This window comes from Pteronotus mesoamericanus, unplaced genomic scaffold, assembly GCF_021234165.1.
Source record: "Pteronotus mesoamericanus isolate MK-2021 breed Mesoamerican mustached bat unplaced genomic scaffold, CSHL_Meso_final contig_90, whole genome shotgun sequence".
NCBI lineage: Eukaryota > Metazoa > Chordata > Mammalia > Chiroptera > Mormoopidae > Pteronotus > Pteronotus mesoamericanus.
In genome coordinates this window covers 30786351-30858439 of record NW_026555277.1, presented here as the reverse complement: position 1 = coordinate 30858439, position 72089 = coordinate 30786351, and the positions used below count along the sequence as shown (strand labels likewise).

Here is a 72089-nt window from a genome sequence, read left to right as displayed (position 1 = left end):
CCATAGGACTGTCAACTGATTTCTCAAAAGAAACTTTGTATGTTGGAAGGGATTGGCAAGAAATATTCACAGTCAAGCAGGGAACTGTAGCCAAGATTGCTCTACCCAGCAAAGCTATCATTTAGAATCAAAGGGTAGATAAAGAACTTCCCAGAAAAGGAAAAAAACTAAAGGAGTTCATCATCACCAAACAATTATTACATGAAATGTTAAAGGGACTTATTTAAGAAAAAGAAGATCGAAACTATGAACAATAAATTAGCAAAAAATATATATCTATCAACAATTGAATCTAAAAAGCAAACTAAACAAACGCGAAGAACAGAGACAGAATCAGGGATACAGAGGGTGTTTTGATGGTTGCCATATGAAAGGGGAGGGAGGGGAATGGGTGAAGAGGTGAGGGGATTAAGAAGTACAACTAGGTAGTTACAGAATAGCCATGGGGATGTCAAGTACAGTATAGGAAATGGAGTAGCCAAAGAACTTATATGCGTACCCTATGGACATGAACAATGGTGGGGGGATTGCTTGAGGAAGTGAGGGGTGCTGAGTGGGGGGGGGGAAGGAAACATCATGACAACTGTAATAGCATAACCAATAAAATATAATTTAAAACAGAAAAGTAATTCAATCTTTCTTCTAGCATAGTTTATCAAAACTTGTGTTTGTTATTTATAGTTTAGAATCATTTTGCTTCAATTTTACAACTTGCTGGTAATGCCATTTAAAATTTATGATTTGTTGTCAAATCTTGGAGAATCCATACTAACTTTTTTAAATATAGGATTTGTAAGATTTCAGGGTATTTCAGATTTACTTATGCCATGGCTGATCCTAAATGCTTTTGATTGATGATATGTATTAACCATTCTTGCTGCGATTCTGTTATGAGATTTATGTTGTTTTTATTATCATCAATACAAACAGTTTACGACACCTCTTCTCCCTGTGGGGAAGCCTGGCTCCAGCCCCTATTTCACACTGTGAGACTGGATATGATTCTCTGCTACGATTTTGGTTCCTGCTGGCCAGCTCCGTCTTTCCTAGAGAAGTAGACATATCCAAAACTGTATCAAATTGCTTGCTCTAACTTTCACCTAAGGACCCCTGGAGGGTGTTCAGTTCTCTCGGTTAGATCTGGACAATAGCTCCACGTGGTTGGATGAATTGCTACTAAATGATGTTTGATTCCCCCCCACCCCGACCCCCCATACCCTAATATAGGATAGTAAGCAAGGAAAAAAAGAACTACGACAACAATTTAAACTTATTTAAATAAGGCAACATAGGAACATTATACTTGGCCATTCTTCTGTATCACATGTTTCTCAACAGACAGGAATAGCGACTTTCCTTTTATGTGCCCGAAGTGTGAGCTCCTTGGTCAAGCACTCTGCTTACCAACGGATTATTTTCTAAAGGGTGTCCATTGACAAATTGTGGCCATATCTAAGAAAGGTTTTGCAGAGGAAGCTCTTCTGGGACTTTATCAATTTCAAGCCCATTTTATATCTCATGATTTTAGGAGCCTGAGGTTTGTGTTAATGGCCAAGAAATCAAAAGCTCTTATTGTTTGCCAAGTGTGAGAGTCTTTGGAAATACACACATCTTTAAAAAAAAAAAGTTTTCAGTCATATTTCTATTTGCTTAACTACAAGGTCAAGTAACCAGAAATTAGTCTTTAACTCTACAATCTAGCCTGAGAATTTCTTTCTCCTAAAAATAGGATGGCGCTTTGCCTGTCCCTCCGTCCTCAGTTAACTTGGGTGCCGCCTCCTTGTTCTATTTTGTGCTATAAGGAGTAAAGGATTTTCAGAGGCAAAGCTGTGTCTTGTTTAGACTTTGTTTCACAGCAGCCAATTTCCACTGAAGCTTTCCTATTTCCTGTTGAAATTCTACTTAAGACTGGGAGACAAAAACAATGCAAATAAATGCAAGCAATAAACAAACAAACAAACAACAAAAAAAGAACAGACTAAGAGTCTGACCCAGAAGAAATAGAATAATTTCCTCTCTTTTGATTCCTTCCTTACACTTCGGGAGGAGGGCACACATATTAGATAATTGCAGGAAGTTGTAAGTACAGACCACATCACTCAGGTGGCAGAGTACAGACCCTCCCCCCATGTAAGGGCACTGGTGAGATGGCAGATTTGGCCTGGAGGCCACCCAGCTGTGGGGAGGTGGTTGGACAAGGAACTGTCCTAGAGAATGGACTGAAGTGAGGAAGTGCTGCTTCCTGGGGCTGCAGAGTTCCCTCCTGGGAAATGGAAAGGCTGTGAGTTTCCTCAGCAGGCCCAGTAGGGCACTTGGTTTGGAGGAAAAAGCTGCCCCAGGGCTTTTCCTTAGGACAGAAGCAGGTATCTGACTCCACCGATCCAGCCTTGAAGTCTAAGACACAAGTCAGTGGTCAGGAGTGGCAACTGGGTCACAATGGTAGAATGACCAACAATGAAGGGGCGACCCAAAAACCCCGGAATTTATTTATTAAAATTGGGTATTTATTCTTACATGTTTAAACTTCAGCTGCCTTCAAAGTTCTCTCCATTTGATGCAATACATCTATGGAGAAGTTCTTTCCACTGCTCAAAACAGTGTTTGAATTCATCAATTTTGATGCCTTTTAGGGCTTCTGACTTTCTTCGTTTCCACATCAGCAACATGTTTCCCTTTAAGAACATTTTTAATGGAGGGAAACACAAACAAGTTGCTTGGGGGGAGACTGGGTGAATAGGGAGGGTGGGGCTCAGGGGTCCTGCTGTTTTTGCTCAAAAGCTGCTGAACACTCAGTGCAGTGTGGGCAGGTGTGTTTGTAAATCACCCATCGTGATATGGGGAAACACATTGAAAAAATCTTTAAAACAAAAATTCACTGAAGCCAAATGAACACAGCCTCTCCCAACAATGTCAGCTGGCACACTGATACAGATGGGTTCCTAGAACACTCACCTAGTGAGGGGAAGCCTGTACTACGACAGGACCCGCCTTCCAGAAGATAATTCTGGGCTTTTTAGGGTCTCCCCTCATATCTTGGTTTGCCTGGGACTTCCCCATTTTATTAGTGAAAGTCTCACATTTAAACCCAGGAACCCCTCAGTCCCAGGCAAAACCAGATGGATGTTTGGTCTCCTTATATGGTGGAGACATCAGCAGTGATCAGGAGAGGTACTTGGATGGGCAGCAAAAGACTGTGAGGCCATGGCAACTAAACAAGAGAAGGTGGCAGTTGCAGCTGGCCTGTGAACCAAAGGGTCTCTGGTTCGATTCCCAGCCAGGGCACAAGCCTGGGTTGCGGGTCAGGTCCCCAGTAGGGGGTGCTGGAGAGGAAACCACACATTGATGTTTCTCTCCCTCCCTTTCTCCCTCCCTTCCCCTGTCTAATAAATAAATAAATAAATAAATAAATAAATAAATAAATAAATAAAATCTTAAAAAAAATGAAAGTGGCAGTTGCCATAGTAAGAGTATAGGGTCTCTATTAAGAGAGATGCTAGGATATAGTGATGCCATAGGCAGCGTGGATCTGGGCTCCAAGTTATGAACTGTGCGGACAGCTCTAGCAAGAAGGAAGAGGTTTCCAATTTTCCACTGTCGTAATCAGGAGGTCAAAGGCATTGGGATGGAGGTGGAGGGCCAGTAGTGGTGGCGAGGATTCCAGAAACTGCATTCACAGAGGCCACACATTTCTTATCACTCTGGTCTGCCTATTTCTCTTCAATTGTCCTCCCCCACCCCCAACTTGGGATTGGGGAGCATTCGCGGGCTGTTTCCAGACTTTATCTGATTTTACTGGTCTGTTCGGGACTATAGTAACCTTTAGGTCGTGTATACTTTGTCACTTAGCTTTCTTGTTTATGGTCCTGTGTAAAAAAAAAATCCTTTGAACTAAGAAAAGTCTTTCTTTCTCTTTTCTTTTTTAAAAAACTTGCCAGACAATAGAACGCACCTTAGAGAAGAATTCACTGAGTAGTTTTGCCAGGGGGAAAAGTCAAGGGTTGTTTGTTAGCTACTTCAGACAAAGGATTGAAAAGTAGCACTTGGATAGAATACAAGTCCACAGGCATGTATGCTGGTTAAAACTAGACCTGTGATTCTCTGGTCATGAAACAGGTTTCAGTTAGATTTCCTGAGGGTCTGGCATACCTGGTCCACTCAATTAATTGCAGTGGCTAAGAACCAGTTACACAATGTTCTGTTTTGCTACTTCCCCGGCAACTGTGGCTCTAAGAGCTATGTTCTCTAAGTGCAAAAGTCTCTTAGAGTCAGGCTTTGTTTCTTCAACCTCTTCATTTTAATCCCTGCTTCAGCCATTATTCCTTGGGCCTTGCTAGAACAAACAGTACTTTGCTCCACATTTCCGAGTTGAGATTTAGTCTTGATTACCATTTCTGCTTTCTCTAATCCCCTCCCTCACTTCCCTTCCTTCCCCCCTCTTTTTTTCCTCGTGAGGGCAAACCGTAATCTCTATCAACTCACCACCATCTCTTTAGTTCCTTCTAAGCCTTCCTTTACAGCCAAGTCCCTGCAGCTAAATCTGCTCTCCCAGCCCAGTGTATGGCTTGGGACTCTCTCAGGAAGGCACTAGGTTTGGTCCGAGTGTAAAATAATAGCACATCTGCAATTAATTATGATTCAGACTTCCTGGCTACACATTCACAGATTTTGAATGGTTTGGAGGGCAGGGATGTTTGCTACAAACATTGGCCATAGTGACAATGTTTTGATCTGTAGTCATAAGCAGAGGCACAGGGCGGCTGAAATGGTTGGGAGTGGAGTGTTTGGGCCATCTGACATGGTTTAGAGAGGGCTTTCCACATGTCTGTACTCATAATTTTTTCTGTTTTTACATTTCTTTTTTAAGGTATATTTTATTGATTATGTTATTACAGTTGTCTCAATTTCCCCCCATTTGCGCCCTCTGCCCAGTACCCCCATTCCCTCCAGCAATCCCTCCTCTTAGTTTGTGTCCATGGGTCGTGCATATAAGTTCTTTGACTTCTTCATTTCCTATACTATTCTTAACAACCCCTGTCTATTTTGTACCTACCAGTTATGCTTTTTAATCCCTGCATTTTTCCCCTATTCTCTCCCTTCCTCCTCCCAGATGATAATCCTCCATGTGATTTCCATATCTATGAGTCTCTTCCTGTTCTGGTGGTTTGCTTAGGGTTTTTTGCGTGTTTGTTTGTTTGTTTGTTTTTAAGAGTTAGCTGTTGATAGTTGTGAATTTGTTTCCATTTTAATATTCATAATTTTGATCTTCTTTCTTTAAATAAGTCCCTTTAACATTTCATGTAATAATGGCTTAGTGATGATGAACTCCTTTAGCTTTACCTTGTTTGGGAAGCACTTTATCTGCCCTTCCATTCTAACTAATAGCGTTGTTGGATAGAGTAATCTATGTGGTCGGTTGTTGTTTCTTGTCACTTTGAATACTTCTTGCCAGTCCCTTCTTGCCTGCAAAGAGAAACCAGCTGACAGTCTTATGGATACTCCCTCGTAGGTAACTCTCTGCTTTTCTCTTGCCGTTTAAGATTCAGTCTTTATCTTTAACCTTTGGCATTTTAATTATGATGTGTCTTAATATGGTTCTCTTTGGGCTCAGCTTGTTTGGGATTCTCTGTGCTTCCTTGACTTGTATGTCTATTTCCTTTGCCAAATTAGGGAAATTTTCTTTTATTTTTTTTCAAATAATTTTTCAATTTCTTTCTCCTCTTCTTCTCCTTCTGGCATCCCTATGATTCAGATAGTGGTATGGAGATGTCCCAGAGTCTTCTTATACTATCCTCATTTTTTTGATTTCTTCCTTCTTCTTTCTCTTCTAGTTGAATGTTTATTTCTTCCTTATGTTTCAAATTGTTGATTTGAATCCTGGCTTCCTTCCTTTCACTGTTGGTTTCCTACAGGTTTTTCTTTATTTCACTTAGTGTAACCTTCATTTATTCCTTTATGTTGTTGTTGTACTCAATGAGTTCTTTGAGCATCCTGATCACTAGTGTTTTGAACTCTGCATCTGATAGGTTAGCTATCTCTGTTTCATTTAGTTCTTTTTCTGGGGTTTTGTTCTGTTCTTTCATTTGGGCCATATTTCTTTGCCTCCTCAATTTGGCAGCCTCCCTGTGTTTGTTTCTGTGTATTAGGTAGAACTGCTTTGACTCCCTGACCTAGCATGGTCTGTTGTTGAAAAGGCACTTGTAAATTGTGTGGGGCAGAGTGTTAGGTAATTGCCAGGATGAGGCAACCTGCTTCACCCGCTCATGGCTCTGTGTGTGTGTGTGGGGGGGGCGTGCTCAGAATGGGGACTGTGCCATTGTCTGGTTTCTGGAGGTTTTCCTGGCACTTGCCCCATTTCCAGTCACTTCATCCACTCTTTGTGTGTGACTTCCAACTGTTGCCCTGGTGTTCAATCCTAGAGTGGGTGGGTTTGCATGTTTTAAGGCTGTGTGGGCCCTTTAGCAGAGTTTCCTGAAAACCTGGCAGTTTCTTCAGCTGCCCCATCCCTACTGGTTTTTACAGAAAGAAGTTATGGGGATTTGTCTTCCTGGCACTGGAACCCTGGGCTGTGTGGTCTGGCCTGGAGCTGGAATCAGTCGCTCCCAAGATACCCTTCCCAATTTTTATCTACCACATGTAAATGGGGGACCCCCTCTGCCAACTCTGCCACCTTTTCCACCTTTCTGCACCACAATGTGCCTCCTTGCCTCTGCTTATTTCTGCAACTCCTCCCACTCTACCCGTTTGGATGAATGTGGCTTCTTTAATTCTTTGGTTGTTGAACTTCCATACAGCTTGCTTTTCTGACCGTTCTGGGTGTTACTTGTTTTGAGATTCAGTTGTAATTCTTTTTGTGGTTGCACAAGGAGGTAAAGCATGTCTACCCATGCCTCCATCTTGATCAGAAGTCTGTTTTTAAATTTCTATCTTTAATATGATGTCCTCTTTTTTTTTCTTCTTCTTTTTCTTTTTTAAAACACTGGCACAGAACAGATAGAACTTTGACTTTGGTTTCAGAATTTATGTGGCTGATTTCATAAACTATCGAGTTTTGTAGTACATAATATTCTGACAATTACAAGTAATTTTTTCCATCTTTAGGGCATAGGGCTTTCATGTTGGTATGCTTGAGAAGGGCAAAGAGTAAAATGCATGGGGGAATATGATGTAAGGGGATATCCACTTTCCTTGGTACAAACTGCACACGTCCCCTGTCCCCAGCCCAATGCAATGCTCTGCCCACAGCTGATGTTGAATGCTCAGTCCTTGCAGCCACTGCTGAATCCTTCTTCCAACCACGATGCTTCCTGTGGGGTTCATTGTGGTGAGAGGGGTCTTGATGACATATTTTGGGCACCTTTCGCTCATTATGGGCTTCTGCCACCACAGCAACTTTCTAAAATCATTATACTTTTCTTTGTTCAAGATTCATTTTATGATTGATTTTTACTAGAAACACTTAGATAGCAGAAGCTCAGACTGTTGAAGGAATGCGTGCTGTTATAAGTACAGTGCTTTTCTTACACAATTAACCTCAGACATCAAGACTTGTCTTGTAAAAGTTCCTGTCAACAGAACAATAAACATAATCTCGAAGCCTTAACAACATGATCCAACAGCAAGATAGGTCATGTTCTAAACACCATCAAAGGTGGCCACAAAACCAGTGCCTATTTTGAAGATAATATCCAATATTTACTAAACTAATATCAATTAGTTATACAGTAATGAAAAAGTCAGAAACAAATAATTCATTGTCAAGTAATTAATTCCTTACCCCACGATAATAGTACGTAGTAAGCTTACAGTATTTTTTGTCCGATGGCCTCAGGGTTTTATAAGTATTAATACATTAAACTTTATAATATGCTTAGGAATTAAGAGAATCATATGACCATTTCTCTGTGTAGCCTGATTGTCTGAGTTCATATCCTCTTACTTTCAAATATCTGTTTTTGTGTCTTAAATTTTTCCTACCAAAAAAAATAAAATCACTGGGTTCAAGGTAAACTTATGATGTAGGTAAAGTTTAAATTCCATGGCTCCTACTTCCTTGCCTTTCTTTTCCTTGTTCCTGCTACTACTCCCCCTGACCTCACAACATGTGGACTGAATTGAGCCACATTCTGGCTCTCGGTCAGCTATACACAGACACACACACAGAGATGAATAATTATATATACTCCTTTCTAGAAATGTATTTATATTTTTTGCTAAGCTTTAACTGTGATGTAAGATTAAAAGTGCAGAAAGTTATAAAAATAATACAAATAACACATTTTTACCCCTTACCCAGCTTCAGTAGATGTTTACATTTCTATTTGTTTTATCATTTGCCTGCTGTCTTTATTTATATGTGCATATATGTATATATGTTTCTGAACCATTTGAGAATACATTGTAGACACCATGCCTCTTTACCACTAAATACTTCAGTATGTATTTTCAAAGAAAAAACATTCTTTTACATAACCATAGTACAAAGATCAAAACTAGGTAATTTAACATTGATAGAATATTATTATTATATGAAATTTATAGGCTAATCAAATTTCATAAATTATCTCAATAATATTTTCATGTCTAAAAGGAATATGTATTTTAAAATAAAAGGGGAGGGTATCATTATTTGAGCAAAGGATCTTATCAAATCACTTAAGGCAAACTGCTACCTCCTCTGCTTGTTTCGTGGCATGGTTTATCCTGGCGTGAGTTCACCTATTACTGTATTTTGCCATGTATAGTGTGCACCCACGTTTTTGGTCCAAACTTTCAGGAAAAAAGTCTTTCATTTTAATTTTTAAATTTATTTATTTATTTATTTATTTATTTATATTGAGATATACCTTTTTTTTTTTTGTATTAGAAAGGAATTTTAGCATCTACTTTTGAACATATTATGGTACAAGAAATTTTATGTAACAAATAATTACAAAATACAAGAACAGGTACGAAGTATTCCAGGTACTACTTGTGTATAATGCATATCCTTATTTTCCCTCAAAAATATGAGCAAAAATGTACCCATATTTTGCATTATACATGGCAAAATATGGTATTTTGCCTGTTTGCTCATTCCTTTAGTCAAATGTTGGTCGAATACCTACCGAATGTCAGAAAACTTCCAGATACCAAAGACAAACAGAGAAAAACCAAAAATAGCCTTGACTGGGATGGCTCGGCTGGTTGGGCATCATCCCACAAAGTGAAGGGTCACCAGTTTCATTTCCAATCCGGGCACACGCCTGCGTTGCGGACTTGGTCCTGGTTGGTTTGCGTATGACAGGCAACCTATTGATGTTTCTCTCTCACAGCAATGTTTCCCTCCCTCTCTTTCTTCCTCTTTTCCCCACTCTCTTAAAATAAATAAGTAAAATCTTAGAAAAGAAATAGAGAAAAAAAGAACAAAAACAAAACCCCTCTATCCTCTTGGAGCTTCTGTTTAAGTGGAGGAATATATCTGATATTCAAATTAAGTTGGTTCTATAGTGTGTTGACTGAAAGTAAGAAGTGCCATGGAGAACACTTAAATCAAGGATGGTGTGCTCGGGAATGCTGGAGGAGGTTGCAAGGTTAAATGTAGTGACCCATGATGGGGGAGGCCTTCCTGAGAACGTGAAGTGGTAAATTACAGGCCCTCAGACCAGGCAATGCAACTTCTGTACTTCTCTGTACGTCCACAAGGCAGAGATTAAAAAGGCATTCGGTGAAAGAACTGGACCCTTTACAACTTCTCTTAGTGAATCATTTATAATTTACCCATCAGATAAGTTGTTTGTCCTGTCAGAGACCAGAGAGGAAGGAGGTAACAGTACGTTACCTGATGCTAAATGGTTATTTCCTAGTATTTAGAATGTTGCGTGCAATGGAATTGGGAAAGAGGTAATCCCAGTGCAAGGTTCCAGAGAATTAAGCTAGCGCTTGCCAAGAAGAATAATGATAGGAAGATACTGTGAGGGACAAAAATGGAGGGCTAGGAGGGATAAATGGCAAGTTTTAAACTGGCTGCAGAAAATGAGGTAGACAGTAAACTTTTAACACAAATATTGTACATTGTATTCTTAAGATTTTCTATTTTAAGAAAGTAAACAAACCTTTGTTTTCAGATTTCATGAAGCAACTACTTTTCAAACTTGACACCAGAAGAAGAATTTAGCTTCATGTCACATGTCTCAGAACTGAATCTCTTTATGTCCATATATCCTGGAGCAGGGGCTTCAGCTTGATGATAATACAGATCAACAGATCTTGCTTGATGGGAACTGAGTTATTTTTTTTTAACTTTTTTTTTAAATTTATTTTTAGAGAGAGGGGAAGGGAGAGAGAAAGAGGGAAAGAAACATCAATGTGTGGTTGTCTCTCACGTGTCCCCTACTGGGGACCTGGCCCGCAACCCAGGCATGTGCCCTGACTGGGAATCGAACCAGTGACCCTTTGTTTTGTAGGCTGGCTCTCAATCCACTGAGCCACACCAGCCAGGGGTGAATCTGAGTTTAATGGGCATTCATCCTATCACCTTAAAAGTTGTTGGCTCTGGCTGACCCTTGATAACAGGATGGGGGACTCCCGAGGACCTTCCTCATGCCTCTTCATGTTGCTGCCTTTGCACGTTGCCCCTTCTCCGGCTATCAGCACCTCCTGGGTGTGTCTCTAGGCCTGCAACGCTCTTATGTAATGAACCCATAACCCCTTCCAATTCTTTCTTTCAAAGACAGTCTGTGGTGTTTCTCAATTACGTGGGTTTCACAATTGGTCTCCACCAGTGTACTTCTCAGAAAGCCAAGTCTGCAAGCAGGCAGCGTATGCTATGAAGCTTCAGTAGTAGTTGAAGAATGTGGAACACTCACCCCAGACCTTCCTGTGTTCTCCTGCTTTGTGTTAGGCGGAACAATGGCAAAGCTGATGCGTGACCCCCAGAGCCTGGTTTGAATCCTGGCCCCATCACTAACGAGCTATGTGACTTTGGGAGGTTACTGAACCTTTCTATCCCTTGGTGTCCTCAAATGTAGAGTGAAGACAGTAAGAGTTCATACCTTACAGGGTTGTTATAAGGGTTAGATGGGCTAATATTGGAAAACATGTTTAGAGGAGAGCCGGGGATGCGGTGGGAGCAAGAGAAACATCATTTAGGTAAATAAAATATGTTTGAGAGGATGGTTGTGTGGAACAGGAAGGTTTGGTTTAGGGCAGTTCATCACAATGTGGCCTCGGAGACACACTTGCAGCCATCAGAGGCAGTCTCCTCACTACCGCACACCCTATAGGGTGGCTGTAATACAATATCCTAATGCCAAGTCCACTGTATTTTCTCAAAAGTGGTAGCAGTTTGTGAAAGAACCTCATGGGGCTCAAGAGCAATACTGAGAAATGCTGATCACTAACCATTCCTGCGCACACCATCTCCCTTAATCCTTCCAGTGTCCCCAGGAGGTCAGTGTGCCAGATGCTGCTAGTCGGCCACCAACATCCGTTCTCCCTTTCTTCTTTGATAAATGCTTGAGTTTTTCCATGTGCATGGCCACCCAACGTAACTTGAATTTACAAATGAAGAATTTTCTTAAATCATATTAGAAAAAATTAAGTCAGACATTTTGTGCTTAATCAAGGGTTAAACTACTTGCTGTCTGCCCACTGAGCTCTTCGGCGTACGTAATGTATGTCCTAACAGCTAAAGTTGTCAACATAAACTGGATTGCTAAGCTATACTAAATATAAAACATTCGCATATTTTTGCTCTTACAAAGGAAAATTTTCTATATATGCTCCACACAACATAACTTGTCTCTTATTTATTTGCCTCTAAAGGGTGGTTGACCGCAAGAATGGAAAGAATCTTCTTCTATTTGGATGACAGGTTCCAGCTTGTGATACTTTTTACCATATAAAATTCAGGTGAAATAAAATGTTTTAAAAATTAAAAAGAGGCAGGACACAAAATTATATATTTTATATGATTCTCACTTTCTAACACACACACACACTAAATACGTATAAGAGAAAATAGAGGTTAAGAAAGATCTATTACCTCCTATGGATGATTGTTTATATATTATTCTATATTTTCCAAGCTTCCATTAGTAAGCATACATTCCTTTTTTTTAAGGGTTTATTTATTTATTTTTAGAGAAGGGGGAAGGAGGGAGAAAGAGAGGAAGAGAAACATCAATGTGCGAGAGATACATCGATCTGTTGCTTCTCTTGTGCCCCCAAATGGGGACATGGCCTGCAACCCAGGCATTGGCCCTGACCAAGAATCGAACCAGCAACCGTTGGGTTCAAAGGACAGCATTCAATCCACTGAACCACACAAGTCAGGGCATCATACATTCCTTTTAAAGTCAGAAATAAAAGTTAAGGTAGTAACAAATTCCATCTTCTTGTTTCTGTGTTTACTTTTTTCTCAAACACCCAGGTCAAATAGCATCGCATAATGCAGCCTGGGGCAGAAAAGGCACATGGAGTTTTTTTCCCACTTTAGCCAGCTCCAACTATGCCCATTACAAGGGACATCTGGGCTATGTCCTTCTAAATGTTCTTATTAAAGTAGGAGATGTACAATAGGCAAACCAGAGGGTGCATGCCATTATCACATATAAAACTGCTGGCACTTTTTAATGCAAATTCCACTTCAGTCTCCTGTCAGGTCAGACCTTATCCACTATGGTTGAATCATAAAGCTGAGGTGCTGCTCACTGTCCTCTCAACAGGCTCCTGGATTATACCCTGTACACCAAGCATCTTCGTTTTTACAGTGTTCTTTCTTTTCTCCCTACCCCTGACTTTACCTCAAGGACATTGTAAAGAGAATAAAATTGAAATATGTAGAGCATTCTCAGCCCCTCTGAATGTGGGCAGAATCAGAAATAAAAAATTATCTAAGTTTCTGTTACTCCTCATTCTGCTTTATATACCTGTCATCAATAAGACATAGTTCATTCTCTCCATTTTTTTTCCAAATACTGATGAAAGAAAATTTTTCCATAAAGGTTCCTAGTTAAGTACCCAATCTTTTCTCTTAAACATTTATGATATGGCCTATTTTGTAAGCTTAGTTTTAGATTCGGTAGTATCAGGACTAACAATATTATTGTCTTTTGCGCTAATACATTTTATTTTGTAAGGTTCTGAACAATCAGAAAGCAGCATTTTCTAAATAACAATTCCATTCAATATCAACAAAACTACCCATGTGTTTATGTTAATAAAATGTAAAAATTTGGTACCAAATTTGTTTACTGAACCAATCGTTTGGAATTACCTTTAGGAGTTAAACAAATATAGTTTAATGTATTTTTAAACTAGGGCTGACTTTTTAAAAAGTGTTTACATTTAAACTATACGTAAATTACAGTCATAACGCTAATGAATAGAATCCTAGCTAGGTAGCCAATATAAATTCATTGTCGTTACTTATGCGCACACATCCTATTACATGTCATGTCCTACAAGACAGGACATGATGTGTAAGTGCCTTGCTTCTTCATATCTCTTTCACTGAAAACAGTTCCTCAGGAATCCAAACCAACAGTAATGGAAACAGAGAAAACAAAACAAACACAGGACAATGTTTATATAAAGAACAAAGGTTAATGCATAACTTCAGGTCTCTTCTTATTTATTTGGTTAGTAGTTATCTTAGTTAATGAAGAAAATTATTAGCTTCATTCTTTCAACATTTATTTATTCAATAAACCATGGGCTCTGAAGATGAGTGGACAGGACTTGGACCAGTTATTTATTTAACCTATGTCTCAGTTTCCTAATCTGTAAAATGAGAATAATATCAGTGCCTAACTCATAGGACTGTTGGGAGGGTTAACTGAGCAAATGCACACAAAACGGTTAGAACAGTGCCTGATACAGAGTACTCGATCAATTCTAGGTGTGCAGGAACACGACAGAGAGCACGTCGAGGGTCCTTGCTCTCACGGAGTTTACACTCTAGCGGCAGTGTGGATGGGGTGGGTAGCAAAAGACATCACAAAAACCACACAGCTAATAACATCTTTACAATTGTGTTAAGTGTAATGAAGGAAAAATACAGGGCACTAAAGAGCAATGTGTGGGCTGTTTTTCCAATGAACAGAGTTAAACTTTTCTGGTTTAGATCAATAATTATCAATTTGTATGTTGCAAGAATTTTTTATTGAGTTTATTGGGTGACATTGGCTCACAAAACCACACAGCTTTCAAGTGTACAACTCAACAAAACAGCATCTGCACACCGCATTGTCCACCCATTGTCCAAAATAAAGTCTCTTTCCGTCCCCATTTATCCCTCCATTGTCCTCTTCCACCATCTCCCACCCCCTTTTCCCTCTGGCTGTCACCATATGTGATATATATAGATATAGATATATATTTTTCTTAATCCCTTCATCGTTTTTTTCACCAAGTCCCCCTACTCCCCTCCCCTCTGAGAGCTATCAGTCTGTTCTATGTTTCTGATTCTATTTTGTTCGTTAAATTGTTTTGTTCATTAGATCCCACATGTAAGTGAGATCACATAGTATTTGTCTTTCTCTGACTGGCTTATTTCACTTAGCCATCACTCCAAGTCCATCCATGCTATTGCAAAAGGTAAGATTTCCTTCTTTTTATGGCTGAGTAGTATTCCATTGTGTAAATGTACCACAATTTTTTTATTCACTCATCTACTAAGGGGCACCTGAGTTGTTTCCAGATCTTGGCTCTTGTAGATAACACTGCTATGAACATAGGGGTGCATATTTTTTTGATATAGTGTTTCAGGTCTCTTCCAATACATTCCCAGAAGTGGAATCACTAGGTTATAAGACAGTTTCATTTTTAATTTTTTGAGGAAATTTTGTACCGTTTTCCACAGTGGCTGCATTTCCACCAACAGTGCATGTGGGTTCCTTTTTCTTCACATCCTCATCAGCACTTGTTATTTGTTGATCCATAAGAATTTTTAAAACAGGCAGTACTTGACTATTTACACAGAGGCACTGACCTGTTCCTTTATACTGTCAAATAAAAAAAATGACAACAATCAATACAACAATAGCTGTCTGCTGTGAAGGAATCAATAATGTACCTACTTCTTTTGTTGCATTGGTAAAACATATTTTTTGGCATGATGCAGAATTTTGTAATTAGTTTATATGTGTCATGAGATGAAATAGGTTGAAAGTCGCTCATTTAGATTCTTGATACTGCATTTTGTAAAATCAAGAACATCTGAAATTTACACTATCAGATATACTATATGATATATATCATATGTGGTTTGATTTACAAAATCAAACTTAAAAGTTGAGAACTTTTAATATAAAGATGATAGTACATATATTAAGGTGTTTAAAGAAAAGTCTTAGTACTTGGTGAGGGGAATCATTCAATCTATTTAATTAAAATAATAAACTAATCCATGACTTACTAAATATTTTACTTTTCATCTTTTAAAGATATATCTTAACACCTGAGGAAGAAAAATCATTCAATCCATTTGATTACAGTGACGAATTGGTCAATGACTATTTTACTTTTCAACTGTATTGCTCTTCAAAGACAGAATTTTTCAATACCCTTAGATAGGAAGGGTTGCCCAGTGATTCCGGGGCCCATGCTTTGAAATTGGGAGACCAATGATTTAGGCTCTAACATTTAGCTAATTTTTAAGCTTTAGGCCAATTCCTCCACCTCCCTTACGTTTCAGATTCTTCCTCTTTAAAATGGGAATAACAAATTTTTATCACAAGATTGTTAAGTGATAGTCTAGCAACCCTCTAGCAGCCTCGAGCACATAGTAGGCATTGAAAAAAGGGGAGCTGCTAATCCAGAGGACTCTGAAAGGTAGACCTTTCTCGCTATGGATTTTAGACTACTAAGACCATCAAGAATTTTTCAGTGTTTCATTTTTCTATGTTTGTCAAAATGACACGTCTTTCTGTGCATAGTCTGACTTAAAGAAAAAATAATGTAACATTTGAAAGTAAGATTACTAGATGAGTCTTAATTGCAGAATCAGTGTTGGCATTTATTCCAAATTCCCTTCAATCCTTCAGTTGCAAATAATACTAACTTTAGGGTATGTCAAAACCTCATTTTGCACAGAGGACTTCAACCCAGGATTTCTGACTTTTTAAGAGCTGAGAGCATATTTACAGAATTCAAAGCCCGCCCATCAGTGCCTCCGCAAAGCTGGCAGGCCACCAACAGCTGCTTCCCTGGGCAGCCTGAAAGACTCTGATAAACAGGTGAGAGTCAGGGTCCTGCATGCGGAGTGAGCAGGGGGTCTGCCTTGGGTTCATTGATCCTGGGGTTTGGAGGTTGAAGGGCCATGCCTGCTCGTTACAATGCTTTCCACCGTCTCCCAGTCTGCGGGTCGTCCCTTCCTCTAGAAAACCAAGCTCCTTACCCCTCCACTCCTCGCGACCCTACTCCTGACCCCTCTGCCCCCGCCCTTATTTGTTTTTTATCTCATCCGGCCTGGCTCTGCAACGGCCAATCAGAAGGCAGCCCTCCAGAGGGGGTGGAACTAGGGGCGGAGCTGATTGGCCGAAGCTAAAGTCACACGCTTTAGCTCCGGGGCAGTAGACGTGCCTGAGACACGTTGGCCTGCCGAGGGTGAGACGCCTGATCCGAGGTCGGGTACAACGATCCCCAGCGCAACCCCGACACCATGGCGGACAGCCGGGATCCAGCCAGCGACCAGATGAAGCTTTGGAAGGAGGGGCGGGCCACGCAGGTAACACCTTGCGCTCTCCGCGGGTAACGGCCCTGGCTTCCCCAGCGCGGCGACGTTCCGGGGCTGTACCCCTGATCACGGACTGGGGCGGGGGGGGGGGGGCGCTTTTTTTTTGTTGTTGTTGTTCCAGATGGAGTTAACATTCCTGGGAAGGAGTGAGGGTTAATGGGACGGGGGATGGGGGCAGCGGGCCTGCAGGATTTGTCGCGAGTGATTGGTGCAGGCTTGTAGGGCGGCGGGGGTGATTGGCTCGGAATTTTGCACTTTGCCAGCTGGGACAGAGGTCGCAGTTTGAGGGAGAAATGGAGGCGCGTGAGGAAGAGGCAGCGAGCAAGAAAGGAAGTGAAGGGGGAAGTGGAAACAGGCTCTGTTTTGATCTTGCTTGAACGATAACTGCAAGCTTTCATATTTGTGGGCTGCCATGTGATTAGGGACCGTATTTTATTTTCTCGATGACCCCAGCACCCATCATGGTGACTAATACTTAGTATGCACAGCATTAAACTACTAAATAGAAGAATTTTACATCCATTATTTCATTTGCACTGGAAAACATCAAGCCTGGTATCTTGGAGCTAGAAGCGACAATAGGGATTAATTAGTACCTTTATTCACTCGTATTCTTTCAGTGCCTGCAGGTACTAGGCACTGTGCTGTGAGAAGGCATACAGAATCCAGTGAGGCCTGAACTAGGATGTCGAAAAGTTCAAAGTCTAGTCTGGGAGACCAGATAGACCCATGATTGCTATCCATTGTAGTGAGGGCTCTTGTGTAGGTATCTGTGAAGTGTAAAGGGAGGGACCGACTTTGCTTGACAGGCTTCCCAAAGAACGTGACATCTTAACAAGGCCTTTAAAGATGAGTAGGATTTCAGCCCAGTGGTGGTGGGTGAGGCATTCCTAACCTGTACCCAGAGTCTTGAAGGGCATCTTTGAGGAGATGGCAGTAGATAAGAGCACTTCTGGTCTGAGTCTTTTTATCAAATTGGCCCAGAGAATCTGAGGGACTTGCTTGTTTCTGGTGCAGCTGGTTAATGGCAGAGGACCAGAGTCTAGTTTTGACTCATCTTGCCTAGCGTTCTTTTTCAAAACCGGCTTAGTATTCATGAAATGGGGTATTAATACTAAGTGCACATGCATTGGTTTATAGTTAGTTAATTCCCTGTTTGTGAGAAGGCTGCTGTTCTCTCAGGGCCTGGAAAGTCTTTTCCGTCCTGTTCTTTATTGCATGCTAGTAGGCTAGTTCAGTTTTTCGTAAGTTTTTAATTAAAGTGAACCAGAGAGACTTGGAGTCTTATCAAGCCTGCGCACCTTGTTTGTGGGCAGAAGTCAGCTCTCAGGGACAGGACTTTTTCCATATCTAGTGGTTGATAAATCCTGTTTCACACAGAAGTTTTCATGAATTGAGAAAAATAGGGACAATGTAACAAATTTTTCCTGAAACAAAATTTATTCCTTTGAAAGGACTCCCTTTCATTCTGAGACTAGTTTGGCTCTTCATTGTTTAGGAGAATCGTTAACTGCTGTAAAGTCATTAAGACCCTGCTGGTGATTTACCCTACATGGTTGTCCATGTCAGAAACAGCTGGCCTACAAAGCACATAAATAATTAGGGGACTAGTGTTTGAAATACTGCAGTCTCCTCTGCCCTTGGCATTGTAATGCACCGTGTACTTTGTCCCGATTGGTAGCCCCATTAATGTGTTGTTATTCTTCATTTTTAGATGCTCTGAGTGAAAGCAGCTTATTTTTTTGAAGTGACCTCTGTCCCACAGCCCCCAAAAGGAATTTCACATATGTCACTAAGCCTGTATAGTTTTCCAGTGCTTTGTTATCAAAAATTTCTAACACCCAGAAAAGTCGAAAGAATTCTGCGGTGTATACCCATATATCCACCATCTAGAGTCTACAATGAACATTTTGTTATAGATCTTTTATTACATGTATTCCATCCGTCCATTCCTTCATACACTCATTAACTCATTTTTTTCAGAGTAAGTTGTATACATCAGTAGATTTTACTCCTTAACACTAAGCATACAAATGAATAGAGCTTAATGTTTATGTTTTTAAGGTAATACTTAAACACAGTGAAATACACAGATACTAAGTGCATCATTCTATGATATATACACCTGTGAATCCTACTCGCTTATCAAGATATAGAAGCTTATCACCACCCTGGAGAGTTCCCTCACGCTCTTTCCCAGTCATTTCTTACAATCCTGCCCTAGGCAACCACTGTTGATTTTCTTTTCGAATCGTTGATTTATGTACTTTTTGGTGTAATGCTTCTCTCATTCAGCAAAAAGGTTTTAGACTAAAAGGAATGTTTTAAGATTCATTCATATTGCTGCATGTATCAATTTTTTTTTTTAAATTGCTGAGTGCATTCTATTGAATGATGTACCACTGTTTGTTTATCCTGTTGCTGGATACCTGGGCTATTTCTAGTGTTTGGCTGTTATGATTAAAGCTGCTATGAAAAATCTTATACAAGTCTTTTGTGCACATATGCTTTCGTTTCTCTTGGGAAATCCCTAGGAGCAGAGTTGCGGGATCATTGAGTATGTGGATGTTTTATGAGAAACTTGCTATGCCTTTTTCCAAAGTGGCTGTACCATTTTTCACTTCTGGCATCAGTGTATGAGAATTCCAGGGGCTCCACATCCCGTCAGCTTTTGGTAGCCTTCTAGCTATTCTGCAGGGTGCGAAGTGGTATCTCATTGCAGTTTTAACGTGCGTTGCTCTGATGATCAGTGGTGCTGAGCATCTTTTTTATGTTTAGGCTTATGGACTATTGGTATTTGTTCCTTGGAAGTATCCATTCAAATCTTTTGCCCTTTAAAAATTGAATTTTCTGTTTTTGACTCATAGCCCACATTTAAAGTTAAATCATGTGTGGGCTAAGTGCTATAATAATAGATCTCGAAATATGTAATGGTGTAGGCTATTAGAAATTTCTTTCTCTTTTACACAATGAGCCAAAGAGGTTGGAGGTTGAAGAGGAGAGTGTAACCCTGCTGTCCATAGTTATGGAAGGCTTCAGGCTGACGGAGCCTCCCCTGGTGTCAAACAGGACCGTCAAGGTTGCCGTGGGCATCTCTGTCTATCCACAGAAGTTTAAGACATGGAGTGTGTATGGGAGGTTTAGGGGCCAGGCTGGAAGTGGGGTAGGTCACTTCTACTCGCATTCCCTGGCTGAAACTGTCACATAGCCACATCTAACCGTGAGGGAGGCTGGGAAATGTAGTCTGTCCTTGTGTCCAGGTAGCTGACCCTACTACGTGATCCAAACCGTACATTCCATGTTTGGTGACAATCTGTCCAGCCATTTTATTGTGATGTGGTGAAAAGCAAAAAGACATAATCTCTTTTTAAAGATTATTTCCTTTTTACTTTTTGACATTAAAATACTCTTTCTGTTAGAAAATTTTGATAGTAATGGATGGTATGTTTTAAAAATCTCCTCTTGCTTGGGAAATGCTCTTATATAGATGGGCAGCTCTGTATCAATATTCTCTCTCTCACTCCCCAAGTTGTTTTTACTTTTACTGAACTGTGCAAGCTCTGAGTTTTGGAACTGCTATTAGGTGGCACCGTGTTGTCTCCTCCTCCTTCAAGACCCAGTTGCAGGATGCTAAGCTGGGTGTATTCTCCTTTGCAATTAGAGTGTCAGCCAACGTGAAAACAAGTTTTTGGGCGTTTCTCCTTGTGGTCACGTTTTGTTGCTGGCAAGTGAACTGAGAGTTTTGTAAACTTTAATAAGTGAACACTGAAATAAATATACTTAGATATGACTTGTATCTTCTTAAAGAGTTTTATTTCTCTTTCTCTCAAAGTACATTGTGGGGAAGGAGGTGATTTTCCAGGTATTCCCAGTCACTTTGGATGGAGCGTAAATGGGAACTTTGCTGTTCGCTGCTTAGAATGCCACAGGCTCTTCCATTAGGCTTCATTCCATTAGTGGCCTCTACTCCCTTCAAAATCGGAGACTGAATAGTTAAAGCCTTATCTTTTTAAATAGTGCCCTTTTTACCTGGGAGAGAGGTTGGGTCTTAGCTCATCCTTTCCTGTCAGTGAGTCATAAGACAGCCTGTGAGAGTCTATGTATTTTTTGGAGGTTAACTTCATAATTGCATTGATGTAACACTGCTAACATTTGGGGTGGAGAAGGGGTGATTGATAATTTAATGCCCTGTACACATGTGGTTTCATTTGTCTTGGGAACTACCTAGGAATGGAATTGCTGAGTCATAGTGTATTGGGGTCGGTCGGGGTGGGGGGGGGCGGCAGAGAGGCAGACAGACACACTATTGAGTAATGGAGTAAATGTTTCTAAGTTTCTATTTCTGCTTGCCAATATTTAGACCACTCTGTATTTTTCTCCACGTAAGAAAAGAGAGGCTTATTGCAAAAATATAAAACAAGCAAATATTTATTTTTATTTTCTCTTCATTTTTGTTCCATATTTTCTTTCCGAGTATTGTGACTACTATAATTTTTGTTACACAGAGTAAAGGAATCTTTTACATTTATGGATCAGTTATTCTTTATTTTTTGAATCTTTCTCTTTTATCCCCTACTTTTTAAAAATTTTTTTAATTGAAGGACCTTGCCTGTTCTCAGTGCTGCCACTTATTTATTAAAGACAGTTTCAGGACAGAGAAAACCTCCTTCATAATAGCTATTTATTATTCTATGCATTTTAATGGTTTTCTTTTTCATAGGATTATTCTAAATATTTGCTAATTATTGAAAACCACTAACAATTTCTTGATCATTCCTTGTTGGCAGCTCACCAAGAACAGAGGAAAAAATAAGAGCAACTATAGCAATCCTCCCTTATGCACAGGGGATATTTTAAGACCCACAGTGGATGCCTGAAACCACAGATAGTACTGAACCCTATGTATATACACACACTCTCTTTTTCTTTAATACATACAAACCTATGGTAAAGTTCAATTTATACAGTAGGTGCAGTAAGACAATAAGACATTAACAACAATAACTAATAACAGAACAGTTGTAACTGTATACTGTAATAAAAGTTATGTGAATATGGTCTCTCTCAAAATGTCTGGAATTTTCCATTTGATATTTTCATGCTGCAGTTGATTGCTGGTACCGGAAATGGCAGGAAGTCAAACTGTGGATAAGGGGAGACTACTGTATTTGCACGAGGGGGCTCTTGGCTGGCTCTGGATCTTGGATTTTGGAAGGGCTCTCCCCTACCCCCTGCTCCCCGACTGATAAGAATGGCTTGCTGTGCCTAAGTTGATTGTGCACCCAGTGCAGTTTTATGTTGAACATCTGCTTTGCTTCTGGGAGTTCGAAGTTGCCCTTGTGATCATTCCCCAGTGCAAACCCTGGGTGCTGGGTTTTTAACAAGTTTGCCTGCTAGACAGAATGTCACAGATGTTGCCATAACTTGTTGCTGGGGGAATTATGTGTGTTCTGTGTCACTCCGCTGGGAGAGGACTCTTGGAAGCTTGCGCTGGTTTTCTCTGGACTTTGCTCCATGTGCCTATTCTCCTTGCAGATTTTGCTTTGAATAAAAATGCTGGGATAAATTACAGCCTGAGTATGCCTAGGTGCTGAGTTCCGAGTCCTCCTGGGGAATCACCATGCCTGGCGGTGGTCATGGAGACCCCTGACGCTGTCTTTCTGCCTCTTTTTAGCACTTTGTTCAAATCCAGATCTAAATAAGCTTCACACATTGCCTTGGTTGATGTGTCTCTTAAGTCTCTGATTTCCTTACGGTGGTTATAAACAGTTTATAGTGGTTTCATTTAGTCTAGTGAATCAGTGAAGGGCCAGGCTTTATAGTCAGACAGGATCCAAATTGTGACTTGGCTACTTGGGCAGGTTACTTCACCATTGTCGCCTCCCCCCGCCCCCGCGCCCCTCCCGCCCCGTTTGGGTTTCTTCATATTTAAGATGGCATAAAAATTCTTATTTTGAAGAATTGTGAGAATTCATCTCTGTTTTGCCATGTATGAGGGCTCTCCAGCCCATAGAATGGGGGCAGAATCTGTTAACTATGTTGATTTAAGAGATAGTATAGTGCTGTGGTTAAGAGTTAGGGGTTTTGAGCCTGCCTGCTTAGGTTCACATTCTGATTCTTCCCCTTTCTATGTGGGTGACCTTGAGCAAGTTGTATAACCTCCCAGTGCCTCAGTTTCTGTTTCTGTGTATTGGGGATAATAACTTCAGAGGTGAATTACACATGATAAACTGAGCAAAGGGTGTAGAGAAATGCCTGCATAGCTAGATTATTATTGTTTTGGGGTGTGAATATGTCTGATAAGTAAAACCTCTCACACATACATCCCATGTTCAAGATGAGAGATAAACAAGAAGTCAGTGGAATGGGTGGAGATTCAAAATATTATCTTTATTACTGGCAGAGGCTTAATTGGACAGTGTGGTTTAGAGTTTTGGCCAAGAATGTGTTCTGGAGATAAGGCAGCTCTGGAGATTAAATCCCAGGCTTACCCTACCCCTGCCTTCCAGGGGAGCAGGACACGTGTGTGCTGCCTCCGCCCTGCTGGCTTCTAAAGCGGAAAGGACTGGGTTGGGGGTACAAAGGGTGGTGCAGCTGGGGCAGGCCTGGGTCCGTTTCCCAGCCTGCTGGGTCAGGCATGTCTCTCCCTTCCCAGGATCTGGGCCGGAGGCCTGGTCACTGCCACTTCCCGCTCCTACCACTTTTTTTTGAGGGCCAGGGTAACCTTTGGTTTTCTCTACATGGATGTGCACATTGTGGTGCTTGATGCGTCTTTGCTGAATAAATGTAGACTGTTAGGCAGTAATTTGCTAGAAAGTATCAGGTATATTCTATATTGATATCTGAGAATGTGAAGCTATCACTGATACACTAATGTAATGTAAACTAATATAATAATGAATGTCAACTGCAATTAAAAATTAAAAATGATTTTAAAAATTGCCTGTGTTGTCCTTGATGAAATATGGTAGTTTACATGTGTTTAAGAGCCTGTACTGAACAGTGGCTTGCTCTTGAAGAATTTTCCTTCTGAGTTGTAATTATTCCTTTGAAGTAAGAGTGGAGAAGAGGAGTCTCATTAGAGACTTCTCCCTTAAAAATAATTATATGTATAGGTATTTTTTGTTTCTTTGCTTCATATGAAGTCATTTTAAGCTGAAGATGTGGCGTATACCTTCAAATAAAATTTTCATTGTCTCTAAATTTATATAGGCAAGAGAAAACTAAGCATAGTTCAGAGAGTTTTTGGGAGGTAATTAGAAAAGTTATTAGGAACGGACACTTGTAGTGATATAGTATATTCATTAAAAATATTTTTAGAAATTTTATCAGTTTAATATATGAGAGTGAATCACATTGCCTTCATTAAATCAACATAAAATATACCTACTTTGAAAACTTTTGATATTTAATTAAATATAGAAAAGGACTTCCTGACTTAAAAATTATTTTAGGATAGAAAGTAGAAAGAAATCTATAGAAAAGGAAAATGACATAATTGTAGCGCCCAAATGTAATAATAGTTTTGTTGCTATTAAAGTTTCTCTGTGGGTAAAAATTTTAACGGTGACATAATATTTCATCTTATGGATGTGCCATCGGTAATTGTTTCCTTATTTTTAAACATTGAAGCTGTTTCTAAGCTTTTGCTACTATAAATAATGTAATGCTTTACATTCTCAATAGAATATGAGCTCCATGAGGGCAGGAATTTTGATGTTCGCTGCGTTAGTCCCCAGCACCTAACACATAGTAGGCATTCAGTAAATATTTTTTAATGTTGTTGAGGGAATTTTGTCTAAATCTTAAGGAATCCATTTTTCTTGACTCTAACTCTTCCTAGAAGAGTGGAAAAGGGACGCGAAGGAGATAATTAGGTTGCCTGTTTTGAAGTATTTTTGGAGATGTAGCTGGAATATAGCTTCCTTCGAGGCTATCGATGCATTAAATAACTACTTTTCACTCGGGTTCTGTTTGGAAGAACCCTTAACCCCAGAGTGTCCATTTTTACTTCCCCATAAGGATGCTACTGAGGACAGAGGGCATTATGAGGCAATACCTCTCCTCACACTGGGATATTGTTATTGTTATCTTCTAGAAGCTTCTTTAAAGCCTTGTGTTTTTTTCAGAAATGATTTTTAAAAATTTGCTGTCCATAGTCCATTTCCCAGCCCCACACTTCATTTTATTTAGCAGAGCTTCATTGCATTAACTTTTCCTCTCCACAGATATCACTGCATCCTTCTCACCTTCTGATAAATACTCTCTTATCTTTAGTCCAGTATGTCTTGTCCGGCGTTGCCCTGAACATCCGCTGAAGTCGGGGATCTTTTCCTTTCTAGTCTTTGCCCACTGGCCTCCCTTCTGTGTTGCTGACTCTCTTGCAGCTTTTCCTGCCCCACTTATTTTGAAGGCAAATTGCATGTTACATCAGCTTGTGTAAGGAAAGCTGCTAAAAATGAGGACAATTGACCTATTAGAGCAAAGAATTAGAAGAGATGTTGCATGCTCCGTTTGTAACTTACAAACCCACATTTCACTTCTTAACAGGACCGGTGTTAGGGAGGTGGTTGCTGCATTGGTGGGAGGGGCCAGTGGTGGCAAGGTCCCAGCACTCCTGCTCTAAGATTCCGTGGTTCAGTGGCATCAGGCAAGAGCGTCTCATTTTTCAGTTGACTGAGGGATTGATGTATTCGTTCCTCTGACTATTCTGCATCTGCCTCCTCTGGACGTGGGTTTTATTATTGACCTTACCACTTTGACCTGGTCATGTGGTGTGGTCTCATCTCTTTCTTAGTGGCAGCTCCTTCTCAGCATTACCGTTGCAGGGATGTAAATGACACGCTGATCTACTTACCTGAGCTTCCAATCACTGAGCTTCTTGGTATCCTCTCTCCTACTCTTCTCCTTGATTGGAATGTCCCTTTTATTCGTTTATTTTTCAGGTTCATTTTAGGGCCTTGTTTATATGTTGAAAAGAGCACATGAAGAGTGGGCAGACTTAGTTTGCTCAGTCTCTTATTATTTTAATTGTAGATCATCCAGAAGCGTTACGTCAGTGGTTTGTATTTCTGGCTTCATTTAGGAATCACCTAGGAAGTTAAAAAATCCTTATTCCCAGGTGTCACTCAGACTAATGATGTCGCTAAACTGCAGGAGGATGACCCAGGCATCAGGGTGCTTTAAAAAGTTCCCCAGGTGATTCCAGGGACAGCCAAGTTTGAAAAGTTAAGGTTAGACTAAAGGTGCAATTGTACAATTTCACTTCTTTTTGTGATTCACTTTCTGCTTTAAATTTTAAATGGAAGTGTACAGTGTCATGTGTATTAGCACATGTGTATTTTCAAGAGAGAGTGGTGTGATTGGTGATAACTGTTGACCCTTAAACTTTGTACAGTTTGGAAGGGTTTGCTGACGGATGGGTAATGGGTAGGTTGAGAGAGTCTGGGTGGATCCTTCACATCTGTCATCGTCTCTAAAATAAAACCTAACGTGCTTTGCTTCTCCTATCAGGTCAGTTTCTCATAGCAAGTACAGTGGTAGCATGTATGTGCTTAAGTGTGTGGCCTGCATTTTGCATACATTTAGTCTTTTAATCCATGTATTCACTCTGGGAAGTAGTCATTTTTTGTCTATTCTGCAGACGAAAAATGGCCGCTCAGAAATAATAAGTAATTTGCTAGTGGCTGCACCTCTGGTAATTGGCAGTGCTGGGAGTCAGGCTCGGGCCAGAGCTCAGAGTTCTGTGAGGCCAGAACTCAGGATTTCTCGTGGTACCATGTTGAGCTCTTCCCATTTCAATGTGAACGGAACACTAGTAAAGGCTGTTTTGTTAGTGTGCAAGAGAGCCTTCTTTATAAATGTTTTCAGATTCCCAGATTTTTTTTTTTAATTCTGTGTATTTTTCCAAAGAGCTCATGGTACTTTTATAGTTTTTTAAGTGACTTCCCCCCATTTTTCCTTCTAGAGAAGAAACAGGTATTAACTTTATTTTAATATTCAGGATAGATGTGCACTGAGAGTAAAAGTTATTATGTACTCCACTCAGGTTGTGGAAATTCTGAGCAGAATGCTTTTCTTGGGTATGTGAACTTGGTACCGTTGACTTTCATCTGTAGATGTTTTTGAGTTGTCATCCCAAGACAGACGTGTTCCCCGCTCCCCCACCCCGCGATTTCCCGGTGAGGGGCAAGACTTTGGAGAGCAGTCATCTGGGGTCAAGAGTAGAGTGTGTGACGATGGAATGAGGGGAAGCTAAGAGTTGCCCAGGATCATGTGGGGCTTCAAAAACGCTGCTCCCCCTCGAGAGAAGGGACAGCCAAGAGGCTTCTGATGTAATGGAAATTGGAAATCTCGGAGAAATGAGTGGATTAAAACTAACTCTTTGTTACAGTAAATAACCTACCCTATTTTAGAGACATTTGACATCTTTAGAAAATTAATACTGTCATTCAGCTTACCAGCAACAGTTTATTTTCGGTGGCAATAAAAGCCATTGACTTTTTCTGTTTGGGGAATTGAAAAGAAATGTTGTGAAGAGCTGGGATGCACTGCTTGAGAGAAATGAACGGGATGGACTCACTTTCACATCTGTTGTAGTAATGAAGCATTTGTGAGTCTGAGTAGAGCACTAACTAGTGTAGCCTCTCCAGAGACCATCCTCTCGCTGTCAGTTTGGACATTGAGTGTTCAGTGCATATGACCCCTTTTTGGGGATCCCTCTCAGGGAGTGTGAGGCCCGATGGCTGTATCTAGAGCCGGAGCTGAGCAGGCTGGCGGGTTATTTATCGTTCTGCTCTTCAGAGCAGATTTCCTAGCAGATTTTTGTTGAGATCCATCAAGGACTTTTGTGACCTGAGTATCAATTTAAGACAATGACATATCTATTAATACTGTGGACACGAGAAATTTAAACAGATTTTAAGCAGAAAGTATGAAAATTGCAAAATGATGTGTAAGTTAATGTGGGTTTGGCTTTGTTTCGTTTTTGTTTTTTGTTTTTTGTTTTTTAACTAACCCTTCTGCACTCTTTTCCTTTCATGTTCACATAGAAACCTGATGTCCTCACCACTGGGGCCGGTCATCCAATAGGAGATAAACTTAATATCATGACAGTAGGGGCGCGGGGGCCCCTTCTTGTCCAGGATGTGGTGTTCACTGATGAAATGGCCCACTTTGACCGGGAGAGAATTCCTGAAAGAGTTGTGCATGCTAAAGGAGCAGGTGAGAGCGATGTCCCTTTGTTGTAAAAGGATTGTTTCATAAGACCGGGGTTAAAAATTACTGTTCAAAGGCTTGGAGCTCCTTTAATAGAAGTGCCAAATCTCTGTTCTTGGGAGAAAGGGAAAAAAATGTCCATCAAAACAGTAATTAGTAATTAAATGTTGCTTATTTACTTGGATTGAACATTATACATAAAATACTTTATTTTACCTAAAATAAAAAGTAATCTTCCATTTCTTTCATTATGCAGCTTAGTGAAGAAATAAAAATATGGATATACAGACACTGACATGCTATAAATGTTACTAGATTTAGATGGTGCACTAACTGAATAAATAATGGGATGAGCTATGGAAAATTGAGGATAGTTGTGTTAGGGTGGTGGGTTTGTGGTGATTTTATTTTTTTGGTCTAAAACTTCTATAAAGCTTTTATCTTGCTTATATTACAGAAACAAAAGATAGAGGAAGTGTTTAAAAGAAAGCTAAAAACACAATAGGAAAAAGAAAACTTGATAGAAAGGAAGAAAAAGTTTTTCTCTTAGCTGCTTACTTGGACTCCCTAATTTCTTTATTTGGACTTCTTAATTTCTTTATTTCTTTTTCCACCGTCTCAAGTTTTTTTTTGCATGGTTTTTCCATGGTGACTTTGATATGTTGTTCAGTTTGCTGTTTGGCTCTGCGGTGCCCTTCCTACGGGTTTATTCTTTCTTTCCCTGCGTTGTCTTCTCTCCCTGTTCTTTCTCTCCCAAATCCTACCACCTTCACTTCAAGGCTGTCTCAGGCCATGTGTCCTTGGGGTGACCTTGACTAGTCAATGCCAGCTCCATTCCTCCACCTCTTGGCTCCAGCTGTGTAGCACTGAATTTAGCACTGAATGATAATAGGCCTTTGCATTTTACTCTCATCTTTTTGTTTTTGGACATCTCCCCTTTGCCCATCATATTGGAAGCTCCCAGAAGGCCAGTGCTAAACTGTCAGTTTCTCTTGGCGCTCAGATGCCTACTGAGGTTCTGATAATCTGAGTGGTGGTCTCATGGCGAGGGTGTCTGTGTCTTTCTCATTAGGGGCTTTTGGCTACTTTGAGGTCACGCACGACATTACCAAATACTGCAAGGCAAAGGTGTTCGAGCATATTGGGAAAAGGACTCCCATTGCAGTTCGATTCTCCACTGTTGGTAAGTTGGTCTTTTTGCATGAGTGGTATTCCTGTACCTTATTTGGGGCATTTGTAACTTAATTTCAGGAAAGTCTTATTAGAAGATAGAAAACAAGCACTTTTCCTAATTGTAGCCAGGTTTTACAGTAGAAAATATATTTTGAAACATGTAGGAAGTTACTTATAATTCTGTTTGTTGAGGTGTTAGGATATCACACCGATGCAGAAGCCGTATCTGCAGTTCTGTGACATTTGGAAAGAACTTGCCTAGAAGTGGTTGGCTCAAAAGGAAGCATGGAGTTGGTGCTGTTATTTAGTAACCGTGATAAAGCCCTTTATTGACAATTAACTCTATGCGGTCCATTCTTGACTGACATTAGCTATAATCTAATCTGTAGATTTATTTTACAAAATGGGATTGTTTCTATTTCAAAGAGGTTAAATGATTTTTCTCATGTAATAGAGCTAGTAAGAATTAGATCTATTGTGCTACATCTTAACACATTACAATGTTGTGACCCTGTTTCTATTTCAGTCTACGTTTGTGCATTTTAAAAATACTTTGGAATACAGAGATAAATGAAGTTAAGAATAAGAACCTATATTTTAATTCATTTTCTTAATATCAACTTCATAATTTTGATAACTCTTTTAATCTTCATAATTATTCTCTTCCCTTACTTCAATTTAAATTTTAATTTCCTATTTGAACAAAGCTTTCTCATTATGCTAAACTGATAATCTTTTCAGCTGTTATTATATATACAGGCATACCTCAGGATGTTGTGGCTTTGGCCTCAGAGTACCACAATAAAGCAACTATTGCAGTAAAGCCGGTCATAATCTTTCTGCTGCTGAGCGTCTTGCCCTCAACACAAAACACCGGTGATATAAGGCACAAGAAAGCGAAGCACAATAAAACGAGATATGCCTGTATTTTCTTATTACTTTTGGTTAATTCTTTTGTTTAATTTGTAGACCAGCTTAGCTGGTGGGTGGTAGAAATAACAACCTAGGCACTGAAATACCTAATTTACTTCTAGGAAATGGATTAGAAAGGCTAGATGCCAGTGTTTCTTAATGACTTTCGGCTTCTTGGATGCAAAGTGCTCTGCTGATGCTTCATTTTTCCCATTTGAATCTTTCAGCTGGAGAAGCGGGCTCAGCGGATACAGTTCGTGACCCTCGTGGGTTTGCAGTGAAATTTTACACAGAAGATGGTAATTGGGATCTTGTGGGGAATAACACCCCTATTTTCTTCATCAGGGATGCCATACTGGTAGGTGATAAAGAGTTTTGCACTTTATAGATGCTTGTTGATTTAAATCGATTTTAATACTCCATATAGATGGGCATGTGAGGGAAAGTCCTGGGAAAGGCAGAAAGAAAAGGAATTTGGGTCAGCTGGATTACCTTTTAAAACACATTTTTCTGTATTTAATATCTTTTTATATGATCAAATTTCTACAGTTAACCATAGGTCTTAGATTTGGCATTTTAGGATTCACTGACTTAATGGGAATAGTCCAGATTTCCTTCCAGAGTGTAGAAGATTAGTAAAAATACTTTGCCCTAGAAACAGAGGGTACATTTCATTTTAGGGTTTGGCAGTTTAAAATTCTTTGTTAATGTTCAGAATTATACTCCATAAACCCAGCAGTAGGCATTGTATAATATAAGACACCGTAATTCTTGTAAACTTAGTTTTGTTTTTTTTCCTCTTATTTTCCATTTAGTTTCCATCCTTCGTCCACAGCCAAAAGAGAAACCCTCAAACACACCTGAAGGACCCAGACATGGTCTGGGACTTCTGGAGCCTTCGTCCCGAGTCTCTGCATCAGGTGGGGGACACTTCTTTTTCCCTTAAGTTATCTCCTGGGATGAAACTGTAATTATGACTCATTATGTGTTTCTCCAGTTTTGACTATTTTATTGGAATTGGTTTCTGATTTTTGTTTTCAGAAGCTGCCTCAAATTTCTTGATCTTGGAAGAATTTTATAATGACCTATTTTATTAATCCTTCCTCATTCATAGACCTTAAGTAGCTAGAAATATTATCACTTGATATTTAGCAATATTAAAGATTGAAATCTCTAGTATGAAATGTTACGGAAATGAGGGGAAAGCAGAACGAAACAAATTTACTCTAAAAATAAATTTTGAATAACAAGTTAGGCTAGTGGTCACATTCGTTTTAGCTTTTCTTTATAGAATTTTGAGCCATGAGGTTAATGATTTATCTGTCATTCTGCTTTAAAATTCTTCTTTAAAAAAAAAAATGATAATAGTGAGAGACTTCTGGTTAAGATGGCGGTGTAGGCAGAAATGGCTCACCTCTTCACACAACCACATTAAACTTACATCTAGAATAGAGAACAGATATCACTCAGAACCACCAGAAATCAAGTTGAATATAAGTTTGACAACTATGGAATTAAAGAAACCACATCATTCAAGATTGGTAGGAGGGGTGCTGATGTGGAATGGGCTGGTACCTCACCCATGTGTGGTGGATAAAAATTCAGGAGGGTTATCTCAGTAGTGAGGAGTCCCAGCTCCACACCAGACCCTCCAGCCCAGGGTTCCAGTGCCGATGTTAAGTCCCCACAGATCCTGGCTGCAAAAACCAGTGGGGATTGAGTCAGTAGAAGAAGAAACTGCTGGAGCCTCATGCAGTTCCTCCTAAAGAATCCACACATGGACTCATGTACTCAGACTCACTCCCTCTGAGCTCCAGCACTGGGATAGAAGCTTGAAGGGCACCAGTGGCATACAGGGAGATAATGAAGTGTGTGGCATCAAAGCGAGCAGAGGCCATTGTCCCTTTTCTAAACCCTCCACTAACAGAGCTGGCAAGCTGGTGTCATATCTGAGACTCCATCACCCTGGCTAACACTGACCAGCCTTGGAGATCCCCAGAGACTCCGCCCCACCCAAATTACAGGCCCATACAAGCTGCTTTTCCATATGAATGGCTGTTCTTGGCTCATACGGCACAACCTCTTAAATCCTCTGAAACAAGAAACAGCTGGCCTCAGTGAGCCCCAGGCCTGGCATTAGCAGCAGCCAGCCTACATTCACAGCTTGGCTTCTCCTGGGAATGTCCAAGCTCAGCACAAGTAGCTGCCAACTCAGATTGCTTTATAGCTCGGGCAGGGTGGCCCCAGGCAAAACATAGGTGGGGGCTGACCTTGGCCTATACCACTGAGGAAACCCCAGGGTCAATGTACCCAGTGGATAGCTACAGAGTACATCAGAGTACTACCACCTTGCCCCTGTATAGCGCTTCTTCCATGGAGGGTGGAGATTGGTGGTAAGTGCTCACAGCCAATCCTTGTAGCTGATTGGCCTGGGTAAATCCCTCCCATTGGTCTGCCAACAGCAACCAAGTTTCAACTATAAGAGGAGGGTATACTCAGCCTACACGATGGACACACCTCGAGTACTCAGCTTGGGTGATAGGGGAGGCTGTGCCACTGGACCCTACATGCAGGACATCTAGTACGTTAGGCCACACTACCAAGACATGGAGTCAGAGCAGCGCTACCTAATACATAGAAACAGACACAGAGAGGCTGCCAAAACAAGGATAGAGAGAAACATGAAAGAACAGATCAAAACTCCAGAAAAAGAGCTAAACGAAATGGAGATAAGCAATCTATCAGATGCAGAGTTCACTGGTTATAAGGATGCTCGAGGAACTTAGTGATAACCTCAGCAGCGTAAAACAGACCCAATCAGAAGTGAAAGATACAGTAATTGAAATGAACAATTTACAGGGAAACAACAGTAGAGTGGATGAAGTCGATAATCTGGTCAATGATTTGGAACATATGGAAGCAAAACACAACCAATCAGGACAAGAAGAAGAAAAAGGATTCTAAAAAAGTGAGGATAGTATAAGTAGCCTCTAGGACAACTTCAGGAGGTACAAAATTCGCCTCGTAGGGATACCAGAATGAGAAGAGAAAGAGCAAGAAATTGGAAATCTACTTGAAAAAATAATGAAAGAAAACTTCCCTAATTTGGTGAAAGAAATAGACATACAAGTACAGGAAGCACAGAGAGTCCCAAACAAGGTGGATGCAAAGAGGCCCACTCCAAGACACATCATAATTAAAAAGCCAAATATTGAAGATAAAGAGAGGATCTTAAAAGCAGCAAGGGAAAAGAAGTTAGTAGCTTACAGGGGAGACCCCATAAGACTGTCAGCTAATTTCTCAAAAGAAACTTTGCAGGCTGGAAGGGATTGTCAAGAAATACTCAAAGTCATGAAAAGCAGGGACCTATAGCCAAGATTGTGCTACCCAACAAAGCTATCATTTAGAATTGAAGGGCAGATAAAGAGCTTCCCAGATAAGAAAAAACTAAAGGAGTTCATCATCACCAAACCATTATTACATGAAATGTTAAAGGGGCTTATTTAAGAAAAAGATCAAAACTATGAACAATAAATTGGCAAAAAATACATACCTTTCAACAATTGAATCTAAAAAGCAAACTAAGCAAATAAGAACAGAGACAGAATCAGGGATACAGAGGGTGTTTTGATGGTTGCCATATGAAAGGGGAGTGCGGGGAATGGGTGAAGAGGTGAGGGGATTAGGAAGTACAACTAGGTAGTTACAGAATAGCCATGGGGATGTCAAGTACAGTATAGGAAATGGAGTAGCCAAAGAACTTATACGCATGCCCCGTGGACATGAAAATGGGGGGAGGATTGCCTGAGAGTGAGAGGTACTGGGTGGAGGGGGGGAAAGGGGGAAAAATCAGGACAACTATAATAACATAATCAATAAAATATAATTTGAAAATAAATGATAATGGCAACCCTCCTTGTGGATACTTTGCTAATATGTTTGATACTGAGAACTTTCTGGAAATTTAACAGTGTTTTAAAAATCTAGGATGTTTTGATTTAAACAGAAAAAGTTTAGGCTTTGTTTTTCTGTTCCTTAGGTTTCCTTTTTGTTCAGTGATCGGGGGATTCCAGATGGACACAGGCACATGAATGGATATGGATCGCATACTTTCAAGCTGCTTAATGCGAAGGGAGAGGCAGTTTATTGCAAATTCCATTATAAGGTACATGTTGCCTTTGGGGCAAGGAGTGAAAGGCTCCCACTGCCCCATCTCCTTCCTTTTCCTGAGGATGGGGCAAAGAGCAAAAGACCAAGGCCTCTCCAGCCTTTCCCTTACTTCTGCACCCAAGGATGAGAAGTATTGATCTGTTTGATCGGTACAATGAGTATTTTGTTACCACCTGTTCCCCGTGCTCAAATAGACCGAATTCTGTGTGGTCTCTTTTTGGTCCCTTCATGTGTTCAGAGGGTAAAACCACAAAGCTACTGTCCAGTCAAGCTTTCTTCTTCTGGACCCTGGGAACTCTGCTGTATATATTTGGGAAAATGTTCCTTTTGTGCTGGTTTTTCTGTTTTAAAGTTTCTGGTGCTGAGAGGTGCACATTGAAATTCTTTCCTCCACGGAGAGGGAAGATCGAAGGTTTTGATATGGGCTCAAATGTAAGGAGTAAATACAGGCCTCTTGGTTAGGCCAAAGGAGATTTCTACCTAGTTTAGCCAAGCTTTCTGGAGTTCTTTGTTGTTTAGAGTCGAGCCTTAGCAGACAGGAAAGTATTATGCTTTGCCTTTCCTAGCTTTGAGTCATTGTTCTGATATCTTTTGGGGTCCAGTAGGGGACTAAGGGAGAATTGGGGCACTCTGTTGGTATACCTATCTCACTATGACTTTTAAAATCTGATGCTATCTTTCCAACATTTCTAACATTTAATTCATCCATTCATTTATTTAGCAGTTACTGAAGATATATTGTGAACAAAGAAAATAAGTAAAATCAATTACAAATGTCAAAAAACAAAAATTCTATTTTTTAAATTTACTTTTCTACAATCAGATCAAATCAGTTACCTTTGGGGAAGCTTTTGGGAACCTTTTAATTAAAGTTGTTTTTTTTTTTTAAGTTTTTATGTATTTATTTCTAGAGTGAGGGGAAGGGAGGGAGAGAGAGAGAGAGAAACATCCGTGTGTGAGGGAAGCTTTGATCAGTTGCCTCTCGCACTCCCCACCTGGGGCCCTGGCCCACAACCTAGGCCTGTGCCCTGACTGGGAATTGAATAGGTGACCTTTTGATTTGCTGCATGACGCCAACCCCACTGAGCCACACCAGTCAGGGCATGAAATGTTTTAAAAGGCTCTGTCTTAGAATGGTCTTGGCATTTGTTATGATAAGCAATAGTCCAAGAGAACCTCTGGCTGCCTAAGAACTTACTTTCAAAGACTACCGCTAAAGTAAGAAGAGACAGAAGTGGACTTGTGACAATATAGACTCCCTCTTAATGATATCACAAAGACTGGTTTTCTCCTGTCCTGTCTTAATGTTCATCTGAAAAGCTTGCGTAGGTGTATCAAACAGGAAGAATGTCACCCCTCTTTATTCTTAGGACTTGGATCTAATCTTAGGCAAGGAACATGTTAGCTTGTAATTGACCATTGGCTTGTAGTTGCCAAAAGGAGCGGTGTTGCAGATGAACTAAATGTGTATCTGGACAGCTGGGCTGGTTAGTGGCTTTGCAGTTAGACCAGCCTGAACTCAGGTCTTTTTTCTTCTATATATCTGTGACTTGAGCATATAATGAAAAGTTCTCTAAGCTCCGGTTTTGTCTATGTAAAGTTGGGATGTAATGCCAGCTGTTCAGGGTCCTGGAAAGATTGGATTGCTTCTGGGTCTGTTCAGCAGAGGGCCCTGAGATAGCCTGAGATCTACATAGGTTCATCCGTCTGGATCATTCTGACCTAAGAGTATTCTTTTCTAAGCCCAGTCTTGCTGCCGGCTAGAGCGAGTTGGGGCTTCTGTGGTTGTAATGGACCAGCCTTTCAGAGTTGACTTTTGCTAAGGGAATCTTTCTGTGGAACTTGGCTTGATGGGGATCTTTTAGAGTAAGATATAGGTGGGAAATTTATTGAAGATCAGTATGGTATGATAATGGGAGTACTTTTGAAAGTGATTTGACTTTTTTGGGTCTTAATAGCTTGTTTGGAAAGTGACAATACTAATTTTATATGCTCATAGTGAGAGAACTGTTGTTTCAGAGTGTCTTACTGAATGAAGTTCTTTTCATCTCTGTGAACTATGATTCTGTAATTTCTTCTTTAAAAAAAGAAAGAGTATGGGGGTGGAGGGATACTTGCTGAGCACAATTTTAGTAATTGATTTGCACTATTATAAAACAAAATTAAAAAATTGCTTCAAGCAGAAAAGGGAAGTTTTTTAACTTCCATTTTTTAATATATATTAAAAAATATATTTAGATTTTTTTCCTGATTTGAAAAGTAACATGAGTATAAAATTCAAAAAATAAAGACTCTGGAAAACAGTTTTGAAGTTTCTCAAGAAATTAAATGTAGAATTACCTAAATGTAGAATGACCCAGCAGTTCCATTTTGAGATATATATATATATACACACACTAAAAAAATACACTGAATTGGACACTTTAAAATGGGTACAGTGATAAATTTTATGTCAAAAATATTTTTGGCTTGTCTAAAGACATCAATACAGCATTCTTTATATGGGGGAAAAATTGAAAATAAACTATATGTCAACAATTTAAAAAATTTAAGTAATACAGAATACAAAAAGGGAAAGACAGGACTAATTTTAAAAATGAATTGTATAGGTGGATTCCTTAGAGATTTAAAAGAATCCGAATAATGAAGTAGAATTTCTTGTTGATAAATTCATATTTGTGTCAGATTGGAAAAGTGGGATTTTTGTTAGAAGGAAAACCAATGTCAGAGTAGTATTATTCATAATCCTGCAGTTAACTACTCATTGGAATTCGCTAACTGTGCCAGTTTCAGTCTGAACTTTTTTCTTTCATTCTGTAGACCGACCAGGGCATCAAAAACCTTTCGGTGAAAGATGCAGAAAGACTTTGCCAGCAGGACCCTGACTATGGCCTCCGGGATCTTTTCAATGCCATTGCCACCGGCAACTATCCCTCCTGGACATTTTACATCCAGGTCATGACGTTTTCTCAGGCAGAAACTTTTCCATTTAATCCATTTGATGTTACCAAGGTAGGTCAGTTAACAACCAGATTGTTTTCTTGTGTAAAGTCTCTTTGTACCTAATTTTAACTAATTTCCAGCATTCATCGTGGCCAGGAAATCACGTACACAATGCAGTGGGACTGCTTGCCAACCTCCTAGCCTGCGAATGAGTGCTTGCCAGTATCCCACTTCTAGCTCCTGGTTGAGAAATTCATGAATTCATACACTGTTATTAGCAGGAACAAATTTTGAAAAGCTGATGTAATTTTGCCCAGGGAAAGTGTCAGTATTTCCTGTTGACTGTTGTGAAAGATTTAACCAATGCACTTACCTTGAATTCTTATCATTTTATTGGATTAAACATTATTATTTTTCCTTGCTATATTTGAAAGGTGGCATTCTTGCGGGTTCTTTCGTTCCCTTCAGTCGGTTGTCTGGTAATTGTGGATACCACATCATTTTTAGGTTTGGCCTCACAAGGACTACCCTCTTATCCCGGTTGGTAAGCTGGTGTTAAATCGGAATCCAGTTAACTACTTTGCTGAGGTTGAACAACTGGCCTTTGACCCGAGCAACATGCCGCCTGGCATTGAGCCCAGCCCTGACAAAATGCTACAGGTAAGCCTGGTGGATTGAGAGGTGCTGAGGCAGGAGTGTGTGCGCGTGTGCCTGTGCGCGCACACACTCACACACACTCAAATGCACACTGTGTAATTTGCATGAAGAATCAACTAGAGCGTCATGTAAACTTTAACCTGGGTCCTTAGTCTATGGGGGACTGACTAAAACATTTTGAGACGGGCATTGCCGTATAAGCCAAACTTCATGGTAAAGTCCCTCAATATCTTAAGACTGACATTTAGTCCCTTAATTTAAGAGAAGTTAGATTAGAGATGCTGCAGGTATTTGTAAAGAAAGCACTCTTTGTCCAGACTGTACCTGATAGGAGGGAGTATTTGTAATTAATTATAAAACCTCAGTCAGCATCATTTTATTCATTTTTTCTTCCATGGTGATGCTTCAATGTTTCCATCTGTAAAAAGAGACCTGGACATGGTTTTCTACAATCTAAATTTGTGTTGTCAGCCATTAAAGGCAGTGGTTAATTTAACTGTTTGTCCTGAATGTTCCTGGGCGTTTGGTACTTTTTTGTCACTCTCCAACGTCCTCTTTTCTGTGTGCAAAGTGAAAATTCTTCTTTGCACTAGACGTCAGTAGGAAAATAATTGGCTTAATAATTATTGAGTAAGTAAATCAGTGTTTTTTTGCTTTTGGACTATGATCGTGAAACAAAAGTTAAAGATCATTACCTGGGGTCGGAATGTAGTGACTGATGACTGCTTCGGATGTAAGCATGTGAGTCCCGTTCAGGGGTTAGAGCTTGGAGGCCAGCTAAGAGTCCCCTGTTTCATTTAATAATAACTTTTTTGCTTTGACAGTGGGAATATCTGAGGCATTTATTGACAGTAAGGTTTTCATTAGTTTTAGTTACATTATTAATTTAGTATAAATTGAATACCTGTCTACACGTGTGATAGACTGTCCTGACCATTGTAACAGATACAATTACACAAGACAACTGTAATGCGAGGCAGAAGGCTGTGCTGAGTCAGGAGAGATCTCTGATAGGAGATGATGACAAAGTTTTGAGAATGAGGTAACATGGGGTGTGGCTCACGAAGAATGGAGAGGATTTTGATTTTTCCCAGAGGTAAAATGGGGCAGGAGCAGGATATGAATATAGGCACAAAGGCGGGCTGTGTTGGATATACTTAAACTGTAAGCAGCCACTCTTTCCTAAGGCGGAGGGAATAAGACTGGGTACGCTGAACATGTTACAGGGGATCTGAATGCTTGAGGAGAAGTTTATACAGTTATCTCTTCTAGGAAAAGAAAAGCTTTCTTCACTTTTGAGAAATGTGATCTGGTGTATATCAAGTGCAGTTATTCTGCCGGTGATAAATAAAAGACGAGGGATCTGGGATTTGGGAATGGAAAAGGGAAGTCTGGCAGATTTCAGAGGAGAAACGGGAGCGGCCACATTGAAACTAGGGTGTCGAGGAAGCCAAGACAAGTGTGACCCTGCGCCCCGAACCTCCCGTCTGGAGGTTGGAATGGAGCTGAACTGTGTGCAAAAGTGGTTGATGGGACTCCAGGGCACTGAACTGTCCTGGGTGGAGCTAAGACTGCATAACCCTTATACTGAGGGAATGGGCTGAGGAATGAAAGGTCATCCAAAAGCTTTTCACAGGAATCCAGGTCACCCTGGGTCTCGGAGACCACAGTGAGACCTGGAGTCAGCAAGCAAAACTGAGTCATACAGTTAGAAGAGCAGTGTACCTTTGGACGGAGGCCTGAGCCCAGGGAAAGGACCACATAGCAAATTGACATTCTCTGCACTGGCCAAAACCGAATGTGTGAGGCAGCTCATTGAAACTGGGGAAGAGAGTTCTGAAAAAGGACGATAAATGGAAGTCCTTTAATTCTATGAGTGAATTTAATCATATGAATGAGTTGTATAATACCTATTAGTATTAATTTCAGTTACAGCAAACATATAAGTTTTATGTTCTATCTATCTATCTATCTATCTATCTATCTATCTATCTATCTATCTATTTAACTGAGTTTTAAGAAGTGTTTGAAAGAGCTTCATTAGGTTCAGTCAAAATACTAGCTCCTAGTCTAGTTTTTCCTATAACTTCTTAGGTCATTTAGCTGCGAATTCTCATGCCACAAAGCATGTTAGGGGTCATGCAGGGAAGGGCTATTGTACTTACTTAGCCATTGGCTGACTGGTGAGGAATCGTTTATGGCTCTTGAAGTGGGTAAATAATGTAATCTGTGCGGGGCCTTAGGAAGATTCCTTTGGCAGGAATGTGGAAAATGACATTGTTGGAGGAGGGACCGGAAGTGAAGAACCAGCTAGGAGGACTTTGACATTTCTCCCAGGAGAACTGATGAGCACCTGAGGACGGTTATAGTTGTATATTAATGGACAGTGTTCTCAGTTACCTTTCAACAAGGTCACGTTAATAAATTTGAAAGTTTGTTACCCAAAGTGTTAAGCCAGGCCATGGTGAAAAGACAAAATAGTGTCACGTAAATCACTGAGAAACTGTCCCCTGAGTACCTGATGACACAGGTCCTCAGTCTTTCTCACTCCCATATTCCATAGTTGTCCAGGAGTGGAGAAGTTGGCCTGATTGCTTGAGTGGGGGGGAGCTGTGTTTTGCTCTCTGACCCGGGTCCAGCAAGGGAGCGAGCAGGCACGGGGCCTGGGTGAGGCCTAGATTCACACTGATGTCAGGCGCTGGACCTGCTGCGTCCATTTCCCAACCTCGGCTCTCCACCTGTAGGTGGGGTAGGTTGCTCTATAAACACAAGGTACCACAAAAGCAGAATTCAGTGATAGAAGCTGCAGCCAGGAGCTCTTAGGGCTCAGTAGTATCTTTTGTCTCATTGGTAAATTTAGAGCACAACTTGGTCTATTTTGAGCTAAAGGAGGAGCTCAGCTTCCAAACTATTAATGGATCTCAGCCATGCCTGCACAACCAGTCATCTAAAAATTACCCTGGACTATCTAATTACCCTGGAATGATTATGGGAGGTAGAGTTACTCAGCCAAGAGCGAACGATTGACAGAACAGTGAGACTGGATTAAACATCCATTGGTACAAAAAGTTTCATAAGTTGCTCTATTTAACTTGACTTTTATTTTTGCTCATGGAGTTTGGGATATAATAATAATAATCTCTCAAATTCAAAGTCAGTGATGAAGTCAGTAAGAGAGGACTGCTCACAAGGGTACAGCTTTGAATTATGAGAATATTTAAATAGTTGGATCCGAAGTGTAATGCAGTGTTAATCAAAGCTTTTTCTTTCAACACTAACTGGAAGAACTTTTAAAATGCTTACCATGCAGCCTTACTAAATATGTAACCGAATTTAATCTTTGATTCAGGACCTGTGGGATCGTATGGCTGTCACTTTGAACAATGGCTTTCTTTGTGTAATACTTTGTTTATAACTAGAAAGTCTTGGAGCTCAAAAGTATTTCTGACACAAATTAGAGTGCAACGTGAGAGTTGCTTTTTGTATAATGTACTGCACAGTAGGTTTTGTAGAAATTTGCTCCTTTTGTTAATGCACACAATGTCTGTTTTGTTTATGACTGTAGGGCCGCCTTTTCTCCTATCCTGACACTCACCGCCACCGCCTGGGACCCAACTATCTTCAGATACCTGTAAACTGTCCCTTCCGTGCTCGAGTGGCCAACTACCAGCGTGATGGCCCCATGTGCATGTTTGACAACCAGGGTAAGCCTAAGACACTTGGCTCCCGCTTGAGGGCAGAGGGCGCTGCCAAGCAGACGGTGGGGCGGCAGGCGGGTGTTTCCGTCTGGCCCCGCGGGACCTCCTGCTCTGTCTGGGAAGGTGCTCTACTGGTGCTCCTGCCAATCACGAATTTTTGCCCAGCAGTGAGAGTTTTAACTGTCTGAGGACTCTCCATACTATTATCTAAATATTTTATATGTTTTATAGAGAGTTCCACCTCTGATTTTACTTGCTATCCATCCTGTAGTGAAAGACAGGGAGAAAGAACTTTCACACTGATTATAAGCAGAGTAGCATCTAACGTAGGGGTTAAGTTTTGAAGACTTTTCACAAGTGGTCAATTCCTTAAATTACCAGGACTTTAGAATCTTGGAAGTCTGAAAGCCAAGGGCTCCTGGTTTATGTTTCTCTGTGCTTCTGCTGGGCCCATGGAAGGGCAAGTCTAGCTAGAATTTGGAGGGGTGGGGTAGGTTAGAAGCAGGGGATACAGAGCAAATCAAAGGACTCTCTCACACTGTTTTTTGTTAAGTGAATATAGTCAAATTCATATAAATCGACTGGTGAAATGAGACTACTGCATTTTGTTTCTTGCAGCCCATTGATCACATTTATGTTTTTTGTTCTTTTAACTACAGTTTTGGGTGCCATGTACAGTTTCTATTTCTAATTATTGATCTAATTAGAGATTGCTTAATGTTTTTTTCCTTTTAATATTGCACAGTTTAATACAGATCTTAGTTTCCTTTATTTTCCTATTTAGGACATGTGTTTTAGTAATAGGCTGCTTACATTGATCTTTTCAGAAATTTTACTATTCAGTTACATTTATAGCTCTAGATGTCTGTATTGAAACAGAGGTAATTTTTCTATAATAAAAATAATACATGTTCTATAAAGGAAATTTGGAAAGTATAAGGTAAAAAGAGAAGGCAGAAGAAAAATCCATTTGTAGTTCGAACACCCAAAGGCTATAACTGTTATATTTTGGTCTATTTCTTGCCAGCTTTTTCTGTGTATATTTTTTGTACACTTAAGATTATTTTGTATGTATAATTTTGGGCCTTGCATTAGTTACCATTATCACTAAGCTTTTTCCAGGTATTTAACAAGGATACATGCTCACTAACTATTTGTATTAGCTGGTTACCATATTTCTTCTCCCTGAGGATGATAAAGGTATGGAGTACGTTATTGCTGAAGGGAATTGATACTGTGTCTGTCCTCTGCATTTTTTTTTTAAGTGATTTTTTTTTCACTCATATTATTTGGTCCTTTTGTCATTGAGGCTGGCCATTATTGAGAGCTGTCCACTTGTGAAGAGTCAGAGAAGTTTGTGTATATTTTGGAACTTCATTAATAAGTAATTGCTTCGTGTTTACCATTTCCGTTTACCATTACAGTGGTATGCAGATGAAAAACTACTGGTGGATGTATTTGATATCCCTTTGCCTCCGTGTTTTAAAAATAAAGCATTTGGGCTGCACTCAAAGTCTGATGGAAGTCCTTAATTGTTCCCAATAGTCAGTGACTTAAAGACAACTCCCACTTTGAATAAAGGCCAGAGCTTATTTGGAAATAGAATTTAAAAAATACTCAGCTAGGCATATTTCAAGGAGCTAACACATAATGCAAAAAACCACTGCGGTGGCTGGTTATTGGACAACTTGGCTTTTCATATAATGTGGTTGACCTAGAATAAATTTCTTGAGCTGATGATTGGGCTCCATAATAGTATGCTGTCCTCCCTCTTCCTACATGCACTTGTTATCTCGAGAAATGTGATTAGGATGTACCTCCTGTTTATCTACTCAGGATAATCTGTTCAGGCAGTGTGCTGGGTAAAATTCCAACCCTAGACTAGTTTGTTAAAATTACTTAGTTTCTAGGTGATGTGAGTTCAGATAATTCAAGCTTTTGCTGATATAAGCCAAAGAAGAGTATATAGTTAGGAAAATAAATATGCCAAAAGGAGAAAAAAAAAAGGCTTCATATTTTTTCCAGAAGTCATAACAAATGTTTTGATTATATTTTTTACTTTTTTCCCCTTTAAGTCCAAATAAATGAGTACTGACATATTAGAAGTATTAAAGTTTTAAAAATTCCTTTTTTATTTATCTGTGGAGGGGAGTGAAAGTGAAGCTAAAATTGAATAAAGTCATAATCAGTAAAGGAGAGATACCAACCTTTAACAAAAAACTAAGCATATAGTGGGAGTATAATGTGTGCTGGAAGGAAAGAGTCAAAGAACCCAGAGTTCTAATCCCAGATTTACCACTAATTGCCTTGTGACTTTGCAGCAGTTAAGATCTCAGGGTTCAGTCACTGAAGGAGCAGAGCTAGAACTTTGAGTTCCTCCCAAGAATTCTGGGATTCACTGTTTGAACTGAGCCTAAACCTACATGATATCCTAAAAGTTGAAATGTGCCTTTGGTTCTCACTTTCTGTGGGGGTCAAAGCGAACCTGTATAAATTTATTGGTACTGGCAAGCATCAGATTTCACAGATCAGATAGTTTGAAGTGTTTGAGGGGAATTTGAGATCTCTTCATTAAGTCTCAGCGTGAGACAGCCCACACGAGCATTTGGAAGAAGGCAGCGTACTCTAAGAAACTGAGTATTGCCTGTAGGTAAATATGGTACATGAAAAATAACATGTGCATAACATGTATATGTGTGTACCATATGTGTGTATGTATATGTGTGTGTGTTTGTGCATGTCCTTTTTTTTAAACCTCCCTAAGTGGACCTGTGTGGTTTTCCTTTAAAGGTGGTGCTCCCAATTACTACCCCAACAGCTTTAGCACGCCCGAGCAACAGCCGAATTACGCCTGGGAACACAGCGCCTCGTTCTCTGGGGATGTGCGGCGCTACAACAGTGGCGATGAGGATAATGTCACTCAGGTAATAACTTCTCTGTCTGCTCTGGGAGTCACTTAATCATCCTGCTTCTCGATGTCTGCTGATTCCTCCCCCCACCAAGTCTCTAATATGTCTTAAATTGAATTCAGGGAAGACACCTCTAATCATAAACCAGTCCTTTCTATTTGATGAGGTTGAACAGTTGTGTTCCTCTGCTCTTTTCCGTTCAAGGTACAACTCATTTCAGTTCCTCTAAATTTTATTGAGGGGATAAAGTGAAGGCCAGTGGGGAAGAAGTGCTTTCATGGAAATCTAAGAAATGGGCAAGTAAAGCTTAAGTGCAGCCAAGTCTAAGAATCTGGGCAGGACTGACAGATTTAATAGACTAGAGCTGGATTCAAAATAGCTCCAGCTGTCTCAGTAGCAAGAGGGTAGGTGTTTCCACCGCAGGGCTCATCGTTCAAATGACCCTCCTACTCCATCTCTCTGTTTCTGTGATCCTGTACTTTTCTCCTCTCTGCCCCGTAGCTTCTGCTTTAACATGGCTGTGGCTTTGCTATGGCCACGGCCTCACTCTTCTTTATGGCTTTCTTCTCCATATACTACTTTTTTTGGACTTCTTTTGCTTCTCTCATTACTTCTGTATCAGATTCTGGAGAGAAGGTATCAGATTGACCTGACTAATCTTTTCATTCTAGCTGCCTCGCTCACCTTTGGCCAGTTTATTGTAGTTAACTGCCCTGGGTCCAGTACCCTCCCTCTCTCCTGTGACCTCTGGCTGCCTAAGGGCTATTCTTTCAGTAGGTGCAGTGAAAGAGGCCCTGTGACTTTGAACGGCAGCCACCTCCTTAAAGTGCTCAGTATGACATACCACACCCAAGAAAAGAGTAAAGTTACAAAGTATAGCTGTCCTATAGCTCTGTTTGGGTAGTTGGTGTTAAACTTAGTGTTGAAACGAGAATATTCCCACTTTCACATTTTGTAAATGTGGGTTTCAAGTAAAATACATATGTGAATTAATTCACTATGAAGAAAGATACCTTTATTTGAAAGACATTTATGTATATACATATATGTGTATATAAAAAAGAAGATACTTGTAGGTTATAAACCATATTTAGTTGAAATTAAACATCACCTGAAAGGCCTTTTATAGTAATGTCTTTACTCTTGGTGTGCCAATGATACCAAGTATATTATGATACAGTTCCTACCTCTCAAATAATTTGGCCTAATGAGGTCTTGTCCAGTGTTAAACTAGCAAATATAACCTTTGCAAAAACTAACTTAAATTATTAGGCTATTGCTTACACATTAAAAATTACAAGGTAATCAGCCCTGGCTGTTGTGGCTCAGTGGATTGAGTTCTGGCTTGCGAAGCAAGGGGTCACTGGTTCGATTCCCAGTCTAGGGCACATGCCTGGGTTACAGGCCAGGTTCCCAGTGGGAGTCATGTGGGAGGCAACCACACATTGATGTTTCTTTCCCTCTCTTTCTTCCTCCCTTCCCCTCTCTCTAAAAGTAAATAAATAAAATCTTAAAAAAAAAAATTACAAGATAATCATATTTTGTTGAGAGATTTTGTTATCACCGCATAGAACTCATGTTTTTAAGTAGTCATGATACTGCTTATAGGTTTATAGCATAATCCTATAATAATAAGAGTCACAGGGGAACAAAATAAGACGGTCCAGATTTATACTCTTAAAAAATGATTCACTTGGATTTCCACTTCTGGCTTAGGGCGGATTAGCTTGTATCAGGCCTAACCTTTCATGGTGGATATTGGAAAGCTAGATAAAATACAAAAAGCATCTGTTTGAAGGCTTTGGAAAGCTAACAAAGCAACAAGGATTTGAGCAGCCAAGATCTTGGACAGAAAAGTAGTGCAGAGATGTGAGCTTGGCATTCGGTGTTCTTTCTAATAAGGCATTTATTACTTTGTAAGCATTGGCCAAGATGCTGAGCAGAATTTACAGCATTTTTATGGGTCTGCAGGGATAAAAATTGCAGTTCAGGGTCTGTGAAGGAGGAGGCTTTCAGTTAGCATTCAGGCTTTCAGTTGAAATCCCTAACATGCTATTCCTAAGAATAAGGGAATACTGTAAAGAAACTTACCTTCCCAAAGACTAAGACACAATTTTGCATCAGCTCAGTCTCAGACTGGATTAAGACAATCTCATTTTATCCTACCTGTGTGCCAGAACCGAACACAGCTATTTGGAGGAAAATAGAGCCTCAGATTGTCTCCACATTTTTTTGTATCAAATGACCAGCATTCAGTAATTACCAGGCATACCCAAGACATAATACCTTATGTAACTGTGATTAATATGTTCAAGGAAAGAGATGACAATGTAGAGAATTTAACAAGAGAACTTTAGTCTATACAGTAAGAATTGAATGAACTTAACTGGAAAATACAACTGAAATTAACAACTTAGTAGATGGGTTTACAAGGAGATTAAACACCGCTGAAGAGAGTATTGGTAAACTGGGAGCAGCAGGTATTATCAAGACTAGCTCATGAAGAGAAAAAGAACTTTTTGAGACTCCATTCAGAGATGACAAGACAAGCCACTGAGTGGGAGAATGGAGCTCAGTTCATCTAACAGATGACTCACGTAAAGATTGTATGAAGAACTGCAGAACAATGAGAAAAAGACAGACAAATGAATAGAAAAATTGGCAAGAAACTTGAATAGGCACTTTGCAAAAGAGGACAGACATCCAGGATGCTGAAAAATATGGAAAGGTGGTTTAACTCACTAGGAACGTGAAAAATAAAACCGCAAAGAAATACCTCAAGTTACCCACCAGAGGGGCTAGCATGAAAAAGACTGACCATACCAAGCATTGGTAAGAATGAGGAACAACTCTAACTCTCCTATAATGACCATATTTCCCAGAGAATATTTCAGGCTCCCAACATGTTGCCACTGAACCTGTGGCACTGGAAGTGATGTTCACTTTCCCGCTTTTATATTGTATTTCTACCATAGAGATACTAGTAGACACAAATAATATCAAGAATATAGGTAATATGTAATAATTAGGAAGTGATATGTTTTGAGGGTTTATTACTTTTGTCTGTAATGTCATTTATCTACTTGTAAGTTTATATAACTTAATTTTTAGTAATGGCTGTGTTCAATAAGTCACTCACAGAATTCTTAAAAATTTGACAATTTGCTCTCATGAGCAAGCTGGCTGCAGCGTACCACTGGACTTTCAGGACCAAATTTCTTTTAGGTCAGGGTGGTATTGGGTTGGCCAAAAAGCCTGTTTACTTTTACCCGTAAAGTAAAAGATACATTTTTCATTTTATCAGTAACTTTATTGATTTGGATATTTTGAGTATGTCTGCTACCTCCTGCTATTGGCTTCTAGTGGGCAGAGGCCAGGGGTGCTGCTAAACCTCTTCCAATACATAAGACAGCCCCACGGCGAAGAATTATTTGGCCAAAAAGTCAATAGTACAGGAAACTTCACAAACCACTTTTGATTAGTTTGATCAGTCCCAGCATCTTCTCCATACACTGCACATTTTTTTTGTGTTTCAGTTGCGTTCTTACCTCCCTTGAAATAATCATAATATGTGGAAAGTGTTGCATATCTTTTTCTATCTCAATATTAAAATGGCTGCACAAAAACTCACCACTTTTGGTAAGTTTTTTTAAAATGCATGCTGATATGACAGCTGTCACAATACAATCCGATATAGTTGTTTTGAATGAAGTTAAAGACAACTAAGCACTATGAGAGCCATTGTATGGAAAAAACTAAACGACCTTTTTGGCCAACCCAATAGATGGAGGTGACATAGTAGGCCTTTCTTCTACTTTTCACACATACATGTTAGATTAAAAATGAAATTTAAAAGAATGTATTTGAGTTAGCAAACAAGTTCAATCTCCAGCTCCCAGAAATGAAAAAGGAATCAGAGTAGTGTGTGAACATTGAAGGCATGTGAGTATATTTCATGGGGAAAACCAAACCGTATTTACATTTCAGTAAGGTTTTACACTCCCAAGGGGCTAGGAGTTGAGGCCTCCGGCTTCCTGTATCGCAGAGAGCTAGCAGTCGGCTCTTGACATAATGATGAGAACCAGGGGCTGGCACTTCATTGGAAAAACTACCCACCAGGCTGAGGGTGCATCTTGGAAGCATGTGGGCTCTAGATGGAAGCGAACAATCCTGAGAAGTTGGGGTCTTTCTCCTATGTGGTGCTCAGGTGAGGCCCCTGCATTCTTGGCCCACTTAGGGTCCGACAAAAGCCCTGAACTGAGAAGCAATTAATAAACATTGTTAGGCCTCTGCAAATGTGATGGAAAAAAGTTACCATATGAAGATACCTTCACAACTCGCATACATTTGGGACTTCTGCAGATGGTAACTCCTGTTGAAAATGAGTCAAGGGAGAAATTACATATAAGGAAATCCAATGCCCTGAGAAATTGCACATGCACTAGATGGAAGAATTATACACAATAGAATATTCTAAGAGAGGGTTTACAATAAGCATGTTGGCAGCATTCAAGGAGATACAAATAAGAATGTTATCCATGAGACAAGAGTAGGATGTGGGAAGACAAGAACAGATTTGAAAAAGAACTAAATTGAAATTTCTAGAAACAAAAAAAATAGACTCTTTGAAATAAAAATCCAACAGGTAACAGTGACTCAGTGGGCATGTAAACAGTATGTTATACACAGCTGAAGAAAAAATTGGTGAATTGGAGACAGATCTGAGGAAATCCCCATAATATAGTACTTGGATTGTATTGTGTTAATATCAAAGTCTGATTTCTGAAGTTTGTATCAGATTTAAACTTTGCTTAAATTAAAAACAAACTTTATTACGACCTATTTCATAACTTAGAAAAAGCTATGAATACCTCAGTATCTTATAAGTGATATTTTGGATAGTTGGATATTTTTGGATTCTATAAACATTAACAGCAATACATAGAACAACATGGTTCAACTCATGGAACAACAACTCAATAAATAAGTATTTGTTGAATGAATGAGTGAAATGTTAGGATAAAATTATACCTTATACCCTAGAAATGGTTGATTTCAGAAATGAGCAGAGGCTTTTAGGACTCATCCCTGATACTTAGCTCCTATTTTTTATTTTAATCTATTGTTATTCATTTTAGAGGTAAACCCAATAATCTTAAGAAAATATCACTATTAACATCTATCTGCTCCAAGAAATCTTGGCTATTGAATAACTAAGGATATATGAATGAATTAGAGTTTTTCCTTCTGTAGTTCTGGGTACAGAATTGAAAGGTTGTGTTGAGTTCACTGTACATTTGATGATCATTTGCACATTCTAGGCTTGTCAGTATTAAGAATATGGTGGGATTTTTAACTGTAGGCTATTTTGCTTTGTAAAGTTTGCTAGCAGTGACTACAAAGAACATTATTAATTGCAGTTAGGAGCTATTATCAACAACTGAAGTCCTCCTATTTTGCTTAAAATAAAACAAAAGGTGAGGAACTCAACACAAATAACACTTTCAGCAATAATTTAAAATTATTCTTAAAGTCTGAAAACTTTCAGTCTTATGCAAATGGGAAGTCTCACTATTTCATTTCAAAAGTAGCACATTGGGTGAGTTCTGATTTTTCTCCCCCTGTATTTTCATTGAGCAGGTGCGGACGTTCTATACGACCGTACTGAATGAAGAGGAGAGGAAGCGCTTGTGTGAGAACATTGCCGGCCATCTGAAAGAGGCGCAGCTTTTCATCCAGAGGAAAGCGGTGAGTGGTGCTGTGGAAGCTGAAGGGTGACATCTGCTGGCTGGAGCAGAGAGTGCAGCTGTGTAAGAGAACCCGTAAAAGGAAAAGTGCCCTTTCTATTTTACTTGAGCGAAGTACACTTAAAAAAATTTGAGCTAAGTTCCCATCAGCCTCTGTCTACCTTCTCTCCTGTGGATATGGCATATCCGTTAGTCCTCAGCTCTTTGTCCAATGTGTAATTATTTAGTGGAGTTCGGGGGAGTTCTTTCCTACACCGTTACATTCGACCGTGGCCAAGTTCTGTACAGGAGAATAATATTCAATATCAAGGTGTGGGTCCTGTCACGGTTTTGCTTTGAATTTGGATGATAAAAAACTCAGATTACATTTCTGTGCTTTCAAGCCTGCCCATCCGCTTAAGGTTGTGACCCTGACCCTGTTTCAGAAGCATCTGGAAACTTGCATGTTTTCAGGGCTGAGAACTGGGCTGCTTCCGAAAGTCAGGTTGAACTTTTGAGCTGAGGCGCCACGCCTTTCTGGTGGCAGCTCGTGGTGCTGTGTGAAGCGTCCTCGCTTGTGGTTTCCTGGCCTGCCACGGGGGTTAGCTTCTTGTAAATTTAGGAAACTCCACTGTTTTCTTGCCTCCTGGTTGCTGCTTCTGTGTTCACAGGGGCAGCTGGGCCGGCAGCTGTCCTGGATGTGTTCGAAGGCCTGGAGACAAGTACTAGCAGGCCGGGTACTTTCTTTTGTAGGCAGAGTTCTCTGTCTGTAACTACCTTTTATGAGTGTGTGTGTAAAAATAGTCCTTGAAATCTTTGTGGCACTGTTTACTTATTGCTATCTCCAGCAGAGAGCTGGACTGTTGGTGAGATAGCTGGGGCTCGTTTTATCTCATCTTACTGATGAGAATGATTAAGAGGGCTTGTAAGGAGCCATACTCTCAGCATACTTCTCACATATGCTGAAGCTGTAAGGCTCTGTATATATTTATGATGCCCCACTCCTGTCTTCTGTCTGCTTGGGCCAAGCCCATCACTGGGAATTCTTGCTTGAAGTGTATGGAATTGCCTTGCAAATGGCAATGACTTTGTATACTTGAAATTCAGGCAGTGTCTGGGCCCGTTTCTTAATACAAATCACTGTAACTTGAGTTACTCTGAGGTCAGCTCTTCACATGCAGTCAATGCAGTTTGCCTCATATGCATTTTTCTCACAATAGTCTGTGAGGTGGATGAAATTGTCTTATTCATCTTACGGGGGGTGGACATGCTCAGGGGGTTGATCAGCTTATGCCTGAGTTTTCACTGGGCCCTCAGCCTCTCCCTCTGTTGCCGATCACTGTGTGGTTCTACCTCCTGAGGAAGTGCCCCACCTCCCCTGGAGTAACCACCATGAGACAGACACTGGGGACCGGCCTAGTAGGCACTGAGGGAATGTTTACATTTATTTTCAGGTCAAGAACTTCACTGATGTCCATCCTGAGTATGGGGCCCGCGTCCAGGCTCTTTTGGACAAATACAACGCTGAGAAATCTAAGGTGAGCCCAGTGCAGAGGTGAGCATTAATATAATAAATTAATGTAATTTGACGCTGGGCAGGAGGCCCAAATTATTCATTTGGAGGCAGAGCATGCCTGGATTAGACTAGGCATGGTCTGGTTTCCTTTTGGGATGATTCTCCTCTGGAACAACTCTTAGACTTCCGAAGCAGCTGTTCAGAAACTCGTTTGATATATAAAGAACTCACCTGCAAAACACATGCTCTTCGTTTTAGCTCTGTACAATATTAGATAGTTTAAGGTGAATGAGTTCTGAATTGTTATTATTTTCAGTGGAGCACAAATTAAAGCTAAGGTTTTACCAGGTTGCTGCTGCCAAGGGAGTTCATTAATCTGCTGGTCTTGTTCTTTTGAAACAGAACGCGATTCACACCTTTGTGCAGCACGGGTCGCCCTTGGCTGCAAGGGAGAAAGCTAACCTGTGAGGGTCGGAGCCCTGGTCAGGGGCCAAGTTGTTCGCCGCCTGTGAAGCAAAGCATGGTATTCACACACATAGTCCACTCACCGCTGATAGAAGAGTCTTCTGAGCTAGCTGTGCAAATGCAAGTCTTTAAAGTGATCATCTAGGTTTCGATAACAAATAGTGTCATAATGGCTTTTAATGCTATATCCTTAGGGGAAGATGAAGATTAGGGCTAACAATCATTTAAAAGAAACATGTATTTGCTTTTGACAATTGCTTGGATTATTTACTTACAGGGACTAGAATGAAAGTTTCTAGCAGCAATATAATTTTAGTTGATAAGATAAAATAAATGAAATGAATATGTTTACATATCATCTCATGGCCTATTATAGAAAAATATGGATGCAGTTATATATGAAGAAGAGATAAAGATAATTCACTTAGAAATTTAATTTTCCTAAGTTCCTTATAGGAAAAACACATTTAAAGCCTTAATGTCTTTTGAAAATAACTTAAATACCATCATGGTTTAATGGTTATTTCTTCTTTGAATTGATCAGATTAAAACAAAAAACAACTTGGAATTACATGTATGCTAATACAACATTAATTTTATAATAGAATGATTTGTAATTATCACATTTTTACAATAAAATAATCTTTACATAAGAATAGAAGAATGGCATTTGATTTCTTTCATATAACTTGGAATGTTCCACCAGACTCCAAATCTGAATATCATCTGCTATCAGATGCTTACCTTTAAAACTGAAAATACTAGTATCATGAGGATACTATGTTATTTGTTTAAATCAGTAGCCTTTAGACACTGGGGACCAGAACTTCAGTTCTATTTTGAAAGTAGCAAACTTTCCAACTTTGAAAATTACTTAGATCCCTCATCTATCAGCCCACTTCCTTATCTGCTTATGAGTTTATAAAATAAGGGCTCAGAACCTCAAGTCCTTTTCTTTTATCTTTTTAGGCCCATATTTGCCTATCATGCTTGAAAAATCAAATGGACACTTTAAAGATAAATTCTGAGTACTAAATGAAAACCTGTTTTTCTTAAATCCCTACTCCCTTCATCTCAGATCTTCAGAACCATTTTGTATTTGCTCTTAGGGATGCCCCGAGCTCTTCGGCTTCAGGAAACCACGAGGCCGCTAGCACATACAAACTCTCAGTCTTGTGGCTCCCACTTCTTTTCCCTCCTGTCAGGCTCCCCTGCCTGAATTCCTCCTATACTTGAGTACATTTGTACACATAGAAAGTAAGTTTATCCATTTGTACCTAATGGTGAATACTTTCAATATGGCAACTTTACGATAGTTTTATCTCTTGATAGTATTAAATATAGAAGATCAACTGATAAAAATTAATATAATTTGACACTGGGCAGGAGGTTATTCATTTGGATATTGGTTATAAACAGAAAGACTGAATTTTTGAGGTAATTTTCTGCTTTGTTGTATTCTGTAGTGTAAAAATAAGGGGATATTTAAAATCACATGTATCTATCATTTTCTTATATGTAAAAATATGACACATGGAAGCGCCTCCAATTTTATTCTGGAAACCTCTTTTGTAATTTTCAAAGATAAATATTGATGAGGTTCACTTCCCCAGTTAGGTTTTACTTCCTAGGAGATACTATGTCATTATATTCCTTTTAAACGACATTAAGGTAATGGGACCCGTGGTGATGGCTAGCCGGTAATGATGGCAAAAGTGCAAGAATGCAAGAAAGGGACACCTACCGTTTTTCCTTCCTCAGGATTTTGGAATTGTAATTGCACAGGCATGTTTCCAGCCGTTATGTCTATTATGCTCACGAGTATTGGCCAAGGCAAGTCTCATGACTAAGCCAAAGTCAAAGAGTGAAGAAATGTACTCTACCCTGGAGCTCTGTGTGTGTGGGGGGAGAGAATATATCTGAACAACTTAGCATAGACTTCCCCTCCCATCCATTCTTCGGCACTACTGGAAATGCCACTGGTCATCACCCTCTTTATGCCATTACTTCTCTTCTCACTCTGTTTAGATTTTATAGTTTAAAGTCCTAATTATTCCACAATCCAGCCTTGGTAGAATATGCCTCTTCCTTAGCTCCCGCACCAGAGCGGCTGCAGCAAAGCAAAACACAGCCCTGCCGACTGGACATTTACAAATTTGACCACAAACCTCAAGTGGACCCTGGGCGCTGTGTGGAAACCTGTCTTTCCTTCCTCAGTAAACTCTCCCACGTGTCTCCCCCGTCCCTCTCAGCTCCTTACTTCACAAGAATGGGATAACTCCCTTATCTTTTCTTCCGCCCAAGCCCTCCAGCTTGCTCCCATTGACAGCCACGTGCGTCTTCCCTTCCCGGTGACAGATGAGCCCGCCGCACACGCTGAGGGCCAGCCCCTCATATGCTCTGGTCCCTTACTCCTGCCTCTGGAATTACCCCTGTCCTCTCTTGCATTATCAGCTCTTCCCTTCTTAATATATCACTCCTCTTAGTGTGTAAACCTGCTGTTACGAGGCTCCTCAAACCTTCTCTTGGTCTCATAGACTTCTCCCGTTACTCTGCCCTTTATTCTGCTCCCCTTTATTGAAAAATATCTTAAAAGGGTTGCCTTTACTTTGCCATCTCCACCATCTCTGTCCTCTCTTATAGCCACTTCAGTCAGGCTGCCCTTGCCAAAATCACTAATGACTTTCCTGCCACTAAAATCTAATGGTCCCATCTAGCAACCCCACTTTTGGGTACATACCCAAGAGAAGTGAAAGCGGGGACTCGAAGAGATATGTGTGCACCCAGTGTGCACAGCAGCATTACTCACACTGGCCAAAAGGTGGGAACAGCCTAAGTGTTCCCCGGTGGATGAATGGATGAACAAAACTGCGGTGTAGCCAGACAAGTGGAATGTTATTCAGCCTCATAAAGGAAGGAAACTCTAACATACTGCAGTGTGAATGAAGCTTGAAGACATGATGCCAAATGAAATAAGCCGGAGATAGAAGGATGCAAATTGGTATGATTCCACTTACAGGAGGTACCTGGAATAGTCAAAAACAGAGAGAGGGGAAGTAGAAAAGTGCTTGCCAAGGGCTAGGGGAGGGAGAGAGAGGGAATCATTGAGTAATGGTTACAGAGTTTCGTTTTGGGAAGGTGAGAAAGTTCTGGAGATGGCTGGTAGTCATGGTTGCACAGCATTGTGAATACATTTAATGCTACTGAACTCTACACTTCATAAATGGTTAAAATGGTAAATTTTATATGTATTTTACCACAATAAAAATAATGCAATGGCCTATTCTCAATCCTTGTCTTATGTGGCCTCAGCAGTTTTTAATCATTGGCACTTTCTTTTTATTAGTAGCTTTTTTGGGATGTAATTCATGCACCATAAAAATCATCCACTTAACACGTACATTCATTGGTTTTTAGTATATGCGCGGAGATATGCAATCATCTCCACATTTAATTTTAGAACATTTTTTGTCACCCCCCCAATGTCCTGTACCCGTTAGCAGTCACTCACCATTCCCCCCAACTTAATTCTTCCCCCATCCCTTGGCCATTATGAGTCTATTTTCTGTCTAGGTTTTCCTACTCTGCACATTTTGTTTAATTGGAATCGTATATGATCTTTTGTGACTTACTTGTTTCACTTAGTATAATGTTCTTGAGGTTCTTACTTGTAGCATGTATCAGTACTTCATTTTCTTTTATTGTCAAATAATTTTCCATTGTATGGATATGCCAGGTTTTATGTAACCTTTCTTAGTGGAGAGGCATTTGGGTGTTTTCTACTTTTTGGCTATTATAAATAATGCTGCTATGAATATTCATATACATGTTTTTGTGTGGACACACATTTTAATTTCTCACATTCTCATCTTCTTAAAAAACAGTTTCATTTACCTTCTAGACCCTCTCTGAAATTAACTCTTGGGTCCTGGCTGGTGTGGCTCAGTGGACTAAGCACCACCCTGCGAGCTGAGAGGTTGCCCGTTCGATTCCTGGTCAGGGCACATGCCTGGGTTGTGGGCCAGGTCCCCAGTTGGTGTACGAGAGGCAACCAATTGATGTTTCTCTCACATATCAATGTTTCCCTTTCTTTCTTCCTCCCTTTCCCTCTCTAAAAATAAATAAAAATCTTTAAAAAAAATTGACTCTCGGTATCTTAAAGTTTATTTGCTCTTCTGAAAGGAGGATTTGGTATGGGCTTTTAGAAGCACTGTGAAAGATTACCTTAATTTCAAAGTCAATGTCAGAATTTTGGTTTAAAAATACATGAATTTTTTTTTTATCTGATAAAGGAGCATCAATCTAATTTGTCATCTCTGCTAAGAAGGTGAGTTTTATGAACTTAGCACTCACTTTCCTGAGGAAAAAAAAAACAATGGACAAGTTGCTGGGCCATTTCTTTGCCTCTAGTTAATGGTATTACCAAAAAGCAAAGGGCCAAATTCCACTTTAAATAAGACAAATTAAAGGTTTAAAATTCTTATCGGAGGTTTTAAAGATGTGAAGCATTGGCAGAGGTGAACTAAAAAAGTTCTGTATTCTCTTGAACTTTTGGGAATTTTAAACAATCATATCCTCATGAAGCAAGTTGGCTATGGAAAGCTCTATTGTGACCCTTTCTACATTTGACTTGACTGTTTGATTAGTGAATTTTGCATTGTCTATTTTCATTTTTTGCTCTTTTGCTTTGGTATTGTTTGCTTAAAGTGTGGTATTTTCAACAGTCTTTTGTATTTTCTGTTCTTCAGTGACTTGTATTATTATGAAACTGTATGTTTAAGTAAAACCCACATTTTAAAGGGTATAGTGGGCTGAAAGATGGTCCTCGAAAGGATATGTCCACGTCCTAACCCCTGGGACCTGTGAAAATGATCTTTGGAGAAATAGATTTTGGCGGTGTCATTAGGTTAAGGGTCTTGAGATGGGATCATCCTGGATTACCTAGGTGGCCCTGAATCCAATGATAACTGCCCTAAGAGAGCAAAGGGGAGAGGGAGGGGTAGGGCATGTGAAGATTGGAATTTTATGGTCACAAGCTAAGGAACGCCTGGGGCTCCCAGAAATCTGAAGAGGCCAGGACGGGTTCATCCCTAGAGCCTGTGGAAGGAGCATGGCTCTGCCCACACATTGACTTCAGATGCCCAGCTTCCAGAACTGTGGAGAATAAATTTCTATTGTTTTAGGCCACCAAATATGGTGATTTGTCTTGTATAACCCTAGGAAGCTATTGCAAAGAGGATGCCGGTTTAATGGTTTTATAAAGTGATAACTTCCTGAGTAACAGAGGGATTTGTTTTTTCATTCTCTGAATTGCCTGATGCCTCCTCTAGGGTGAGACAGCATCTCTTGGGTGATGGGTTACTCCTCAGTCCTGTTCACTGCTGCCTGCTCTGTCCCTGCCTCAGTCCCCGCCGCCCCCCTGAGCTGCTTGACTCTGCCAGGCTCTTTGCCTGAAAGCTCCCAGTTCCCCTCTTGTTAGCTAATTTCCAATTTCCTGGACAATCTCTTTCAACTTGATTGTGGGCTTTGTTCCAGTCCATGAATACAGTACTTACCTCTTTAGATGGCCAGGGCAGGGGTCCCAAATTCAGAATATACAAGATTTCTGGATGTAGAAACAAACCACGATAGTGCAAAAACAAAGCTGACCCTCTGGAAGGTGGTAGGAAGTGGTGACTAGAGGCTCTGCCCAAAGGGACAGCTTCTACTTAACTCCAGGCACTGAGAAACTAGTGTTTCCAGATCTGATTTTTTTAAGAAGCTGATTTATAAACAAGGCAATGAATTCATAGTAAGACAAAAAACCCCTCAAAACAACAAGCAGAGATTAACAGCTGAAGGAGACAGCCACAAACAGTAGATTCCTGGAAGTCTCAAACAGACTGCCTAAGGTCAGACAGGGACAACATCTGACATCATCAGAGGCAGATCCAGAAAGTAAAAACGGCGGTCTCCAACCATAGAAGTCCACACCACAATGTCAGGAAATCAAGACAGATCACCTTAAGAAGCAGAAGCAAAAGAGAAGAGTCTCACAAATAATGGGAAGATAAAGCAATACGCCCCACTTGAAGCGAAAGGAGGAATCCCCAGAAAGAGAAATAAATGAAATAGAGGCAAGTAAACTATCAGATACTGAGTTCAAAACAACAGTTCTAAGGAAGTTCAATGAGCTCAGTGAGCTCAGAGAGAATAACCAAAAACTACAGGGAAACTACGAGGAACTATAGTTTCATGCAAACTATATCAGCATGAAAAAAAGGCATAGAAACTATCAAGAGACAAGATGAAATGAAGAATACCATTTCTGAATTAAAGCACACAGTAGAAGGAATCCAAAGCAGGCTAGATGAAGCTGAGGACCAAATCAGCGAACTGGAAGACAAGGTAGAAAAAAGCTCCCAGAAAGAGCAAGAAAATGAAAAAAGACTCAAAAGAAGGAAGAGGCATTTAGGGAAATGCAGGACAACCTGAAATGTAATAATATCCATATAATAGGGATACCAGAAGGAGAAGAAGAGAAGCAAGGGATAGAGAACCTTTTCGAAAAAGTGATGGAAAACTTCCTTAATTTGAGGAGAGAAAAAGTCACACAAGTTCAGGAAGCACAGAGGGTCCCATTCAAGAAGAACCCAATGCAGCTCACTCCAAGACACATCATTAAAATGGTAAATATCAAAGACAAACAGAATCCTAAAGGAAGCAAGGGAGAAAGAGGTAGTAACATATAAGGGAGCCCCAATACGGCTAGCAGCTGACTTCTCAACAGACACACTGCAAGCCAGAAGGGAATGGCAAGAAATATTCCAAGTAATGAAAAGCAAAGGTCTGCAACCAAGACTGCTCTACCCAGCATGGCTCTCAGTTAAAATGGAAGGTGAAATAAGGAGTTTCCCTGACAAAAGGAGGCTAAAAGAATACACCTCCACCAAACTAGCACTACAAAATATGCTAAAGGGATTGCTTTAAGATGAAGAAAAAGTTTCTATGAATACCCAGTTCCTTTCAGAGTTGCCAATACTTTATATTATCAATATTTTTAATACATTGTGACAATTAATCTGTGACAATGATGTTATTTTAATTGTTCCTTTACTGTTTGTTGAAAGTAAACCTGTTTTTGTATATTTCTTGCCTATTTCTATTATTTTTAAAAAGCTTTAAATGACTTTTTGATATTCTATATCCATTTATTGATTAAAGGTTTGTAGAACTTTTTTCCCTAAAAAGAAAAAAACACCAAAAAATCCCTATTAACCATGTTTTAGATGTGTTGCAAATACTTTCCTATTCTATTCCTTGTCCTTTAACTTTTTTAATATGTATATTACTATATAGTCTTAAATGTTTAATATAGTCATATTGACAATATTTACTTTATACCTTCTGGGTTTGAATATTTTACTTCAGGCCATGAAAAATATTAGTTCTATTTTCTTCTAAAACTCCTTAGATTTTACATATTGATTTTTAACTCACCTGAATATTTCATGTATAATGTGTGAAATAGGGCTCTATATTTGTTTTATTTCAAGTAATAGTGGTCCATGCACCTTATTTGTTGAATAAGCCTTACTTTACCCATTGATTTGAAATATCAATTTAATCCTATACGATATTGTTAGACAGATATATACGTTTGTCTCTAGAATGCTCATTATGTTTCATTGATCTACTTGATTATTTCTGTGCTGGTGTCATGTTGGTTTAATTGCTGAGCCTTTATAATGGTTTTAAATTTTTTAATATTTTATAATTAACTTTGACATTTACAAAAAATAAATAAAATCAATTTGCATTTAAGAAAGAAAGAGAGAGAGATGGAAGTCCTACAGAGATGGAAGTCCTACTTTTTGTGAAAAAATGGATGGAACTGGAGAATATTAAGCTAAGTGAAATAAGCCAGTTGATGAAAGACAAATACCATATGATCTCACCTATAAGTGGACTCTATTCAACAAAATAAATTAATGAACAAAATAAACCACAGGCACAGAAACATGGGGCAGACTGAAAGTGACCAGAGGAGATAGGGAAAGAGGACAATGGTGGGAAGAAGGGGAAGGGACTAGACAACATGTATGAATGACCCGTGGACACGGACAACAGAGTGGGAATTGACTGTGGGAGCAGGGGGTGGGAGTGGGATGGGTGGAGGGGGGTAAAGGGGTAAAAACAGACAACTGTAATAGAATAAACATGATTTATAAATTAAAAAAATAAAAATAAAAAAATGTAAAAAAAAAAAAACAAGCAAAATTTTTGTGTTTGTGTGCACCAAACAAAAACTTACCTTTAGGCTCCATTGGCTCATGCATTTTTTTTTTGAGGGGAACCTCTGTCTTACAATGTAAAGCTAGAGGTAGGATTACTGCATATAGTTCTTGCACCATTTGGGGCCCTTTGAAAATCTCCGTCTCCTAAAGCTAGGAAATGGGAGGGTCATCAAAGGCATTAGGTTGTCAGTGTTTGCTGGTTATGCCTTGCTGAATTTCACAATGCAGAGACAGTTTGACATGTTAAATATTTTATTCTCTTTCTTTCTTAAATGCAAATTGATTTTATTTATTTTTTGTAAATGTCAAAGTTAATTATAAAAAATTAATATTAAACCACTGTTTCACAATGCAGAGACAGTTTGACATGTTAAATATTTTATTCACATTGTTTACAAACCTGGAAAACATACGAACCCACAAATAGATTATTTTACAGTAATTCACATTTTCTGTTTAAAACACGTTACTTTTGAAGTTGAACTGGAAGCTGAGGAGGCCCTCAGCCAGTATTGTGTGTGGTTCAGTGCCCCACCAATGAAGCTTCCTGTTCTGGTGAAAGAGGAGCCTCAGGCAGCCCACCTAGATGTAGGTCACTAATGGCTTACCTGCCAGTGACCAACAAGAAATGTCAGCGCAGACTTTAACCCGTGAACATTTAGTGGTATAAATTCACCATTGCTATTTTTGTCAAGCCAATCGTGTGTTCTGGAGCTTGAGTACACATCAGATAGGAAGACAAAACAGAAGAGACTCATAATTTAATTGTCTGTCACAGAATTGTCAGGACATTTCCAGTTCTATAAAGGATTAACGTCTTAGCCATGGACAGAATGATGGAATTAACGATTTTATCACGTGGACATCTGAAGTCAAAGAAACAGCAGTGATTTGGAAATTGGTGCAAGTGTCTCTGCCTATCTGATGCCCCCGCCAATAGGAGAAGAGGGGGGAATAAACGCAGCAAGAATTAAGAATGTGTCTAATTTTAAGTATGTTACTGTGGGCAGATGGCCATGGGAGTTTTGCTGAGTGGCCACAAAGATGTTCTGGTTAAGAAACTTTCCATTAATCTATGCTAAATCCAATGATGTACCAGCTTGATGGCTTTGCTCTTTCACTAATTAAGAAGCTTTTCTATAGAATTTGACTTGAATGATTTAAAATCTACAGTATGTTTGTCTTATATCCCACCCCCCTCCTGTTACATTAACTACAAACTTAATCACTTTTTTCTTTGTGAGCTGCCAAAGTTAAATGAGTGGAAACTTCTGAGCTTTTGGGATGGGAGCACTGGTTTGAGTCTAAGGGCAGAACTGGGTCATTTTTCTCCGAGCTGCCCTGACTATTGTGGTTCTGCACCTCCTGAATAGGGGGGTCTTGTGTGGTCAAGGTACAAAAGATCACTCCCTCCTTCCCTCAGGTTAAAAAAAAAAGGATTTCTTAAGGGTTGCTGCCATCACCCCCAAGGAGACAACAACAACAGCTCTGAATCCAAATGTAAGCTGAGATGCGGGGAAATTTTATCAGGATGTTTGCAAGTTTAAAAAAAAAAAAAGGAAACCAAAATTTTCAAATGTCTATTGCAATCTGCTTGTTTGGAAAGACAGAAATCCGTAAGACGAACCAGACGATGGAGCAGATCATAGCTTGTCTTCCTGCCACCCATGTGCGTTTTTTCCAAATTTGTACACTAACCTTCGGTCAACCCGTTCCAGAATTCCTGTTTTGTAGTAGTACCTGTGAAAGACAGCAGAAGAGAAATGTGGGAAGCGTTTGCACCACAGGAAAACAACAGAACGTAAACACTCTCCTTATTCTTCTCAGGTGACAAGGCTGGTCTTTGGTTACCCTGGTGTTTTCACACCCTGTTATCAGCTTACACTTAAACCTTTCCCAGACACCCTGAAGCCTCAGCCTCACCACAGTTCAGTTCAAAACGTGTGTGTATGTGTGTGTGTGTGTGTATGTGTGACATGGCCCGGATTCACAGTGATTCCCGGGGAACGCTGCCAAGAACGAAAAGGATGGCGTGTCCACTTACAAACCCTAATCCCGCCAGTAACGAAGAACCAAAGTGTTGTATCATGACCTTTCAATTATCAAGAAAAAGGCTGCAAATACAACTTAATGTTCTATGGCTAGCCATTTTATATAACTGTGCCTGAAGGCTCACGGCATTTCATGCTATTAACTTACCTCAGAGCTCTGCTCAACTTTTCATACGTCATTCTGTCATTTTTCTTCCTTTGTCCCCACATCTTTGCCAGGGCTTCTGATTTAACCACCCGAAAAATACCTTGTTCCCTATCTTCCCATTCCAGAATACCACAGTTTTCTTCGGGAGATAGAAGCAGGTCACGCACAAATTCCCATAGATGAGAACTTTGGAGGCCTTTTGAAAAAAGAAATGTTACTCAATTTTTTTTTTTTAAGTTTTAGTTTTAAGGGAAGAGTTGTGCAACTGCTCATTCACCCATGAGAAATGCTGCTTTGTGGGGTTATTTTCCATCATTTTGATGGCATGCTTTACTCGGAACCTCACTAAGCTGTGAAATGTCTGTCTTGTAGTAGAGTAATTATGAAACACACACACAGGTACGCCAAAGTGACATAGACTAGCAACACTGTGGTTCATGGACTTTTCCTTGCTCTGTGGAACCATGGACTAATTCCTATGAAATTAATGAAATGATTGTCAACTAATTTTTTTCCTTCCTTCTGATGGGCACTGTGGTCGTATTAAGATCCCCACTAAGATCCCACAGTCACAACTGTCTGGGTGGGCCAATCTTAAGTTATATTTTTCATGAAAAGCTGGGATTTCTCTTGTTCCACTATATTGCGGTTACGACTGGTTCTGGAGTCCAGCTTCCTGGGATTGGGTCATGAATTCACCTCTGCCTAGGTCTGTCATCATAATCTCTCTAATGTCTGTAAAATGAGACAATAAGAGTTCCTACCTCATAGCAGCGGTTAGAGGATTATGATTTAATACATATCAAGTGGCTAGAACCAAGCCTGGCAGAATCATCTGCACTGGGTAGATCTTAGTTCAGGGACAGGCTAACAGAATTGCCAACTCATCGTGTTTTCTTTACTGTTGTCCCTGAGTACCTCAGTGGGAAGGGTCCCCCCATTGACCAGGACAAGTAAACCTTTATTTAACAGAGTTAGAGCACGGCTTCCTCATTTTAATTCTTGTAGTGCCATTTCCAAGTGAAAAAGAAATAGATGTAAATTTGATAACACTTATAAAAACCATGGTCAGTTACTTTACTACTTTCTTTGGGAAATAACCGGTCCCACTTACACACTCAGCTCCAAAGCTTATGAAAGCAGATTACTTTCTCTTGTGAATACTTTAAAGAAATTAGAAAGGAAAGGAGGTGTCCCTACACTTACTTGTTCGACTATGACTGTGACAGTCTTGACTTTTGATGCCACTTGTTTTCAAGCAACTCGAATCAGCATCTGAAATAGAATGATTTACAGCGGTAAGAAGGGATCTAGGGGCCACATTCGGACCTCAAATCACACCCAAATGAGCAGACATTAATTGAACACCTTTGTGGTAGAAGACACCATGATAGGCACTTTGGGTAATTAGTAGGTGGGGGGTGCAAAGATGCCTATGGCTCAGTTGTCTTTCAGGAGAGTTTGTGTTCAACGATGGGGACCTGCTCTATGCCAGGTTCTGGGCAATGTGCTGGGGATACAAGAGCAAACAGGACAGACTTGATCCCTGATCACATAGGATTTAAGGACTAATGGCCATGGTAAAACATAAATGAAACAAACAAATTGGCCATGGTTTTATGTGTTATGAGGGAAACGACATTGGATGGAGGGAAGTACCTACTTTAGATGGATGGCCCGGGAGGGCCTTGTGAAAAGGAGGCATTTACTCTGAGAGACAAAGGTGTGAAGGAGCCGCATGAGGAGGAGGGAGAGAGTATTTCAGCATGTGCAGGCCAAGCACAGAGAGAGGACCGAGGAAGCAGGTGTGTGGAGTGCCCAGGAGGGGGTGGAGGGGGATCGTCCCGGGGTAGGGGGCTACTGGCAGGTCATGTAGGGCCTTCTTTGCCGAACTTGGGATTTTAGTCTAAGAGTAAAATGAAGACTTTGGTGTTTGACAAGATTCACATTTTAAGGACATCTCTCTGGCTAGTGCATGGAGGACAGACTGGAAGGAACATAAGTAAAAGTGAAGAGACCAGTACCTAGGTCTGGGCCTGGCACATAGTAGGTGTTCAATAGATGTTTGTTGAATGAATGAATGAATGAATGGAAGGAGAAAGAAAGAGATGGATGAGGGAAGCAAGCAATTCAGGGCTTCAGATTTAGACACACTGGGTCGTCTGTTACCTAAACTTGTTACCTTAACCTCATTATCTTAACCTCTGAGCTTTTGTTTCTCCCGCCATAAAAAGGCTGTGGTACTAGGACTTGGCTTATAGGGTCATAGAAAAATTACCTGAGATGGTGTCTGTAAAGATTCCAGCACAGGACCTGGCTCATAGTAAGCACTCAATAAATGCCAGCTGCCATTATTATTATTGTACTGACTCTAACTGTGGCTAATTTTATATCCAGGTAAATGGCTTATGGGACACAATATCCCTTCCTAGCTCATCATCCTCCTAGACTGTGGGGAAGGCAGGCTGACAAATAGACGAGCATTTATAGGTGGAGACACAGACCCCTGAGAAAGGGGTGGTCAGGTCAAACTCACCGCTGCTTAGAAAAGACAGCAAGTGCCTGCCCTGGGTTCCAGCCTTGGGCCTCAGACTCAGGAATGGCCCATGGGCCTCCATGGGTTCGGCTCTTCTAGGGACTTTGCCTGGATTGGGCTTGGTGGTGAAAGCTGGGGCTGGCACCCCCACCCCCACCCTGTGACAGCAAATGGATGAGAGGAGATTCTATCAGAGCTGGGGACCTCTGTGGGAGCATTGTTCATGCGGAATGCAGAGCAGCTCCTGAGGGCATCTGGGCTCTGTGGGGGCACAGGGCACCTGCTTAAGCCCACCTGGCTTCCTGTACTAGAGCTCTGAATAAAAAGCCCTTGATTAACCAAATAATTTGAATCCTCCGTTGATTGCTTGGGACTTTAGGAAGAGAAAGAAAGAAATCATTAGAAACCATCTGTCTGTCTGCCCCTCAGCGTGCACCTCTCCGAGGAGTCACCATGTGCCCTGTCTTCTTTTTTGCAGATGAATGAGCTGAAGTTAGGGAGGAAAGGGGCCTGCCCAGGACCCGGAGCCTGGTCCACCAGCCAGAGCCTTTGCGTGGGGCTCAGTAACGAACAACAATCATCATGATCGTCTTTAAAAAAAATCAAAGCTCCAAAACTCCCTTTCCTAAACCTTCTCCACCTGCAAAACAGTGAGGATTAATATACAGAATGACCAAGTGAGGTCCCCCATCACCTTATAGTTATAAACTTGATCTGCTTTGGGAGCCCAGATTCTTTGTAGATACTATGAACCTCAAAGCCTCTAATGGTTACTAAGGATGATGATTATTGTTAATGAATGCCAGTTTTGGAGCTTTTGTGCTGCTGGCACGTGCCAGGTGCTTTGTATGTGATGTTTCTGGAACTCACACACCATGTTATAGATAGGGAAACTGGAATAGGCTAAGAAATTATAGACTCAAGCCCCAGGCTCCATCCCCTACATTTTCCCTGCTGTCTTCTCCTAATCTGTGCATATTTCAGACCATCAGCCTTTCAGTGTGGTCCTAAAAAAATGGTCAAGCCCATGTGCCCAACAGCAGCCTCAACAGAACCTTGGGAAGCTTGAACTTGGCTACTTACAGTCTTTGATGGCGGCCTTGGTCTCTTCAGCATCATTAAAGAAGGAGTAACCTGGCAGGGGGGTGGGTGTGGAAAGAAACGTACAAGTCATATCATGCAATCTTGGTTTCCCCCGGCCGGGCCCGGAGAAGACGCTAGGAAGACGGGGAGTGATTGTCCCCCTGTGGGGGAGTTTTATTTCAGAAGGGATCTTGGAGGCCACCTGGACTGTATGAGGTCACTGTGAAGCCACCACTGAGAGGCGACAATCTCCTTGTGTTTAAAGGCCACCTGAAAGCCCCAGGGCCAGGAGTCCCAGCAGCCTCTAAGATTTTCCAAGTGGGCACTGGGAAGTGAGTCCTGGCTTGTGGCCAGGAGGCCTGGGCTCCGAGTTGGGCGGGGCCACAGAACCCAAGGAGGCCTTGCCTGGTCGGTCACTGCGTCTCCGGGCTCGTGCTTCTCATTGGCAGCACGTGACAAAACCACCACTGAGCTCCCCTTTGGCTCTAGGAGTCTGTGCTCTGTGACTTGGCCTCTGATTCCTTGGGAGTTTCAATGCCTGTTGGATGCTGGTCAAAGGCGACAGTGGACCTAGCAGGCCGCCGGGTGCACAACCTGATATGAGGATTTGGGAGACGGCTGGGCCTTGGTTTGCTTCCCTGGAAAATGGGTGGGCTGGAGGTGAAATAGGAGTTTCAGATCATGTTTTCATGAAGTTGCACAGGCCGGAGGACACCTATTTTTTGTTGGGTGCCCAATGTGAGCCCTGATTTCCATTTACTAAGGAGATTGGAAAAGGGAGGGCACATTGTGACTTTATTCCTTGGGCCCTTCTCGGACTGGTTCTGGTTGGCCACAGCACCTCAGCTCTCTCTGCCCAAAGGGCTGCTGAGAACAGAGTGGGACTGGTGGGAAACTGTTCCTCTCCTCCTCCGCCGCGAAAGTCCCCCTTCCCCCTCTGCGCTCTGCCCTGCCTGCTGACCGCACCTTCCAGGGACCAGCATCCTGTGTTTTGGGGCCCTGAAATCCTACTGTAATGCCTACTGAGCCAGACAGCACGTCAGGCCCTAGGGCTCCCTTCAGCTCCTGTCTCTGTCAGAATGTGTTTATTTTGTCCTTGTCTGCCAGAGCCCTAATCTCTGGGGGTAATATAAGGCCTAAACTAGGTAACAACCAGTTCACCCTTCTATTTATTATCCAAAATGGATACACTTTGGAGAATGAAAGATAGGGCTAATGATAAGTATTCCAGGGTAATGGGTGAAAACAATGTGTCCTGGGCAGATTGGGACACTAAACTTTGGTTGCAATGCATATCTTTTAATACACATTAGCATTCCCATCTGAGGCATGGGAACGGAGGACTCTGAGGAGGGAGCAGAGGGTTTTACTGCTCAGCACGGTAACTGCCCTGGTCTAAAGTGCCTGCAATTCCACCATTCCAGGTGGCTTTGTGACTCCAGACATTGTCCGAATAAGAAGAGGCAACTTACGGCCTGTTTAGAAAGACGGTTTTTAGCTTATTCGTTCTGCTCAGACACTGAGGTAATGCGACCAGGGACAGGGTGTTATTTATTTTTTTTAAAAAACCAGTGCCAGGGAAGGGAGGTGCCTGAGCTGGGAGACCCCAGCACAGGGGCTGCTGGGGCATGTAGATGAACTTGACCGACCCGACATCGGCTACGGCTGGCAATGCCCACTGTGTTCTCTTCCCGGATGGAACCCCACCTCGCGGCCCTGGGATCCCTGTGCAAGGGCGTCCCTTGGGAAGGTTCTGAACGGAGCCCCACACTCCCTCCTGAGCTGCTGTGATTCGCTCAGACTGGCCTCTGCTCCCAGCTCCTGGCCGGTCACTGTCACTGGCGATAGTTAAGCAGAGACCAGACAACAGGGGATGGCAGGTCTGTTTGTCCCCTCTGTGACCCCGGAGGGCCGTGGCTCTCAGGGCAGAAGCTTAGCAGTGCCCGTCCTTAGCTCCACTGCCCTCAGCCAGTCGTGATCAGAGGAGGGCAAAGAATCCTAGACCCAGAAGTTCTCTGTGGTTTTCCCTTCAAACAGGAATCCCTGCCACGGCATGTCCATCAAGCAGGGGGTGACTAGACTGCTTGATTATCTCCAGAGACAGGGAGCTTCCTATCTTTGGTATCTTCTGAAGCAGCCCTTTCAAAAGAAGGTGCTAACTTTCTGAAAGATCTTTCCTAAACTTGAGTTGAGATGTGTTTTCTTTATTTTTAACGTTGCCTGCCTCGCGGTTGTATTCATGATGACAAGAACAGCTGTCATTCACTGCTCTTGTGTCCCTATCTGCTGTGCCAGGTAATATTTCACCGATTCCTGCCAAGAAGCCTGGGGTGGGGGGTGGTGTATCATCCCATCATACAGATGAGGCAGTGGGGATTCAGGGAGGCCCTATGGTTCCGAGGTGCTGGAACCAGGGCTGGGACGTGGGTCTTTCCGATCGCAAAGCCCTTGCTTTATACTGACTTTCCGTGACTCAGACCTGTTTGCTGAGTGACCTTGGAGAAGCCACGTCACCGCTTGGGACCTCTGTTCCTTTATCTGAGACCTGAGGATACAGAATTATATGGTCTGAAAAAACCTTTCCAGGTTTAACAAACTTGGCCTACCTTCTACTCTTGCAGAGTGGGTTGAAGCATTAAACCATGTGACTAGAGCCAACTTCTGGCTGTTCGGTCCTTGACCATCAAGAATGTGATGAAATAAAATGACAGTCTGACTCTTCTGGCAACAGGAAGGAAAGGGTCTAGTTAATTTCCTTTCCTTTCTGCTTATAAGCATAAAAGGTCAAACCTCTTTGGGTTCACCTGTTGTAGTTGCCAATCTTTCTGAACATAATGTATTATTTTGTTGTACCAGCCTGGGTCCTGGGTGGTCCCTGAATGCTTTTTTTCAGTTTGGCTTTTCTTTTTAAAAATGTACTCAACTCGCTTTCCTGTAACTTGTTCCCTTTTACCTACAGTCCCCAATTCTCACAAGAGGTTTTGGTTAACAAAAAGGTCCAGCGAGTGACATTTTGCTGTGGGAATCCCGTGGCAGGGAAGGACCTGACGAGGTCATTTGGCCCTGATCTGGGCCCCTCGCCAGGAGGCCTGACCCTCTGGACACCGACCTTGTGAGCGGATGTTCTGGAGGATGAAGTACAGGTACTCCCCACAGATGCCGGCCGCCTCGATGAACTCCTCCTGAGTCATGCTGCACAGCTGCAGGCCGCTGATGTTGAAGTGGCAGAAAGAGATGCAGTTGGTGTCTAGCTTGTACTGGTCGCAGCAGAACTGGAGCCATTCCCAGACTTGTCGCTTAGTCCAGTACTCGGGGTGGACGGATGTCCAGTAGGAGTCGCACGCTGCACCAGAGGAGAGAGAAGTGAGGGGTGGCGCCCCCTGGGAGATCCGGGGGAAGGCCCCCTGAAGGCGGCTCTGGTTCTATTAACATCCTCGTCCCTTGTTCAGTGAGCTGAAAGGGGCTCCAGCCCTGGGGTGTTCTGCTGGGGCCCAGGTCACCTTCTATTCTGCAGTAAAAACCAGAGGGGACTGGATCCTACGGGTGGACATTAGGGCAGGAGAGGGAATGAGAGGGCTGAGAAACCCAGTCATGGCTTGGGAGTGGCCAGGCCTAGTTTGGGTGCCTGGAAAGAGGGGAATTCGTGGAGGAGGAAAGAACAAGGCCCTCAGTGGTTCAGTTTCAGACAACACGGTGGCAAGAGCACAGGCTTTGGAGTCTGACAAGCCTGGTTCAAATCCTGCTTCTGCTGCTTGCTACTTGGGCTGCAGAGGAATTTAAGCCTCAGTGTCCTCATCTGTAAAATGAGGATAATATGCCCAACACACAGGGCTACTCTGTAGTTTGGAGTTAAAATGTACAGGCTGTGTGCTATGTAGAAAATTATCCATCAGTTCAATAGCTATGAAATGCCTACTGTGTGCCAGGCACCATTTGAAGCTGGTTTGATTCCCTCTGCTCTTAGGGACAGTTGCCAACACTAGCTATTGGTTTGTGCATGGTCTCCAGCCACCTTGTGCCAAGGGCCATGGGCTGTGGAGACGTTTGCCCCGCAGTCCAACAGACCTTGGACCACCATAGCAGACTCCTCCGGGGGTGGGGAGGAGTGATGGTTGTATTGCTGTTTTTGTGGTTTTGGGGGTGTTTTAAGGAATTTTTATCCGAAGACCAGTGCCCCTTCCCTTCCCTCTAGAGGACCCCTTTTCATACCCAGAGTGGGTGCCACCCTCTTGGGGAGGCTGGGAAGTGGCCGTGCCTGGCCTGGGGCTTGGATTCGGTGCTTAATGGCCCTGCCCCAGTGCCAGGGGAAGCAGAAAGAGTGGCAGCCACAGGATATGGAAGAGGTGAGGGACCACGTCAGGCTCTTTGACATAAATAACTCTTGCGGCTGCCATGGTACTCATTCATGTTTCATCCGTTCAATAAATGAGCTTCCATTTTCTTGTTGGTAACATGGGGATAATGAAAGCACCTATATCATAGAGTTGTTCTGTGGGTTGGATGTGTTAACACATATACAAGTACTTAGAACAGAGCCTGGCAGGTTTTAATGCTGTTATGAAGGTTATCACTAAACACCTACTATATGCAAAACAAAAAACTGTGTGTGAAGGCTTCATGGTAAATAAGAGGTTTGGTCCCTGTCCCCTGGGAGGTTGCAGGTGAGGAACCTGAGTCATGGAGGACTTGCCTAAGATCCCACAGCCAGTGTGCGGCAGAGCTGAGATTTGAACCCCAGTCTGAACTTGAAAGCCATTATTCTTCCCATTCCATCACACTTGTCCTCAGAGGCTCAGCACAGAGAGGAGATGAAATATGGAGACAGAAGCAGGGGCAGCCGGAGAGCGAGAGACAGAAAGAAGGCCCAAGGAGAAAGGCAGAGAGCCGACTGGCTCAGGCTGTGTGCACGGCAGGGAGGGTTATTCTGGAGTTAGTCTCCATAGCAGAGGGCAAGGAGGCTACTCCGATTACCCCTTTAAATGCTGCACTTGCTGCCACTGTCCCCAGCGGAGGTGCGGAGCTTCCAGGCCCAGGCAGGAGACGGGCTCTCTGCCATCTGGTGTCTGCTCCCTGGGCATCCACGTCAGCCTCTCCAGTTCCTCCAATTCTCCCAATAGGTACGACTGGACTATTCCAAAAGAAGAAAACTGAAGCTCCCTTTAAAACTCAGAGCCCTTCCAGAAATGTCTTTTCCTCCCCTAGAAGGGATTGGGGGACAGTCACACGTCATAGATTTGTTTTAATTTATTTTAAATTTTCATCCGAATTCTACATGCACATGGATCAAAGGTCGACATTGTGCCAGGAGGGTTGAGGCTGATGTCATTGCCTCTGCCCAGTGGGTGAGGAGAGCAAGGGGCACGAGTGGAGACGCCTCGCCTGGCTCCCTGACCAGCGGCCGGTGCAGGGCACCTAGTGACCAGCTGGGTTCCTGAGAAAATAATGCAGCCACTCCTGGGTTTGGTGTGTGCTTTTATCTGCTGATTTCTGACTTGAGTAAACCTAAGAAGGGCGCTTTCCTTCCCTGGTATTCTGATGAGAGATTTTTATGAGCCTTGAAATTCTTCCACCCTGGAACCCGAGCTAAGATCTGGCACAGATGGCTATCGGTGCCCTGCTGTTGGAGGACACAGCTTATTTCTTTTCACAGAAAGGTTTCTCCAAGTCTCCATCCTCCTCCTCTCTCCATTTCCACCCCCTCGTTATTTTCTTTGGCACTTGAAGAGGGCCATGTTGTTTCTGGAAGCCAAGAGGGCCTGAAGGATTCAGAGAAATGCCGGGGTGGGGGTGGGCGCTGACACGCGGGAGGTGTTGCTGGCACAGGCTCCCTTCTCCTCCGCTCTCTCCTTTGAATCTTGCCCACAGAGCAGGCTTTGTGTGTGGCTCCGGCCC

At 41.1% G+C, this 72089-nt stretch overlaps 2 protein-coding genes across 2 annotated transcripts in view; one reads left to right on the top strand and one right to left on the bottom strand.

Moving 5' to 3' along the window:
* The first annotated feature begins 16535 nt into the window (after positions 1 to 16535).
* CAT (catalase) lies at positions 16536 to 52767 on the top strand. The gene is made up of 13 exons (XM_054585926.1): positions 16536 to 16708; positions 27769 to 27940; positions 29007 to 29117; positions 30247 to 30377; positions 30835 to 30939; positions 34059 to 34184; positions 37010 to 37201; positions 37640 to 37792; positions 41355 to 41493; positions 44278 to 44411; positions 50037 to 50144; positions 51577 to 51660; positions 52041 to 52767. Exons 1-13 carry the CDS (start codon positions 16643 to 16645, stop codon positions 52104 to 52106), a joined length of 1587 nt encoding a protein of 528 aa, XP_054441901.1. The 5' UTR covers positions 16536 to 16642; the 3' UTR covers positions 52107 to 52767.
* Positions 52768 to 61977: 9210 nt separating this feature from the next.
* The window catches only part of ELF5 (E74 like ETS transcription factor 5), a 25138-nt gene continuing 15026 nt past the window's right edge, over positions 61978 to 72089 (bottom strand). The window contains exons 3-7 of the mRNA XM_054585924.1: positions 69307 to 69540; positions 66198 to 66248; positions 63785 to 63853; positions 62579 to 62774; positions 61978 to 62119 (exon numbers count right to left, since the gene is read on the bottom strand). Coding sequence (XP_054441899.1) covers positions 62023 to 62119; positions 62579 to 62774; positions 63785 to 63853; positions 66198 to 66248; positions 69307 to 69540 — 647 coding nt within the window. The 3' untranslated portion in view covers positions 61978 to 62022. The remainder of the gene's footprint in view (positions 62120 to 62578; positions 62775 to 63784; positions 63854 to 66197; positions 66249 to 69306; positions 69541 to 72089) is intronic.

Coding starts and splice junctions, on each gene's coding strand:
- CAT (XM_054585926.1), top strand. CDS start 16,643: ATGGCGGACAGCCGGGATCCAGCCAGCGACCAGATGAAGCTTTGGAAG. Junction 27,941..29,006: donor TGTGCATGCTAAAGGAGCAG/GTGAGAGCGATG, acceptor CTTTCTCATTAG/GGGCTTTTGGCTACTTTGAG. Junction 50,145..51,576: donor TTTTCATCCAGAGGAAAGCG/GTGAGTGGTGCT, acceptor ATTTATTTTCAG/GTCAAGAACTTCACTGATGT.